The sequence below is a fragment of the Kogia breviceps genome, chromosome 9 (assembly GCF_026419965.1).
Source record: "Kogia breviceps isolate mKogBre1 chromosome 9, mKogBre1 haplotype 1, whole genome shotgun sequence".
Lineage (NCBI taxonomy): Eukaryota > Metazoa > Chordata > Mammalia > Artiodactyla > Physeteridae > Kogia > Kogia breviceps.
This window is the reverse complement of record NC_081318.1, coordinates 1,935,105-2,007,193: the sequence shown is the minus strand read 5'-3', so window position 1 is coordinate 2,007,193 and position 72,089 is coordinate 1,935,105. Positions and strand designations below refer to the sequence as shown.

The following is a 72,089-nucleotide window of genomic DNA, read 5'->3' as shown; positions in this document are numbered from 1 at the left end:
TTCCCTAAATCTTTGTCTAGTCTCACAACAAGGCGAGTTTCCTTAATGCTGCCGCCAATCAGGTAAAAGCCACGCCGAGGGGAAAGTTAAATAAAAAGCTATCTCAAATAGCATTTTTAAAAGGCAAACATCAACCTTGTAAGTATTAAAAGCACGTTCTAAAATCCGCTCTGATGACAGTTTAAGAAAGCCGCTTTTATGTGCGGGGAGCCCTGCGGTGCAAGGTCTTTTAAATGCGAGTGTTTACCTAAAATACCGGCAAGGGCCAGATCTGTCCTTGAAGAGGCGCCTTCAGATGGCACCCAGAGAGCTCAGCCTTGAACTAATAAACTGTCCCACACCTTTGTCTCGCCCGAGAAAGACCCAGGTCTGCTCTCTCACAAGAACGTACAAGCCTCTTTAAAGGACTTGGGTTTTTCACTCTGCGTCTCTGTACTTGTTGATTTAGAGTTTCTATGAGTGACAATGCACATCACTGGGTTTTTTTTTTAACTGTCATCTGTGCTACTGAGTGTACTTTGACTCAGATCAAAGTTGAAAGCTTCTAGAAAGATACACAAACCACAGTGTGACAAATAGCGTGCTGTGTTTGACCCAGCAAACAATAAATTACTTTCATCAAAATCCAGGTAAAGAATCCCATGTTTTCAATGCTAATTCTGAGGTCTGAAATGATAGAACTCTACTACATTCTCAAAGCGCGAAGAGCTTTAAATAATAAGGAAAAGACATAAATAAAACTCACATACTACAAGCACTGAAATGCCCATTGTTCAGAGAACTGTGATTTCAATCTACTGTTATCTGAAACCCAGTTGTAAAGTTTAAACTAAGTAGCGTAAGTTCGAATAAAACAAGTTAATTTGCCTCTATTTTCATAGTTGAAAAATAATTTGTAGTGTATCTGTGCCCAACCAGACGGTATAGAAGCAAGACGTCCATACATCGGCAACACTACCCAGCCTAGCTCTCTCCTGCATGGACTTTTACCCCAGGGACGCTTTAATAAGGACTGGCCATCAAATTCATAGGGACAGAAACACCAGCTTTGCCTGGTTGTACATTACACCACCTGTAACCACTACTAACAGCAAAAACGCCAACCGTTTCCAAGCACATGCTACCTACTAGGCACCGGGTAAGTGCTTTACATCTATTCCCTCACTTAATCCTACAAAATCACCTAATTTAATTTATGTATACCACCTAACTTAATCCTACAAAAATCCCCGGAGGCAGATATTATTACTCCCATTTTCCAGGTGAGGAAACTAAGGCACAAAGAAGATATTGCGCAACTTGTTTAGATCTTGCCCAAGATCACACACACACCCAGTAAGTGACAGAGCCTGGATTTGAACCTGTCCTTTTATTTCTAAAACCCAAGCTTTATTGCACTGTGTTAAGAACAATTTATCCTAATAAACATAGTTACTATAATGGTTTAAGAACTGATACACTGATCTTTTACTTCAAAACCCTTCCGGAATCAAAGAAAAAAGTCCTCCTTTTTTTTATCCCTAATGGAGGGTTGGAGGGTTTAAATCATATGAGTATTCCAACCCAGAAAAGGATGAATTCCACAAACGTTCGCTGGGTGTCTCCTATTGGGGGGGGGGGGGGGGGCTGCAGAACTGTGTTCTGGGAACACCGCAAATAAGAAAAACAAGCAAAACTATGTTCAATTCCATGAGATTGCTGGTTTTAATTTTTTTAGTATATTTTTGGATTCAGATGTCCTGCCAGAATCTAAAAATCAGTAAATTCAAAATGAGCTAACATTTCAAAATTTGACTAATCCTTCTCCCCCCTATAACGACCCAGAAAAATTAGGTAATGCAACTTGGGCAACAAATGATAATCACAGAACAAAAATAGGGAAATTGCAAACTGCCGAATGAAAGCCGTTGGCCTTCCTCTGTGAGATCAGAGGTGACAAAATGTGCAAGAAGCACTGAGCTATGGCAACACTAGAAGTGACAGCAAAAGATCCGTCTTCACTCTTTACTCTCCAGCAAAGGCTACGGGTACTCACTGGAAGGCCTTAGTGATGCTTTACTTTCATGGCTGTCGACACCTTTTAAAGTTATTATGGAAATTCCTACAGGAAAAAAAAAATAAGTCTCAATTAGGAACCTTAAGCTTTCTTCTTTGCCACATTGAAACTTTTTTTTTTTTTTTTTTTTTTTGCGGTACGCGGGCCTCTCACTGCCGTGGCCTCTCCCGTTGCGGAGCACAGGCTCCGGACGCGCAGGCGCAGCGGCCACGGCTCACGGGCCCAGCCGCTCCGCGGCACGTGGGATCCTCCCGGACCGGGGCACGAACCCGTGTCCCCTGCATCGGCAGGCGGACCCTCAACCACTGCGCCACCAGGGAAGCCCTGAAACTATTTTTAATGAGTTGTGATTGTTTGAGGCCACTGAAACTATTGTTTTTAACGTCTTTATTGGAGTATAATTGCTTTACAGTGTTGTGTTAGTTTCTGCTTTATAACAAAGTGGATCAGTTATACATATACACATGTCCCCATATCTTCCCTCTTGCGTCTCCCTCCCACCCTCCCTGTCCCACCCCTCTAGGTGGTCACAGAGCACCGAGCTGATCTCCCTGTGCTATATTTTTAATGAGTTGTGATTATTTGAGGCCACGTAGGTAAGTACTGGCTCCGTGCACAGAACACTGTCTCCTGCGGCCTCCGAGCACCTGGTCCCCGAGCTCCGGGGCACCCTGGCCGCCCTCCTGCCTGCCCGTGTCCCTAATGCTTCTCCGTCCCTCCCGGAAAGCTCTTCCAGCCCAGACTCTCCTCCTTCCGCCGGACTCCTGCCAGGTCAGCCTCCACAGCACAGCCCTCATGGTCCTGCCCTCACTCAGCACCTCTGGTCCTGCGAACTTCCCACCGGCTCTCTGTAAACCTGTCCCCTCCCCGCTCCTTCCGCAGCCAAACCTGCTCTCACCTGGGCCCGAACACAGCTTCCCCACCTACTACTCACCTGTGTGACTCCTTCCAGGACACTTGCTCTGCGCCTTGTGCCCAGATCTCTTGGTCTCTCATGGTCCACCTTCCCCTGCAAGGCTTCTCTGATTCCAGCCCGTCACCCCAAAGCCAGAAGGGCCCTCTCTCCCCACCACCCCACCCCCAGCTTACCCACACTTCTCCACGAGTGGAGGGCAGCTCTTTTTACCTTGACTTCAGTTCTTCACGCACTAGTTCTTCTCCTTCGAAACTAAAGTCTCCTTGAGGGCAGGGCTCTGAACTGACTTAACTGTAATGTCTCTAGAGTTCTCGGCATCATACTTTCATAGAATAGACGTTAAATAAATATTAGTTTGATGAATAAACAAATCAAACATATATCTAAAGACGCGGCCACATAAAGTAGTTTTGCCGAGAATAACACAGAAACAAACTTCAATTAAAATATACATGAAAATACTCCCAAACCAAGCCACTGAGAGGAGTATAACATAATAGAACAGCTTCAGAAAAAGAGGACTAACATTTCATGTGTTATCTTTCATTTAGCAGTTTCTTTTTGTATTTCTACTTACATAAAACTACCTCTTTTTCTGTTAAAGAAGTTTAAGCTTCATAAAAGTTCTTAACATGACATTTGTTCCAGTGTGGTGTTTATTTCCTATTCGACACTGTCACAAGTGAGGCAGCTGGACCCTTTCAGTATTCAACTTCATGCATTGCTGTGTACACAAAACGTGATGATTTCTTACAAAATTCACACACCTGCTGTACTTAAATATACTCCAAACTCACTTTCTTTATGAATCATTTTAAGGGTAATAAAGAGATAGTGACAGTTATTATAATAGGATTTAATATGAATGAAAAGTACAACCTATGTAAAAGACTTGCTACCTAAAGGCTCAGAGCTAAGAAATTGAGTGCAATTTTAAAAAAAAATGGAAACTTCTAGAGGATTTCAGTAACAGTGAAAATAAATACCATATGAATGACACGTATGACACAAAATTTTCACACATTTACTTCCAACTTACCTTTGAGCTGTGAAGAAAATACATAGGCAACTGCATAAAAGCAGTTTAATGGCCTCATTTTAAACAGTGTCTGGCTGAGTTAATAAATTCTGGACCCATGAGCTAAGATCTCACTTAAAATGTAGTAATGGGGGGCTTCCCTGGTGGCGCAGTGGTTGAGAGTCCGCCTGCCGACGCAGGGGACACGGGTTCGTGCCCCGGTCCGGGAAGATCCCACGTGCCGCGGAGCGGCTGGGCCCGTGAGCCGTGGCCGCTGAGCCTGCGCGTCCGGAGCCTGTGCTCCGCAACAGGAGAGGCCACAATAGTGAGAGGCCCGCGTACCGCAAAAAATAAAAAAGTAGTAATGATATGTTTCATGTCAATGAAGTTGCCTTCTCATACCCGACAATTTCACTTGTCCAGACAAAGCACACGATGTGGCCACGCCCAGGGGCGAGAGGTGAACAAAGTCACAGGCAAAGAGCTCGCACACCAGCTGGATCTGCCCCTTCTTCCTGTACCCGGACACTGTCCCGGTCCTTTGCGGTGCCGCCCCTCTGATTTGGGCTTCGCCCTGTGACTTCGTTGACTGTCATCATAGTAACACACGTGCAAACAAAGGCCAGAGCGGCCCCCTTGCACTTTGCCGGCATCGAGAAGAGCACGCCTAGGCCAGGCAGCCTGGGTCTGAAAAGCTCGTGGGGCACGACTGAGTGAGCCCAGCTGCCCCGGCCAGCCCAGGTCGGCCGGCCAATGCCATTTGAATGATAGCTCTTTTTGGTTTCTTCCTTAGTAAGTTGGCTGTTCATGTGAGAAGTCATCCCCGATGAGGCCAGAATAACCTCCAGCTAAGCCCAGCCAAGATCGCCAACATGTAGGCTTACGCTTAAGTCAGATGAATCTTATTGTTTGCAAGCCCCTGAGTCTGGGGTGGAGAGGGGTCGCAATACGGCGTTATTGTGACAGCAGGCAACTGACACAGGGTGGAAACATGGAGGGACTAAGTATACAAATGGACAACAGCCAGACCATGCGTGACAATAGAACGCTGACCCACAACCTCTGCAGCAACCAGCCCAGGAAGCCAGACCACAGCCTACTGCAGCCATTGGCCAGGCAATCAGGATTGGTCCGTGCCAGCTTCCATGTTTTACCCCTACTGTCAACTCAGGGCAAAGCAGAAGAGCTAAGTTGCCACCAACGAGTCGTATAAGATGTCCCACTTCTGTTTAGCCCACCTCCAGCTTCCCTGTGCCAACAGGCTCCAGCAGGGCACACCTGAGCCTTCCCCCTTTTCACTGTGCAGCCCCCCACTCCCCTGCCTGCCTTCAAGGCTCTGCTGAACACAAGTGCTGGGGGCCGACTCCCCTGAGATAGCAAGCCCTGCATCCACAGCCTGTGTGTTCTTGGCCGGTCTGTCTTTATTTCCACAACGTGAAAGGAGTAGAGAACTGTAGACATCATTACAAGCTGTGACAGATGTATAACCAGAAGCCAAAAGGATGGGTCATAATATGAATAAATAGTGCTAGATCTAAAAACTGCATTGTAACATCCCTTCACTTCAACTTCGCCTTTTAAAGCAGAGTCTCTTGTCGCAGATGATTCAAGACATTCTTCAATGTGTTCCCAAGAGCTTCTCTTAATCCTTCAACCTCTAAACCTTTCTCTTTTGAAGCTCCTTCCTGGTCATCATCTTTGTCCTTTTCTCCTCTAAAATCACTACCTGGTCTAAACCTACCAGATCTTCAATCAGTGATAGCTTTACCTGTGAGGCTGCCATGTCATTTTCATCAACATTAAGTCCTGATTCTTTCACAAGATTTGTAATTTTAGCTTTGAGACCTATTTGTCTCATATTCTTAACAGTTTAGCGTGTCCTCTGTCTGTGAGAGACGGACAAAGAAGCTGAGGCATAGCTGATAGTGGAAGGTAGAAGGGATATTTCCAGAGACAGAATTTTATAAATGTTTTGGTAGATAAATTTGATCATGAAACTGGGATAGCACTACTTCACTATTTTCATATATTTTAGAAAGATCTTTTAGAAACAAAAATATTGTAGTAAAATATTTTATCCAAAAATAACCTCAATACTTTATATTTTTAAAAAAGCATGTATAGTGGGATTCTCTTTATCTCAAATTTGCTTTTATAATCTGTCTCTCTTTATATATGCATTGGAAATATGGCTAAATGATGTTCACCAAATGTTCATGATAATTACTCCTTGGTGGTGGGATTTTAAGTATGTCCGAAAATGTTTATACGTGTGTGTATATGTTTACTTTCTTCTTTGTACAGCTATATATTGTAGAAATTTTATAACAAGGCTCTATGATTTTACAAAAACAGTAAAGGTTTTCTTTTTAAAAACCCAACACTTGAAAATAAACAAATAAAGATCCAAATCTATTCATTCAGTAACTTACCAACAACTTATGAAAGTAAAAAAAATCTGGGAAAAGTTTAGAAATAATATATACACCAAATAAAAAGTAGGTACTAGACAGCTAAAGGAATGAGTAAAAAAAATTCTAGGATCATATAAACTAAAAGTTTGAAAAACTAGAAGGACCAATAATGAGGGAGAAAGAAAAAATATGCAATGAAACGGAATGAAAGGAAGTAACACAACAAGAAGACAGTTATGAAAAAAAAAAACTTATCTAGATTCACAAATTCTGGTTTTTACTTTGACGTATAAATAGCTTGCAGCCATCACTCTCATCCTCACAACAAGAAAAAAGCTGAAAAATATCAACAACTTTTCTTAGAATAACCAGAAGATTGAGGTCAGAGGGCCAACCATCACCAGAAAACCAGAGAGAAGTGAATGCAGAGACTCCCGGCTCACTGGGTGGGAAGCCTCTGCTCCAGCAGCAGCTGGCAGGCTCATTTAGAGGGTAACAGAGAATCTCTGGAGCCTGGGTGTGGACTAGGTTAAGATTTAAAAACCACTGCGGGGCGGGTCTTCCGTGCGTTTTACCTACAGGAGCCTGAGCATGTTCTCATGGTGAATCTTGCAGGAAGCCCTCTGGTGTCTGTGACAGTGTGAGGGGACAGGCAAGGGAGGAGGTATTTCGAAATACACTCAGAGCTTTCCCTTCTTTGCCCAGGAACCAGTCCTCAGGAGAAACTTTCTCGTTGGAGCCAGTGTGACCCGGGGAGAGGACAACTGGGTGAATCGAGCCCCCGCTGGTCTTCCTGTCTCACACAAGGGGATGGGGAGAAGGCTGAGGGACTCTTCTAAAGGTCACAGCCCAAGGACGCAAGCCCATTTAATCATAAGATTATAAAATGCTTCTCCTCCCCAATACCTTGCCACACATCAGCAGGGCTCCAGGAGAATCAGAGTGGTTATAACTAAGAGCTGAAACACAGCATCTACCTAAGAGAGAGTTTCAGGGGAAACCCAAAGGCAGTAGAGGAGAGAAAAACAAAGACATCAGGGGAAATGGAAACTTTGATACCTCCAGCTGCAGCAAAGATTAAACACAGCACAACTCTTCGCCAGATAAACATAAAACTTACACTAAAGGCCTATTTACCTCAGTTCCTATTACCCAATACATATGCCTGGCTTTCACCAAAAATAATGACATACAAAAGGCATTAAAAAACTGCTGTCTGAAGAAACAAAGCAAGCATGAGAACCAGACTCCAATATGGCAGAGATTTGAAATTATCAAATGGGGATTTTTTAAACTATGATTAATATAATAATAGCTCTAATGGAAAAAGTGAACAACATGCAGGAACAGATGGGTAATATAAGCAGAGATGGAAACTCCAAGAAAGATTCAAAAGGAAATGCTAGAAATCAAAAACGCTGTACAGAAATGAGTGCCTTTGAGGGCTCATCAGTGAACTGCATATAACTAAGGAAAGACTCAGTGAGCTTGAAGATTTGGCCATAAACACTTCTCAAACTGAAGTGCCAAGAGAAAAAAGAATGAAAGAAAGGGAAAAAAATAAACAAAGAGAATATCCAAGAACTGTGGGACAATTACTGAAGATTTAACATCCATGTAATGAGAATACCAGAGGAGAAGGAAAGAGAGGAGCAGAAGAAATATTTGAAGTAATAATGGATAAGAATTTCCAAAATTAATGACAGACAGCAAACCACAGATCCAGGAGGCTCAGAGAGCATCATGCAAGACAAATACCAAAAAGTGTACACCTGGGCATATCATATACAAACTACAGAAAACCAAAGAAAAAGAGAAAACCTTGAAAGAAGTCAGAGAAGAAAAACACTCTACTTATAAAGGAATAAGGATAAGGTTTACATCAGACTTCTCCTCAGAAATCACACAAGCAAGAAGAGAGTGGGGTAAAATATTTAAAGTGTTGAAAGAAAAAACAACCCACTAACCTAGAATTCTGTATCTGGTGAAATTATCCTTCCAAAGTGAAAAAGACACTAGCAATGAACAATCTGAAAAGGAAATTAAGAAAAAAAATCCATTTACAACAGCATAAAAAAAAATAAAGTAGTTAGGAATAAATTTATCCAAAAAGGTGTAAGACTTTTACACTGAAAACTACAAAATGTTGCTGAAAGCAATTAAAGACCTTACTAAATGGAAATCATCGTGTTCTTGGATTGGAAGGCTTAATACTGTTAAAATGACAGTGTTACCCAAAGCGGTACACAGATTCATTGCAATGAATCCCCTATCAAAATCCCAATGGTGTTTTTGAAGAAATGAAAAAATAAATTCTAAAATTCATATGGAATTTCAATCAAGGGACCCAGAATACCTAAAACAATCTTGAAAAAGAAGAGCAAAGTTGTATTCTCATACTTCCCAATTTCAAAACTTACTACAAAGTACAGTAATCAAAACAATATGGCAGTAGCATAAGGACAGACACATAGACCAATGGAATAGAATTGAGATCCCAGAAATAAACTTTCACATCTATGGTAAATTGATTTGTGACAAAGATGCCAAGACCATTCAATGGTGAAAGGATGGTGTCTTCCCAAAAAATGGTGCTGGGAAAAATAGATATCCACATGCAAAAGAACGAAGTTGTGCCCTTGCCTTACACCATATACAAATATTAAGTCAAAATAGATCAAATAACTAAATGTAAGAGCTAAAACTATAAAATTCTTAGGAGAAAACATAGGGGACAATCTTCATGACATTGGATTTGGTGATGATTTCTTGGGTATGACACCAAGAACACAAGCAACCAAAGAAAAACATAGATAAATTGGACCCTATCAAAATTTAAAATTTTGTGTATCAAAGGAGACTATCAAGGGAGTGAAAATGGGAGAAAATACTTGCCAATATATCACATGTGATAAAAGTTTCATTTCCAGAATATATAAAGAACTCCTAAAACTCAACAAAAAATAGACAAGACAATTAAAAATGAGGAAATGACTTGAATAGACATTTCTCCAAAGATGATATGCAAATGGCCACCAAGCACATGAAAAGATGCTCAGTGTCATTAGTCATTACGGAAATGCAAATCAAAAACACAGTGAGACACCACCTTACAACAATTAGGATGGCTATAGTTTTCTTAAGTCAAAAACAGCAAGTGTTGGAGATAATGTGGAAAAACTGGACCCTTTGTACGTTGCTGATAGAAAGTAAAATGGTGCAGCTGCTATATAAAACAGTTCGGCAATCACATAGACTTACCATATGATATCAATTTCTCTCCTAGTATATACACAAAAGAATTGAAAACACATAGTTGAACAAATGCATTTACATGCATGTTCACTATAGTGCTATTGACATTAGCCAAAATGTGGGAACAGCCCAAACGTCTTAACAACAGATGAATGGATACACAAATTGTGGCGTGTACACAGTAGAATATTATTGAGTCATAGAAAGGAGTAAAGTACTGATACATACTACAACATGGATGAACCTCGAAAACATTATGATAAGTGAAAGAGATCAGGTATAAAAAGTCACACAATGTATGATTCTATGTATATGAAATATCCAGATAGAGTTAGAATGCAGATTGGTGATTGCCAGGGGCTGGAGGAGGGAATGGGCATGGGATTTTATTTTCACCATGGAGTTATAGGAGTGTTTTGGAACTAGATGGAGGTGGCTGTTGCACAACATTTTGAAGATATTAAATGCCACTGAATTGTTCACTTTAAAATGGTTAATTTGGGACTTCCCTTGTGCAGTAGTTAAGAATCCGCCTGCAAATGCAGGAGACACGGGTTCGATCCCTGGTCCGGAAAAATACCATATGCCATGGAGCAACTAAGACCGTGCACCACAACTACTGAAGCCCATGCGCCTAGAGCCCAGGCTCCGCAACAAGAGAAGCCAACACAACGAGAAGCCCGCGCACCTCAACGAAGAGTAGCCCCCACTTACCGCAACTAGAGAAAGCCCCCACGCAGCAAAGACCCAACACAGCCAAAAATAAATAAAGTGATTAATTTTATGCTATGTGAATTTCACCTAAGTAGTTTTTTAAATGATGAAGAAATAAAGACCTTTACAGACAAAAATAATAATAATAATAACTGAAGGAATTTGCTACCAGCAGATTTGCCTTGCAAGAAATGTTGAAAGAAGTTCTTCAGAAAGAAGGAAAATGATATAGGTCAGAAATTCAAATATACTTAAAGAAAAAAAAGATTGTTAGAGAAGGAAGAGATGAAGGCAAAACAAAATCTTTCATATTCTTAACTGATCTAATAGATTTACTGTTCATTCAATATAATCAACAAAGAGCAATATATTGGGTGATTTATAGCTTATAGATATGTGAAATGGATGACAGCAGTGTTATAGGATGCGAGAGGGGGTGGGTCTACTCCTATCCATGAAGCAGTGTAGTGTTATTTGAAGTCGGATTTATATTAGTTGCAAATGTATACGGTAAACTTTAAGGCAACCACTAAAATAATTTTTAAAAGCAGTATAATTGATATACTGAGAAAGGAGAGAAAATGAAACAACATAAAATGTTCAAGTAAAATCACAGAAGGCAGAAAAAGAGGAAAATATAAAAAAGAAATAAAGAATAAGTGCAAAAAATACAAAACACATATGATAAATATTAATCCAACTATATAAAAATCACTTCATATGTGAATGGTCTAAATACATTAATTAAAACACAGAGACTCACAAAGTGGATTAAAGGGATGGAGAAAGATACACCATACTAGCACTAATCAAAAGAAAGCTGGAGAAGCCGTACTAATTTCAGACAAATCCAACGTAAGCTTAACAAGGATAATTATCAAAGATAAAGACAGGCATTACATGATGATAAAGGGGTCAATTCTACATGGAGACATAACTATCTTTAATGCATATGTACCTAACAACAGTGTCAAAATACGTGAGGTAAAAACTTACATATCTGCAAGAAGAAATAGATAAATCCACTATTATAGGTGGAAACTTCAACAGCCTGCCGTCAGTGGCTGACAGATGCAGCCAGCAGAAAATCATTAAGGACATAGTTGAGCTGATCAGCATCATCAATCAACTGAATTTCATTGACATTTAAAGATTACTTCATTCAACAACAGCACAACGTACATCCTCAAGTTCACATGGAATATTCATCAAGATAGACCACATTCTGAAATGAAACTAGATATCAATAACTGAAACATAGCTGGAAAATGCCAAAATACTTGAAGAATAAAATACACATTTCTACATAAGACATGAATCAAAGAAAAAAGTCTCAAGAGATTTTTTTAAATATTTTAAACTAAATGAATATGAAAATACAATTTATCAAAAATTGTGGGATGCAGCAAAAGCAGTGCTTAAAGAAAAATTTATAGTATTGAATGCATATGTTAGAAAATAAGAAAATTCTAAAATCAATCATCTCAGCTTCTGCATTAGGAAACTAGAGGAAGAAGAGCAATAGAAACGTAAAGCAAACAGAAGAAAAGAAATAATAAAAATTAGAGCCTTCCCTGGTGGTGCAGTGGTTAAGAATCCGCTCGCCAATGCAGGGGACACGGGTTCGAGCCCTTGTCCAGGAAGACACCACATGCCATGGAGCAAATAAGCCCATGCACCACAACTACTAAGTCTGCACTCTAGAGCCCACAAGCCACAGCCACTGAAGCCCACGTGCCACAACTACTGAAGCCCAAGCACCTAGAGCCCATGCTCCACAGCAAGAGAAGCCACCGCAATGAGAAGCCTGCGCACTGCAACGAAGAGTAGCCCCCGCCCGCCGCAACTAGAGAAAGCCTGCGTGCAGCAACGAAGACCCAACGCAGCCATGAATAAATAAATAAATATTTTTTTAAAAAAAATTAGAGCAGAAATTTAAAACAGAAGAACAATAGAGAAAAATCAACAAAACCAAAGCTGGTACTTTAAAAAGATCAATAAAATTTATAAACCTCTCACCAAGAAAAGAAGAGAGAAGGCAGAAATTGCTAATCAGAAATTTAAATGGAATTATCAATGGATCACTAATGACCCACTGGACATAAAAAATAGTAAAGGGATATTCTGAACAACTCTACACCCACAAATTTGATAACTTAAATCGAATGGACCAATTCCTTAAAAGATACAATGCAACAGAACTCATAAAAAGAGAAATAGATAATCTGAATAGGCCTATATTTAAGATAGTACATTAGCAACTAATAACCTGCCAAAAAAATTAAGCAGCAGGTCCAGAGTGTTTCACTACCAGACTTTTAAGAACTCAGACAAATTCTCTACAATCTCATCCAGAAAAATAGAAGCATTACCCTGATACCCAAACTAGATAAAGATATTATAAGAAAGGAAGACTACAAACCACTATCCCTGATGAAAACAGATGCCAGTTCCTCAACAAACTATTAGCCAATAGAATCCGACAATGTAGGAAAAGAATTACACACATGATCAAGTGAAATTTATTCCAGGTAGGCAAGGCTGGTTCAACATTTAAAAATCAATTAATGTAATCCATCATCTCAACAGGCATCAAAAGAAAAAAAATCATATGATCCCATCAATAGACGCAGATAAAGCATATGACAAAATTCAACACCGATTCGTTATAAAAACTCTTAGTGAACTAGGGATAGAGGGGAACTTCCTCAACTTGATAAAGAACATCTGTGTAAAACCGACAGCTAACATCAGACTTAATTGTGAGAAACCAGATGCTTTACCTGCCTGATGGGGAAGAAAAGCAAGAATGTCTGCTCACTCCACACCTATTCAACATCATGCTGAAGGTCCTATCTAATGCAATAAGACAATAAAAGTAAATAATAAAAGTATACAGACTGGGAAGGAAGAACTAAAACTATGTGTGTTCTCAGAAGACATCATTGTCTATATAGAAAATCCCAAAGAACTAGCAAAAAGAAAAAGAAAAGTCCTGGAACTAATAAGCAATTTTAGCAAGGCTGCAGGATACAAGGTTAATACACAAAAGTCAATCACTTTTCTGTATACCAACAATGAACCAGTGGAATCTGAAATTAGAAACAGAATACCATTTACATTAGCTCCAATAAAAATTATATACTTAAGTATAGATCTAATAAAATATGTATATAAGACTTATGTATGGAAAAGTTACAAGACTCTGATGAAAGAAATCAAAGATCTAAATAAATGGAGAGATATTCCATGTCCATGGAGAGGAAGACAGTACGTTTAAAATATAAGTTCTCCCCCAATTTGATCTATGGATACAACACAATCAAAATCCCAGCAAATTATTTTGTGGCATCAGCAAACTGCTTCTACAGTTCATTTGAAAAGGCCCAAGACCCAGAATAGCCCACACGATACTAAAAAAGGAGAACAAAGTTCAAACACTACCCCTCCCAACTTAAAAGACTTATTATAAAGCTACAGTAATCAAGACAATGTGGCACTGTTGAAAGAATGGACAGATAAATGGAACAGAATAGAGAGCCCAGAAAAAAAGGGGGGGGGGACCTAGACATAGACCTTATATCTTTCACAAAAATTAACTCCAAATGGATAATACACTTAAATGTAAAATGCAAAAGTATAAAATTTGTAGACGATAACCTGTGAGAAAAATCTAGGTGACCTTGGCTTTGGCAATGACTTCTTAATAACAACATCAAAAGCACAATCCATGAAAGGAAAAAATTTTTTTTTTTTTTTTTTTTTTTGCGGTATGCGGGCCTCTCACTGCTGTGGCCTCTCCCGTTGCGGAGCACAGGCTCCGGACGCGCAGGCCTAGCGGCCATGGCTCACGGGCTTAGTCGCTCCGCGGCATGTGGGATCTTCCCGGACCAGGGCACGAACCCGTGACCCCTGCATCGGCAGGCGGATTCTCAACCACTGCGCCACCAGGGAAGCCCAGGAAAAAATTTTTAAAGACGGACTTCATTAAAATTTAAAACTCTGCTCTGTTAAAGGCACTGTTAAGGGAATGAAAAAGACAAGACACAGACTGGGGGGAAATCTTTGCAAAACACATATCTAACTATGGACTTATATTCAAAATATACAAAGAACTTTTACCACTCAACAATAAGAAGGTAACCTATTTTTTTAAATGGACAAAAAATCTGAACAGACCAAGTCAAATATACAGATAGCAAATAGGAATACTAAAAGATGCTCAACATCACCTGTCATAAGAGAACTGCAAATTAAAACAAAAATGAGATGCCACCACACACCTATTAAAATGGCTAAGATTAAGATAACTTACAATATCAAGTACTGATGAGTGCCGCCAGCCGCGGCGGGTCCTCAAAGGGCAGCAACAATCGACGAGAGGGGGTGGGGAACTGAACGCGCCGAGATACGGGATCAGAAAGGCACAGACAACTGAGGGTTGCAAGGCAAGCTTAGTAACAAAGCGTAGCCGTATATATCCCCCTAAAGCAGGGAATTTGCTGAGTCACGCCTTATCGGCATCAGCTCGCTGATTGGCTTCTCGGCTTAGTCACGCCTTATCGGCATCAGCTGGTTGATTGGCTGCTCGGCTTAGTCACGCCTTATCGGCATCAGCTGGTTGATTGGCTGCTCGGCTTCTCCCTCAAAGGCACCAATTTCCCTTCCAGGGTTGCTTTTCCTAGCTTCAGGGAACAACCAGGGACTCCCAGTAACTGAGCAGGCCCCTGGAGCGATTTGGCCAAAGGCCATCTCCTTTTTTACGTTCACACCATAAAGTCCAGGATGCAGACCAAGGAGCGTACAGTCGGGCCCTGAGGCTTATGAGGGTCTTGATGGCGCCTTCCTCAGAGGGCAATGCTCGCCACAGATGAGGATGTGGAGCTGCTGGGGCTTCAAAAGGTACACTTTGGAAGACTATTTGGCAGTTTCTTACAAAGCTAAGCATAGTCTTCATATAATCCGGCAAAATCCAAATGAGTTGAAAACCTAGGTCTACACAAAAACTTGCACACAAATGTTTACAACAGCTTTATTCACAATTGCCAAAACCTGGAAGCTACCACGGTGTCCTTCACTAGGTGAGTGGTAAACAAACTTGGTACATCCAAACAATGGGATATTACTTGGCGATAAAAAGAGATGAGCTATCAAGCTATAAAAAGACATGAAGGAAACTTAAACGCATATTGCTAGTGAAAGAAGTCAATCTGAAAAGGCTACATACTGTACGATTCCAACTCTGAAATTCGGGAAAAGGCAAAACTATAGACAGTACAAAGATCAGTGGTTGCCAGAGGTTCTGGGGGGAAGGAAGGGAGAGATTTTTAGGGCAGGGAAATTCTGTGAATGATACTGTAATCGTGGACACATGATGTTATGCAATTGTCAAAACATTTACGACTATACAAAAAGAGAAGTGAATTCATAAACTATACACTTTAGTTAATCAGAATGTATCAACACTGGTTGGTTGATTGGGACAAATACGGCATACAAATGCAAGATGTTAATGACGGGAAATTGTACAGAAATGCTCTGTATTATGTGCTTATAATATATTCAGCGTCAAGGACTGTGTTAAGACAGGCAGGAGTAAATATGCATCGAGTAGGACTAAGAATATTCTGCAGGTAACAAAGAAGAAAGGCGAGAGCATTCACATATTAAATATGTGAGGAGGAGGAGGAAGAAGAGGTTAAACTAGGAAGAACCACTCTGATCCCTGCCTACAGTCCATCAGTGCAGAGCTCAGAGCCTTGGCCAATGGGCAAACTCGATCTGTGGGGACCAACTGTATTAAGAATCCATACTTCCCCACCGCTAGTGTCCAAGAATTTGTCTCTGGCGTCACAGTGGAAAAAACTCATCCTCAACCAGGAGACAAACTCCAGCCGCCAGTTCTGGTTTTTGGACACTTTCCCTGTGCGGCAAAGAAGAACACGCCTGACTCCATATTGAATCTAAACTTGGTGCTCAGCGGCCTGTGCTTGGTCGCTGGCTCTGCACCTTTTGTAACAGCAGGCTGCCTAGAGCCTGAAATATATTGTACATAACAGCCCTTTCTCAATGCTCTGCCTCCCAGGCTTGACCTTTAAAAGGTGTAACACTCTCCATTTATGTAGAGGTAAAAAGTGTCAGAACGGAAAATAACAATGTTCTCGCCGGAGGTTTAAAGGAACACCGTGAACAAAGGATTCTGGTACCAAGAAGTCGACAACAACCCCTCCTCTTTGAGCAAAAAAGAAGTCTGAATGCTAACTTGGGTACAATGGTTCTCGGCATCTTCTCAGTCTGCTGGCTTTCTGAATAAAGTCACCACCCTTCCTTGCCCCAAGACCTCGTCTCTGGATCTATTGGTCTGCTCTGCAGTGAGCAGTATTAGCTGGACTCAGTAACACCTGCGTTGCTCCTACACAGACAAAATATAGTGTAAGATTTCCCCCTCACACAAACGTTTCCCATGAACTAGCCAGCCCTTCCTGTCTCTGGCTGTCCCTCCTTTGAGATGTGTGGGCACCGTCACCCTCCTTGTCACAGTGCTTATGCCCGGATCCCTAAACTATCGCACCACACGGGAGGCTTCTTTCTTCGGCACCGCAGAGAACAGAACACAGAGAGCTCATTCCAGGCACACCTGTGTCCTCTGTGCAACTAAGCAAAGCAGCCAGACCCAGCTCTCCTCTCCACGTGCATCGAATCTCCTCTCGGTTCCTTTCTCTTCAGACCATTCCCAGAACATCCAATTCATGTTTCTGAAATTCTAAAAACTATTAATCATGCAAGTGTAAGCAAATAGGGTAGGGGGACCCCAGAGAAAGGGAGCAGGCATGGCTTTCTAGACATAAGAGAAGCCACTTTTGGCCTGAGCCATTTTGTGATCTAAGCCTGGCCACAGTGCTTGCCTTTCAACAGGTCTCAGTAATCACTGATCTTAAGGGAAGTGAGGACCAAAGGAAAAGCAGTCAAGAAACAATAGTTCAGCCATAAAACAGAGTCCGAGTTCCTCCTCAAGGGGTGTACATAACCCTCTGATCCAGTCATTGAGTTCTGCAGAAATTAAGGCTCCCACCCGGTACAGGACGGGATGATGATATTGACGCTCAAAGAGCATGACTTTGATAAACTAAAACTTGGACTCTGTCAGCCTTCGCCCCAATTCAGTGCTAAATTCTCCTCTGCTCAAGCCCCTTCGTGAATACGCAATACCCTTAGCTTAAAACTTCCCCAACTTTGCTGTTTGGGGAGACAGCACTTTGGAAAAGATCCCCAGCATTCTCCGTGTTTGCTGCAAGTACAGGAAGTCAGTCCCCTACATATGAAACTTCAAGGTGTGAACTTTCAACGATGCAGACGTGCGTTCACATGTCCAACCACGTAAGTTAGTTCACGTGTCTGGCATTATCTGTAAACGCTGGGTACCCAGGCTAACTTCGTTGGACTTACAAATTGGACTTACGAACACGCTCTTGGAATGGAACTCGTTCGTATGCAGGAGACTTACTGTAATAAGTCCTTTCTTCTCCCGCTCTTTGGCTTGGTTGTGTCTTTTGGCTCGACACCCACCAAGAGGTGAACCCAGTTTTCAGGTAACATGAGTGCTTACATAAAGGGCACTGGACAGTACTTTGGAAAATGTACTCAGGGGGTTTTCAGAGGATGCAAACACACTCTCCATATGGCAATTTCTTAAGCCCATCTTGAAACAAACAAACAAAAACGCTAGAAGCATAACTACAGATCACTGACAGCATGCTTTTGGGGGTGAGAAAGGTGGGTTATACAAGCTATTGAACCCTTCCCATCCAAGAATGTCACATTCTGATGAGGGACAGAGCACTCTATCTGGAGGAGGGGGGAGGAACATGGTCCTCATAACATCTTCTTCAAATAACAATCATGTCAGCTATGCTTTCTGTCAAGAATTACAAAGTAATAATTGCAAGACTACATTTTTAAGCAAATGCCTGCAGAAAAATAGTCTATGTAGCTAAGAAGAAAGACCCATTTCTTTTGGATAGAAAACATGCAGGTAGTAAAACTGTCCTGAAATTTTAAACACTTGGATGGAGGGAAGGAATTTTTAAAATGGGAATTTTTCTTAGATGTTTAAGTTCAATAAAAATACCTTAAAAGGGATATAAAGATTAGCAGGCACTGAACTAAGCAGTTCACATACGTATGCCGTCTTAACCTCACCAGAGCCTTAAGGTGGTAATAATATACCTATTTGTCATTTGAATTCTTCCCGTTACAAGTAACAGAAAACCAGACTTCAACTGGCTGAAGCATAAAGGGAATTTATTCACTCAGGTAAGTGGAGAGACTCAGAGTTGGGCTACCTTCAGGGCTTAAACTATCTCACCAGGGCTTGGACTCTGTCCAAATCTCTGCCACTTCCTGTATAATCCTCCTTCGGAGGTTCACGATGGCCCCCAACAGCTTCAGGCTCTCACCTTGTGATGACAAGATAGCCAGCACAGCTGCAGTTTCACGTCTTTTCTTGTTTCTACATTCAGTAGGAAGAATTAAAGGAATTTTCCAGTAGCTGCCACAAATATACTGAGTCCATCTGATTAGCCCCACTAGGTCCTATGCTCATTCCAATTACAGTAAGTCCTCTACATACGAACCTTCAAGTTTCGAACTTTCAGAGATGCGAACGTGCGTTCACACGTCCAATCACGTAAGGTAGTTCACGTGTCTGGCGGACATTTTGTCACATGCGTGCATCCTCTACAAGGGGTTGTGCTTTTGGGTACTTCACCGTACAGTACCGTGTAGAGTAGAGTAGTACAGTACCTTTATTTCTAGCCCAGGATGTCCGGAAGCAAGCATAAAAGCAGCGGTGATGTAGCTGGTACTGCTAAGAAGGGATTCACGACGCAGGAAATGGCAAGGGGATGTTCTTTACTTGAGGAGGCGCTGTCAGTTTTTGAGGGACGGGACCCGAACGTAGAACGGCACACGAAGGTTGCAGCAGCCCTTCGGAATGCAATCCAGTGCCACCCCGTCACCTATGACGAGAAAAAAAGAACCACTACCCAGACATTACTGGATCGTTTTTTCAAGAGGGTATACAGAATTGCATCCAGCAAGGAACCAGAACATGTGCCGTCCACGTCAGGCGTGAGTGGAATTGCAACTTGCCCTCCGTCTCCTGCTGCTGACGATCCTTCAGCTCTACCATCGCCCACCTCCTCTTCCCACTCCGGTAACTCCTCTTGCCTGTTCACTGGATGCCAGCCCGTGTGCCACCTGTTGTTCTGTACTACTGTACTTTTCAGGGTATTGAACTGTAAGATTGAAAACGTTTTCTTCATTTTTGGGGTTTTTTTTTTTAATGTATTCTTTATGTGAAAAGTAGTATAAACCTATTACAGTACTATATAGCCGATTGTGTTAGCTGAGTACCTAGGCTAACTTTGTTGGACTTATGAACTGGACTTATGAACACGCTCTCAGAATGGATCTCGTTCATATGTAGGGGACTTACAGTAAGTCACTATGGCCAGGGCACTGAGATTTTCTGATGAGCTGAAGCTGGGCATATGTTCCATCCCAGGACTGAAGCATCCCCAGGACAGCTGGTGGAGAAGGGCTCATGGATGCTGAGGGGAGAAGTAAGAAATGTCCCCTTTATGCATAGAACCCAAAAGTAAGATCTACCTATCTGAATCCAAAGCTTTCCCACTCTTTCCTCTGTGCTCTGAGTCACAGAACAAAAGGTCCTCAGGACTAGTGACCCTTACTTGTCTCCCAGACCCATCACCATCTGGAATGTAAATCAAGATTACAATATTTGTCGGAAACGTTTGAAATATTATGTGAAAGATTATGAACTTCATTATGAATTTAATTTGGCTTTATCAAAAAAAATTTACCTTGTTTTTAGTCTGTTTCAACAAACTCCCAAACAGGAGTGGCCATCTTAGAAAATTTAATTCCATTAGGAAAAAAATTATCTTCAATAAAGCTTCAGATTATCTTGTTTCATCAGTATATCATTTACTCCAATGTTACATCAAAAACTTTAACTTTTAGGCCTTTAACAATCAATGACCTATTTCCAATCAACTTGGTAACTTCTTTAGACCTCACTTTCAGAGAAGTGAAAAAAAAAACAAAAAGGACTATTTGCATTTTGTATTTTTTCTCTGTACTTTCAGCTGAACTTCATTTCAATAAAAGTTTAAATAGCACAGCTGAGTCACTGTCTCAACAAACTTCTATTGGCCTCTGCGTTGGGCCACGATGAAGCGTTAGGGACTGGATTTAAGCTTACCTCCGTTCACTAAAAAAAATCAAATATATGAAACAATGGTTTTCGGACACTGGACAACGGGCAGTGCAGGATGTGATGCTTAAAGAAGGGAAAGCAAGTGGGCCAGGCGTGTCCAGGCTACACCCGAGGCAGGGCCAGCCGCCTGGCTGCCTGGGGCAGTCAAGGCTCCAGGACCCGCAGGAGGGCGCGCTCCGGGCGCCGGAGTTCCGACAAGCGCTAAGCGAAGGAAATCACGGAGCCGGGGTACTCGAGGACGCGCTCCACGTGCATCCACGCCCGTGCTGCACACTCCGCCCCCGACACTTGCGCGAGCGCGCGCGGCGGCGAGCATGCGCGGCGCGGCCCGGCCCTCTGCGGCGCGCAGCAGATAAGCATGCGCGGTGTGAAAGCACCACCCAAGCGATAGAGGATTCTGTACTGTGTTCAGGGCAGAGCCGGTGAGCATGCGCAGTGTGGCTGCACGAAGGGCGGGACCTGCGAGCATGCGCAGTGTGGCAGAGCCGCAGCGGGCTTCCGGAAAGTGGTGCTCAGCGTGGGGCAGGACTGGGCCGTTGAGCATGCGCGCTGGCGTGTGACCGGAGCGGCGGCGGTTGCTAGGCAACGGCGAGCCGCAGAGGTGGAGGGCGTCGGCCGCGGTGTGTGTGCAGAGGGCGGGGCTGTTCCGCTGCAGGTGCGGCCCCGGGTGGAGTAAGGAGGAGGGGTGGGATGGGTTGGGGAGGGGAGGGGGCGCCCTGGAGGCGGGAGCGGCCGGGACTGTCCTTTGCAGCCCCAAAGGTCCTCGGGTCCCCAGGGCAGCCCGCCTTCTCCGTGGCCATCCCTTGGGAGGGCCTAGAACGGTCATTGTCTGAGAACTATAACCAGCCCGTTACTGAAAAGGGGTCCGCGGTTAACATATACAGTTGACCCTTGAACGACAGTGTGAACTTCGGGGCCCACCTGCAGGCCGTACCCGGATTTTCTTCAGTAAATATGTACCGCAGTGCTACACTCTCCCTGGCTGAGGACGGGGGTTGGGTGGAGGCTGACTCTGGGACTTGAGCATCCTGGGGTTTTGGTGAAAACCGGCGGGTCCTGGAACCAGTCCCACGGATACCCAGGGACAGGAGGACGGTCATTTTACAAATTTGTGTGCTTCTGGCCAACCTGGGTGGAGTCTCATCAAAAATGTAAAATAAGGAATTCCTAAGTTATAAAACCTGGCAACACAGTGTGTCAGTTTTAAAAACTGTTTCTCTGGTGTTCCTGTGTTTTTAACTAGCATGTTTATAGATTAGCTTCAAGTCCGTTAGACAAATCGGTAACTAATTACTTTGCCACCACAGTGGTATCTTTTTACCAAGCCCTACTTCTTTTAACTAATTGTTAACAATGGAATTTACGAAGAAAAAATATTCCTATTAATTTTAGCTCGTAATACTGGGTAAGGATTACGTTTCTAACACTACCGCTGCCACAGACTAATTATATAATTTTGGAGGAGTCTGTAATCTCTGGATATGTTTTCTCCTTTTAAAATGAGGTTGGACTAAATAGTTGAAAATAGTTTCTAATGCTGAAATTTAACGACACTATAGAACTTACAAGAGGCACAGTTTTTAAAAGCTCTTGATGTTAAGCCCAGTGGCGTACAGTGTAGACAGTTGAGATAAAATTGTCGACTGCAGATGGCTAGCTATGATTATTAAACAATTTTTAGGATGATGCCAACTATACTCTGCCAGGTTGTAGGCATTTTGAAAGTAGAAGATTCTGTTAGTGATCTTTCAGCATTTTAAATACCTTCTACCATTTCTTCAGCCTAGACTGTTGTGATGAAATATTAGATGGAAACTCCTTCATTCTCCTCTTGATGCCAGAACTGAAGGGGAACGGGGTTGCCGTAGAAGCTGTCACCTCACTGCTGAGGGGTCTTGGGGACCTCACCGACTCCTTTCCACCGTGCTTGCTTTCCTCATTCTGCACTCACCCCTTAGGAAGCTCATTTTGCGGGACTAACTGAACGTAGGTGTTGATCCTGAGATACATATTTGGGATTAATTCGTCTCTCGTCTTACAATCAGGCCCTCAGCAGTACTCCCTAGATTACTCCAGCAGTTTACTGTTCCTCCCCATCCCAATATATTTTGGACTCTTGTCTTCATAAGATATACCCTTGTCTAAAAACCAAAAGGGCCAATTCCAAATTCTTCCACCAGCTTTTTTTTGGCTGCGTTGGGTCTCCGTTGTTGGGTGCAGGCTTTTCTCTAGTTGCGGCGAGCGGGGGCTACTCTTCGTTGCGGTGCGCGGGCCCCTCATTGTGGCGGCTTCTCTTGTTGCGGAGCACGGGCTCTAGGTGCGTGGGCTTCAGTAGTTGTGACACGTGGGCTCTAGAGCTCAGGCTCAGTAGTTGTGGCACACGGGCTTAGTTGCACCACAGCATGTGGGATCTTTCCAGACCAGGGCTCGAACCCGTGTCCCCTGCATTGGCAGGAGGATTCTTAACCACTGCGCCACCAGGGAAGCCCCTTTCCATCAGCTTTGAAGGGAACTGGGTCAAGCATAACTGTTTACAGAGTATCTTCTGTGTAGAAGGACCTATTTTAGATACTTTACAAAGGTTGTCTCATTTAATCCTAACAGTAACCCTGCAAGGAGAGCGTTATCATATCTGTCTTGAGGTGGGGAAACAGACTCAGATATGCTACGTATCTTGTAGAAACAGGTAGAGCAAGACTAGAACCCATGTATGTCTCTGTTGTGGACAGAGTGAAGTCAGACAATATTCCTCTCACATCCCAGTGCGCCCACTGTTCCCTTGTCTAAAACTTAAACACCTGCTGAGTTCTGGAGTGCCTGTGCTTTTCTTGTACCTGTGGGGTAGCATGTTCATTGCCCACTCTCTGTCCTTCAAATCCCTGTTTTAATATTATCCCTTTAAGAGGTATTTCACTTACATTCTCTGATCTTTGTAGTCTGAAATTTTGTTGTATTCACGTATAGTATCATTACATTTAACAACAGATTGTTCTCATTCATAATAATAGGTTCCCTCCAACCCTCAGGAGAAGTGCTTGAGGACAGGTCAATCAAGTCGTGACTGGCTTGAGCTCCTCTGGGATCAGAGCACAGAGCCTAGTGCTGTGCTGGTGCGCATTCACCATCAGTTAGACTCTCCATATTTCTCTTGCCCGTAAACTTCGTCAGAGATTGTAGGTACACTCTAACATTGGCTTTCTGTTGGCTTTTTCACAGTAGAAGAATCAAAGAACTGGGATATGAAATGATGATATAATTTGATATAGCCAAGCAACCAATCCTCCTGAGTCAGCATGTTAAAAAATAAGGTACACAATCCTTTTTAAAACATACACATTGTTTTACTCATGAATATATTTTAATTCAGCTATTTGACAGTATAAAAAATAGTTTGCAAACCTTGCTTCATTGAGGAACTGTCAGCTGTAGTACTTGGTGTAAGCATCGCTTAGCTGCATGGAAATTGTATTTTGTATAAGTTTTCACTAAAAAAGCATACACTTAATGCAAGATTCTCTTTAGTATAACAGAAGCAAGCTTTGCCTGGAGTCTAATTATAGAGAAACAGAATGTGCTCAGGCATGCACAGCTTATGTACGTCAGAATGCATTTATTCATATTATGATTAAGGCCTTAGTAATTAAGTGAAAAGATGTTACTGTGTCATTAACATAAATGGTGAGACTGGGCTTTGCTCCCCTGACTTGGGTAACAATGGGTGAAGCATTCTTTACTACTGGATTTGGTCTGGTATGCCATTAAGGTTGAGTGTTAAAGCATAAGCTTTCTTGTAAATGGTACATTAGATAATGTTCTGCATGTAAGGCTTTTTTCCCCACTTTTCAGGGTCATTCATCTAAACAGGATAACTTAGCAGTCACTGCAGTGGCTTTACAAGATCACATTTTACATGATCTTCAACTTCGAAATCTTTCAATAGCAGATCATTCTAAGACAAAGGACAAATGTACAAATGTACATTCTTGGACAGAGAACAGATCCAAGTCTCTAAAAAGAAATACAAAAGCAATAATAGATACTGGACTTAAAAAAACCACACAAGGCCCTAAAGTGGAAGATCCAGAAAAAGAATATGTTCTTGATCCAAAACCACCACCATTAACTTTAGGTAAGCTAATCTTCATTCGTATTTTGACTTATTAGAGCTAAAGAATCTAGTTGAGATTAATCGTACCATTTTCTCTGGTACAGAAATTATTTTAACTTATAATCTTACAGAAAGATATGTCTGTACTAAAGTTTAAAAGCGATAATGGGGCCAATTTGAGCAAGAAAATAAAGATAATGATAAGTAGAGTAAGAATAAGTAAAAACAGAATAAAGTAGATATCCATTAATCTATAGTGACATAAATAAATACTTGAATAAATAAATAAGTAATGGGAAAGGCTCTTTCTTACAGTAGAATGACAAGTATAGTAGACCAGAACTAGAAATAGAAAATCACCATGTGGTAAAGACCACGCTGATAACAACCATCTGAGGATGCTGGAACTAGCGGGGGAGTCGCGTTGAGACACAGGTGGGGGCACAGCCTCATGGCATTGCCCCAGGGACCAACTCACCACAGGAGAAGCGACAGCACCTTTACCAAGTGACAAAGTCCGACGCCAGGCTCTGAGAAGGACACAGATCACTCCTAGGGCATTCTTGCCAAAGATGCATCTCCGAGTGTAACTGTGAGGAAACCTTAGATGATCCAGATGGAAGGACGTTCTACACAGTTCTTGGCCAGCGCTCTGCAAAAGCGTCAAGAGAAGCAAATAAAGACTGAGGTGCTGTCCCGGATCCTGGGAGGCCAAGGGGACAGGTCCAACTGAGCCCTGTGAGTGATCAGGGTCAGAACAAAAGGACGTCAGTGAGACAAGAACGACATCCTGAGGGGAGTATAGATTAATCGAGAGCATTGGATCAATATAAAGTGCTAGATTGGACCATCGCACTCATGTCGTGTAAAATGTGAACATCTGGGGAGGCCGAGTGCAAGGCACATAAGGATTCTTTACACAGTTTTACAACCGTTTACAAGTCCGAGACTATTTTAAACTGCCAAGTTAGGAATAGAAAAGGTTTTGATTTTTATTTCTTATTTTCTTTTTTTTGCAAGGGAGGCTGGGAAGTAAGGTCCAGCTGTGTGCCCAGGAGGAGGGGAACAGGCTGGTGAACATCAGCTAGCTTCTGCCATAGATTGAAAGGATAAAAAGGGTTTATCCTTGTGAAGAACAGAGGAAGAATGTTCTTGACGGAGGAGAAGACAGAGGCAGGGCTCTGACGCAAGAGAGCTGGGACGTTTGAGGAGCTGAAATAAGAACAGAGTGGCGGAGCCTGGTGAGCCGGGATGGGGGAGAGCAGGAGAGCAGGGAAGAAACAGAAGGGGTCAGATGAGGAGAGGGGCTTGGGGTTTTAAAATTTTTGTTGTGGTAAAATATACATAACAGCTGCCCACTCTCACCACTATTATTCAAAATAGTTTTGGAAGTCTTAGCCACAGCAATCAGAAAAGAAAAAGAAATAAAACAAATCCAAATCAGAAAAGAAGTAAAGCTGTCACTGTTTGCAGATGACATGATACTATACATAGAGAATCCTAAAGATGCTACCAGAAAACTACTAGAGCTAATCAATGAATTTGGTAAACTAGCAGGATACAAAATTAATGCACAGAAATCTCTTGCATTCCTCTCCACTAATGATGAAAAATCTGAAAGTGAAATTAAGGAAACTCTCCCATTTACCACTGCAACAAAAAGAATAAAATACCTAGGAATAAACCTACCTAAGGAGACAAAAGACTGTATGCAGAAAATTATAAGACATTGATGAAAGAAATTAAAGATGATACAAATAGATGGAGAGATATACCATGTTCTTGGATTGGAAGAATCAATATTGTGAAAATGACTATACTACCCAAAGCAATCTACAGATTCAATGCAATCCCTATCAAATTACCAATGGCATTTTTCACAGACTAGAACAAAAAATTTCACAATTTATATGGAAACACAAAAGACCCTGAGTAGCCAAAGCAATCTTGAGAAAGAAAAACGGACCTGGAGAAATCAGGCTCCCTGACTTCAGACTATACTACAAAGATACAGTCATCAAGACACTATGGTACTGGCACAAAAAGAGAAATATATATCAATGGAACAGGATAGAAAGTCCAGAGATAAACCCAGGCATATATGGTCACCTTATCTTTGTTAAAGGAGGCAAGAATATACAATGGAGAAAAGACAGCCTCTTCAATAAGTGGTGCTGGGAAAACTGGACAGCTACATATAAAAGAATGAAATTAGAACACTCCCTAACACCATACACAAAAATAAACTCAAAATGGATTAAAGACCTAAATATAAAGCCAGACACTATCAAACTTTTAGAGGAAAACATAGGCAGAACACTCTATGACATAAATCACAGCAAAATCCTTTTTGACCCACCTCCTAGAGAAATGGAAATAAAAACAAAAATAAACAAATGGGACCTAATGAAACTTAAAATCTTTTGCACAGCAAAGGAAACCATAAACAAGGCAAAAAGACAACTCTCAGAATGGGAGAAAATATTTGCAAATGAAGCAACTGACAAAGGATTAATCTCCAAAATTTACACGCAGCTCATGCAGCTCAATATTAAAAAAACAAACAACGCAATCCAAAAATGGGCAGAGGACCTAAATAGACATTTCTCCAAAGAAGATATACAGATTGCCAACAAACACATGAAAGAATGCTCAACATCACTAATCATTAGAGAAATGCAAATCAAAACTACAATGAGCTATCACCTCACACTGGTCAGGATGGCCATCGTCAAAAAATCTATAAACAATAAATGCTGGAGAGGGTATGGAGAAAAGGGAACCCTCTTGCATTGTTGGTGGGAATGTAAATTGATACAGCCACTATGGAGAACAGCATGGAGGTTCCTTAAAAAATTAAAAATAGAACTACCATACGACCCAGCCATCCCACTACTGGGCATATACCCTGAGAAAACCATAATTCAAAAAGAGTCATGTACCAAAATGTTTATTGCAGCTCTATTTACGATAGCCAGGACATGGAAGCAACCTAAGTGTCCATCAACAGATGAATGGATAAGGAAGATGTGGCACATATTTCCACTATTTTATCTTCCATGTCACTTGACCGTTCTTCTGCCTCAGTTATTCTGCTATTAAGTCCTTCTAGAGAATTTTTAATTTCATTTATTGTGTTGTTCATCATTGTTTGTTTGCTCTTTAGTTCTTCTGGGTCCTTGTTAAACGTTTCTTGTATTTTCTCCATTCTACTTCCAAGATTTTGGATCATCTTTACTATCATTACTCTGAATTCGTTTTCAGGTAGACTACCTACTTCCTCTTCATTTGTTTGGTCTGGTGGGTTTTTACCTTTCTCCTTCATCTGCTGTGTGTTTCTGTCTTCTCATTTTGCTTAACTTACTGTGTTTGGGGTCTCCTTTTCACAGGCTGCAGGTTTGTAGTTCCTGTTGTTTTTGGTGTCTGCCCCCAGTGGCTAAGGTTGGTTCAGTGGCTTGTGGAGGCTTCCTGGTGGAGGGGACTGGTGCCTGTGTTCTGGTGGATGAGGCTTGATCTTGTCTTCCTGGTGGGCAGGACTGTGTCTGGTGGTGTGCTTTGGGGTGTCTGTGAACTTCTTATGATTTGAGGCAGCCTCTCTGCTAATGGGTGGGGTTTTGTTCCTGTCTTGCTAGTTGTTTGACAAAGGGTATCCAGCACTATAGCTTGCTGCTCATTGAGTGGAGCTAGGTCTTAGCATTGAGATGGAGATCTCTGGGAGGTTTTCACCATTTGATATTATGTGGAGCTGGGAGGTCTCTGGTGGACGAATGTCCTGAACTCAGCTCTCCCACCTCAGAGGCTCAGGCCTGACACCCGGCCAGAGCACCAAGACCCTGTCAGCCACACGGCTCAGAAGAAAAGAGAGAAAAAAAAAGAAAGAAAGTTATCAAAATAAAAAGTAATTCTTAAAAATTAAAAAAAATGGGCTTTCCTGGTGGCGCAGTGGTTGAGAATCCGCCTGCCGATGCAGGGGACACGGGTTCGTGCCCCGATCTGGGAAGATCCCACGTGCCGCGGAGCGGCTGGGCCCGTGAGCCATGGCTGCTGAGCCTGCGCGTCCGGAGCCTGTGTTCCACCATGGGAGAGCCCACAACAGTGAGAGGCCCGTGTACCACAAAAATAAATAAATAAATAAAATAAAATTTTAAAAATTACAAAGTTATTAAAAAAAGAAAGAAGAGAGCAGCCAAACCAAAAACCAAATCCACCAATGATAACAAGCACTATAAACTATACTAAAACAAACAAAAACCAAACCAAAATAAAAAGAAGAAACAGACAGACAAACCCTAGGACAACTGGTAAAAGCAAAGGTATACAGACAAAATCACACAAAGAAGCATACACATACACACTCACAAAAACAGAAAAAGGAAAAAAGATATATATATATATATAGATATATATATATATAAAAGGAGGAAGAGAACAACCAAATCAATAAACAATTCTACCAATGATAATAAACTCTAAATACTAAGCTAAGATAAACATAAAACCATAAACAAATTAGATGCAGAAAGCAAACCCCAATCTACAGTTGCTCCCAAAGTCCACCTCCTCAATTTGGGATGATTTGTTGTCTATTCAGGTATTCCACAGATGCAGGGCACGGTCAGGTTGATTGTGGAGCTTTAATCCGCTGCTCCTGAGGCTGCACGGAGAGATTTCCCTTTCTCTTCTTTGCTTGCACAGCTCCCGGGGTTCAGCTTTGGATGTGGCCCCGCCTCCGCGTGTAGGCCGCCTGAGGGCGTCTGTTCTTCGCTCAGACAGGACGGGGTTAAAGGAGCCGCTGATTCGGGGGCTCCAGCTCACTCAGGCCGGGGGGAGGGAGGGGCACGGAGGCGGGGCAAGCCTGTGACGTCAGAGGCCGGCGTGACGTTGCCCCAGCCTGAGGCGCGCCGTGCGTTCTCCCGGGGAAGTTGTCCCTGGATCCCGGGACCCCGGCGGTGGCGGGCTGCACCGGCTCCCGGGAGGGGCGGTGTGGAGAGTGACCTGTGCTCGCACACGGGCTTCTTGGTGGCGGCAGCAGCGGCCTCAGCGTCTCATGCCCGTCTCTGGGGTCCGCGCTGATAGCCGCGGCTCGCGCCCATCTCTGGGGCTCCTTTAAGCGGCGCTCTGAATCTCCTCTCCTCCCGCACCAGGAAACAAAGAGGCAAGAAAAGGTCTCTTGCCTCTTCGGCAGCTCCAGGCTTCTCCTTGACTCCCTCCCGGCCAGCCGTGTTGCACTAACCCCTTCAGGCTGTGTTCACGCTGCCAACCCCAGTCCTCTCCCTGGGATCTGACCTCCGAAGCCCGAGCCTCAGCTCCCGGCCCCCGCCCGCCCCGGCGGGTGAGCAGACGAGCCTCTCGGGCTGGTGAGTGCTGGTCGGCACCGATCCTCTGAGCGGGAATCTCTCTGCTTTGCCCTCCGCACCCTGTGGCTGCGCTCTCCTCCGCGGCTCCAGATCTTCCCCCTCCGCCACCCGCAGTCTTCGCCCGCGAAGGGGCTTCTAGTGTGTGGACACCTTTCCTCCTTCACGGCTCCCTCCCACTGGTGCAGGGCCCATCCCTATTCTTTTGTCTCTGTTTTTTCTTTTTCTTTTTGCCCTACCCAGGTACGTGGGGAGTTTCTTGCCTTTGGGGAGGTCTGAGGTCTTCTGCCAGCGTTCGGTGGGTGTTCTGTAGGAGCTGTTCCACGTGTAGATGTATTTCTGATGTATTTGTGGGGAGAAAGGCGACCTCCGCGTCTCACTCCTCCGCCATATTGAAGGTCCCCACACATGCTCTTAATTATTATCCAAACATAGTATTGCACTTGGGTTTGCTGCCTTTTCTTGCTGATTTGCTGGAGTGCTTTGTGTTCTCTTCACATTAATCCCATGTTGTTTTAGCCACAGACAATATCTTCTCTGGGCCTGTCAACGTCTTTTATGTCTGATTTTATATTTGAATAAAATCCTCATTCTGATTACTGTTAAGTCTATCAGTTTTTCTCTTTATCGTTTATGATTTGGGGGATTTAAATCCTTACCCATTCTGAGATCACAAAGATGTCCCCACATCTTCTTTACTACCTTTGAAGTTTTGCCTTTCACATTCAGATCTCATCACAGTATATTTTGCGAATGGTTTGGGGAACATCAATTGGTCTAACAATTTAAGTTAGATTCTTCCCTCGAACCATAAACCATCCTTAGCTGGCTGTGGCACCACCTTATGCATATCCCAACTTTTCTGTGTTTATGGGAGAGAGGGAGAGATAAGGTGTGTGTGATTTGGGGCTTCTGTTTCTATGTCATTATCTCACTGTTTTAATTTATATAATTTTGTAATATGTCTTAATAACTGGGTAGGAAAATACCCAAAATTTGTCTCCAAAAATCTCTTCCAAAAATATATTCTCTCAATACATTAAAATACAGTAGGTAGGGACTTCCCTGGTGGCACAGTGGTTAAGAATCCACCTGCCAGTGCAGGGGACATGGGTTCGAGCACTGACCCGGGAAGATCCCACATGCCATGGAGCAACTAAGCCCGTGTGCCACAACTACTGAGCCTGCGCTCTAGAGCCCGCAAGCCACAACTACTGAGCCTGCATGCCACAACTACTGAAGCCCATGCACCTAGAGGCCATGCTCTGAAACAAGAGAAGCCAATGTAATGAGAAGCCCGTGCACCGCAACGAAGAGTAGTCCCCGCTCGCCACAACTAGAGAAAGCCCGTGCGCAGCAATGAAGACCCAACACGGCCAAAAAATAAATAAAAATTTTTTTTAATAGTAAAACTAAAATACAGTAGGTGATCTTTCATTTTATCTTCATGAAGACATTTCTTCTAGAAACTTCCATCATCCTGCTCGCATCTGGACCAGTTGCTCTGTGGGGCTGGTACAGAGCTGTTAACCCCAGATCTCTTCTCAGAATCATCCTGTGGATTGAGGACCTTTGGCTCTTTTGTGTTAGGTCTTCTTTCCCTTAGTTGACTCGTGCCCTGCAGTGAAGTTATCCCCCAGGAGCTTCCTAAGGAGGAGTGCATGAGAGGCCACATACAGGCTTGCAGACGAAAGATACTTTTATTCTGCTCTGACATTGGATTGTGGCTAATAAGAGATTTTGATATGGGAATCTTTATCTCAGAATTTTGAAAGAATTGCCTTCTGGTATCTGTGTTGCTATAGGTATGTCTGATATGATTCTGATTCCTGGTCCTTTGGGATCTTTTTCTGCCTCTGCAGTTTCACAGTGACAGGACTTGGTGTGAATCCTTCCTTCTGGGCCTTGCTGTGTCCTCTCAAGCTAGAAATGCATGTCCTCTTCCGGGAGACATTTGGACACTTTATTTACTCTCCGTTTTGTTTTCTTTCTGGAATGCCTGTCTTTCAGATGTCAGACTGATCCTTCAGTTTTCCTGTTTTCTGTCTCCTATGTTTTTCTACTTTGAGATTATCTTAACTTCCTCTCCCAGGCTTTTGGTTGACTTTCACATTTCTGTTGAATGCTGAAATATTTCCATTTTCAAGAGCTCTTTTTGGTACTCTGAGCGTTCCTGTTGCAGCCTCCTGTTCTTGTTTGGTAGATGTAACCCTTCACTCTCTGTCCCTGAAGACGGCCCTGTAGGTTGATGCCATGTCCACTGGATGGCCTGGGGTCGGGGTGGAGGGAGTGAAAGCTGGTGCTCACGGCCCCACCGCCATCCTGCTGAGCTTGTGGAACTTCCTTCTTCAGAGGGAGTGTTTCCACCGGAATGGTATTTGCGCATACCAGGCCTGCTCCAGGGTAGGCACGCGGTAGGTTCTCAAACATCGCGGAAGGAAGGGACTGTCCTGACAGTGGTCGCATGCCACAGGAATCTTTTAGCAAAAGGGAAGAACTGGATTGATGCTCACTTGACAAAGGTCACTGACGGCAGAAACAAGCTAAACTGGAAGGAGGCAATGCCAAAGGCCGAGAGAGAAGTTAGCTGAGAGATGGGGAAGACCTCTGGCCAATGCCTGTGAAAACATTTGTGAAAGTGGATATCAGTCCAGCCTACCTTATAGAATCATTATGAAAATGAAATAGACATGGGGACTTCTTTGTAAATAAAAGCCTAAAGCATAAAATGTGAGATAGTATTCTCCTTGACTTCTGTGCACCTGTAAAACAGCAGCATTTTAAATATGGTGGAATAAAGTATGCAATGGAAATGCTTTGCTTTAATATTTGCAAAATAATGTCATTAAAATTATGCATGAGTTACCACATTCTAAAAGAGATTTAACTCATATTTCATATTGTTTTAACTTCAGCACAGAAGTTGGGCCTCTTTGAACCTCCCCCATTGCCCCTGTCATCAGATGAATGGGAAAAAGTGAAGCAAAGATCCATCCTGCAAGGGGAGTCCACGCAGCCGTGCCCGATATGCAAAGAAGAATTCGAACTTCGCCCGCAGGTGTTTAGTGTGAGCTTAGATAAGCAGGCCCGTGGCGCATTCTCTAGTGACTGGACTCTGAACCAGGGCTAAGGGAGTCCATGCTTCATTTTCCAGTCTCTTCCTCCTATGTGACCCTCACAGACTTACATTTTGTTTCCATTAATTAAAGTCTGTGTGTGAGAAAGCGCTAAACACCCTCATTAAACAGTCCTATTTACTGAATGCTGTTAGTTCTCAAGCACAAAGTTTGTACAGAAGGAATGTTCCCATTGCACTGGCTGTGAGCCGCTGGGGGTGAGTGGGGACACTGCCGGGGGAGCACCGACGGCAGGATGGGGCACTTTTAAGTTGTTTTGTGACTTGAAACCATAAAAGAAAAACCAAGCCTGAATATCTGCAAAGAATCTGTGGAAGGATCTTTAAGTAAAATCTTTTAACAATCTTTATTCATGAAAGTTTACCATAGTAAGATGGATGATAATATACAATCAATCTATGTCATAGGGGTTTTTTCTATACATACTTTGTCTGCCTAATTAAATTTTAATCTCCTGAAAGTTAGGGACTCTGCTATTCTTAGATTTTTTTTTTTTTTTTTGAGCTAATGGCCACCGTGTAGTGATTTCTCACATGCATGGCATTATGCTTCCTACACAGAGGCACTTGGAACTCTGCTTTAAAAAATACAGCAAATACAGTTAGAGGCAGGCTTAAAATTCACAGCCTAGGAACCCCAGCTTTACTTACTATACTGGCACGTAAACCCTCAAACTTAATTTGCTTTAATAAATTTCACTGTTAATGAGTTAGTTCACAGTCATAAAATTTTGTTCTTTACTAATTTGAACTCACACGTTATTTTAAACATACTTATTATGTTCTAGTTCTCTATCAGAACTTAATCTTACATATATGAAAGTTGGATATTTCAGAAAGATATTAGCCCTTAAAGCACAGAAATACCTCTAGGATGATTTAGCATTTTAGTAGCAAAAGAGCTAATAAAGCCACAAGGAATCTTTCTGGCCCCAGCAACCTTTCTTAATTATGCTATAAATATCTAGCCTGACTGTGGTATGAAGAATGAAAGTTTGAAGCTGAATATCTTAAGGGGGAGTCAGGATGCAACATGCCCACCATTTCTTCCATTTTGTTTTTTATAAATTTCTCACCACAGCATTTTTGGTTATAGATACAGACACGTGTTTATGTTGCATTTCTAATTATTATTCTCATGTTTAGCTTTTTCCTTACTTATAAACAATAGCTGGCATTTTCCCAACATTTAATGATTTGAGAAGGCTTCCATTAATCTCATGTGTCTCTGGGGTAGGCATTATACCCCTTCAACAGATGAGGACGTAAACAACTCACGTGATCCACAGTAGGCCAGCTCAGGAAGTGTGCTTGGGACAGCGAGAATCTAATCGGAACTTCTGGGACATTTTTAGTGTATTTTTTGTTATCTCAGAGAGTGTTTGCCAATAACAAATATTTATGGACATTTAAAAGAATATTTTAAATATACAGAGTAAAATATTATTCAATATAGATCATCAAATGTCTGTTGATAGATAAAACACTCGGGAAGATGATTCTATAGAGAATGAGCAATTGAATACACGAAAGGTTTGCTGTTAGATTCAAGGGTGATCATTGAAAAGGACCCTCATTACTGAGTTTTTCCAATTTAGGGTATTGGTGGCACGCAGTAAGTTTCAAGGAAAGGTTTTAGAACTTTGTAAGTTCTATCTGTTCTGATATTTCTTCCATTCTTCCCATTAAAGAAGAAAAGTGTAGACTGAACGAAGGCATGGGGTTGGGGCTGGGGGTCACTTTGAAACTGGCAAGTTTCACCAGGATCACGTGGCCCTGGGAAGGTGGAAGCCGGCACTGCTGGGGAAATGCCTGTGCCGCCTGTCTCCGTCCCACACATTCGGAGAGAGGCCGCGGGCGCCTGAGTCACTTCGTGCTGGCTGTCCCGGTCTCACCCCTCCCTGGCCTTTCCTTCCACAAGAGCCAGCTACCTTTTTCTTCGTTCAGTCCAAGCTCCTTTGTCACAGCCCAGAATCTCATCACTTGGTGGAGAATTTGGGTCACAGGAAGGTGGAATTTTCTGCAGACCACACTTTGCCTGCATTTAAAAAAGAAAAAGTGATTCATATGTCTCTAGGGTATATTGCTAATTAAATTTAAGAGTGCAGTTGAGTTGAACAAAGTCCTAAGAAAAGATACTTGTTTCCCCTTCTCTGCTCCCCGCCCCCCGGCCTGGGTCCTCACCAGCGTGCACTCTCTCTTTGGATCTGTCCAGAAATACTTCTCTTTTGTAATTGTTTCAGTTTTAAATATACACTCATTCTACAGCAAACTTCATGTGTTCGTTTGATGTTTCAGATTGTTGTTAGTTTTTCTTGTTGAGATTATATACCTGTGCTATGCTAAACTTAAACGTTAAATATTGTAAATATCAAAGTTGTTAATCTGCTTTGTAAATTTGTCAAAGAAACAACAACACAGCCTACCTTTTAAATAGTCAGAATTTTTCTTTTAATTAATGCATTTGTGCTGCTTCTCTTTTAAACTAATTTAAACTTCAAACATCTCTTTGTCTTCTCGAGAACAGGTGCTGCTTTCATGTTCCCATGTGTTCCACAGGGTGAGTAACCCGCCTCCGCCCCTTCCTGAAGTGCCCACAGCGTCCTTGCAGCTCATAGGGGTGGAGCCTCGTCTCTCTCACTTAAAGGCTCCTAAAAGGAACCATTTATTTTATCCATAATCACCATTTACGCTTAGAAATATGACTTTAGGCTAGAGTACAATTCATCCTGTTTTGAAAATGGTGACTTTTCTGTGGCAAAAGAGCCACAGATATTTGTATGCTGGTAAAAGGTACACCAGAGTGGGTGACAGCTCTCGTCCTCTGAGTTCACTGCGCAGTCGCCCGAATGCAGGGACCATCCGCCTTCACGTGAGGTGTTCCCAGAAGTTTTTGATGCATCTGCATGTATATTCTTGTAAAATACCATTTTTGGAACAAGTTTCAGGAGGAAGGTGTTAACATCTGATGAAACTTCTTCCCTTCATAATCTGAACTGGACTCTCATAATTATGAGAGAAAAGAACACTATAATTACATTAGAAGTAAAAATGTTGTTTATAAGTAATTACTCGTAAAATTTTAAGTGAAATGTTTTTCTTCAGGCATGCCTTCAGGTTTTTGAAAAGTTCGCAAATAAAAAAACCTGTCCTCTCTGTAGAAAGAACCAGTATCAAACCAGAGTGATTCACGACGGGGCCCGACTCTTCAGAATAAAGTGTGCGACCAGGTGAGGGGTCCCCGAGCCGCAGGAACGTGCCAGCCCATCTGAGAGGGTGCTCGCAGGCCTTTGGAAGCCGCCGGGGGAGGGGGGGGTCCTTCCCTGTGGCCTCGCCACGTCCCGGGGCCGGCACGGCGGGGCTGATGGGGTTCTGTGCTCCAGGATCCAGGCCTTCTGGAGGGGACACGTGGTCAGGAAGTGGTACCAGGAGCTGAGCAGGACGGTGCCGCCCACGGACGCCAAGTTGAGGAGAAAGTTCTTTGAAGCAAAGGTGGGTGTGACCCTTGACGCTCCAGGCCGGGTCCCTGCCAGTGACCCATGGGTCATGGAGGCCAGCGAGGCCATGAAACCCTGAGCCTTACTTCAGTTTGGGGCTTTTTACAAATGGTTGAGATGCAGACACCTTAAACTGGCTTTCTAACCCAGGTGGTCCACACTATCAGATTTCCTCTTCTAGTCAAATCATAAATTCATAAAATTGGAATAAGGTTAAACTCAAAGCAACTTCTGTTTGGCCATTTTATGACAGTTGTTTAAATAAACATCCCCTGAGAAATGGAAGGGAACTTAAAAAGAAAAAAAGGCCCACAGAGCTACCATTGAGGACCTCCTGGGGTCACCAAAATGCGATTGTTTTAGAAATAAGTAACTTGAGTTTCTACTCTCTCTTTTAACCATTTTTATCCGTACTTTTCGGCTTGTTTGACGACTTTCTGTTGTGGGCCTCATACGAGACGTCCAGGCCCAGAGGAAGGAGCGGTTACCCAGGCCGCAGTCCCCGGCCTCTGCCCCACCAGCTCGGCGGCTTCCGGCCAACGGCTGCAGCTGTGGCCTCAGTCCGCGCCTGTGGCATCACGGCAGTAACCCCTCCCTGCAGAGCTGCTCCAACCCTACTGAGAGGCGTAGCACACAGCAGGCACCTGAAAATTCGTATTTATTACACATGTTAACATCTTGTTCAAGTTCCCCTTTATGCTGTCTGAGATCCTGTGCTAGTCCGCATTTCTGTAGGAGAGCACCGTATGAGAGTGTGGTATTCTGACGATGTGACCCTCAAATCACTAAGATCAGACTTAGTCACGCTTCCCTGTTACAGTTATTCGTGGAAGCATCACTCACACATTTATTTCGATCTTTTCTAAACGTACCTGTTTTGGGGGCTGCACTCCCATGTGGAACAATGAGTGATAGGAAACTCCCTTCACTGTGGGCAGGATCCCCTTTCTTCCCCTGTATGACTTCCGTGGGCGTGTGAAGCGTGAGGACCTTGGCCCCGTGCAGCTGCCATCAACACATCAACCCCGTGCTGTGGTCCGACCCCCGGCCTGACCTCAGGCCGCCGGGCTGCTGTCTGTGCGTCTCCTTCTCTGGCGTCTTGCAACTTCACCCACCTTCTGTGTGCCGGGCTGGGAGGTGTGAGGGGCTTCTTCACAGTGTCCCAGGACTGCACGGGAGTCCTGAGAGTAAGAGGATTTAGGCTCGAGTCTAAAGCAGTGCGACAATAGACTTTTTCCTAATACCCTTCCTGATCGCTTAGGTAACTGTTCCAAGCAGGGTGGCTATCAGTATGTGCAAAAGAAAATCAGAATCATGGCTTATGTGATGTCTGTGCCTCAGACTTATCAAGAAAATATACTTGATTTGCCCTCAGGAGTAGGAGACCGTTAAAGGCAGGATGTGAGCAAAGGGCCTTAAAATACCGTGGATCTTGAGGACGAGGTTGAACAGTGGGTGGAGAAATTTGCTTCTGTGGCGCCGGCCGGCTGGAGATGCCCACGGTGCTGTCCCCTGTCCCGGCTCTAAGAGGCGCCCCTCTGGCAGGGTGGGCAGTTCCTGCAGCCGCTCTGGCCTTTGTAGAAGTCAGGGGCAGAAGCAGTGGGGTGAGAGGCTGTGATCGAGAATCTGGGATTCTACGCTGTTTTCTCCTAGTCATTCACGCCCCTTCCAGCAGGACGGGGCGCGGGGGACATCTGGGACGGGGGATGGGGTCCTGTTCTGTCGCACTTCTGATCATTTAGCAAATGACTCTTGCAATGTGATGATTTTTCCTACCTTTTCCAACTTGACGGAACTCACATGCCGCGCGATAGGCACGATCTAGGAAGCGTTAATACGCAACTTTAAAATGCCAATGTGCTTTAATGGAATTTGAAAGATGATTGAACTACGTCACTGAATTTCATTTTACCCAGGATTCTATAGGTATATCCAGCCTACACGGATGCATAAGTGATAGTTTGAGAACTATGTCAGTAAATTACTATAAGCTATTGGGCGAACAACTGTCGAGGAACTGGATTTTCACACAATCTCAAGGAACCATCTCACACATCAGTGGGAATTCATGAAGAGATTGAGAAGCCTGTACACTGGAAAGGTCTGGCAGACATCTTCGCAGCCGCGTGACCGCCACTAGCTGCACAGCGTGACCCACGGGTCCCTAATGTGCACGGGCAGCACTGGGGCCGAACGCCGCCTTTGCGCATTCATACCGAAGCCGCTCCACGTGAACCCGGTCATGAGGACACGTGTAACCAGGTAAACCCAAAGTGAGGAATATTCCGCAACTCAGCTGACTTCAATTGTAAAATGTTATAAAGAAAAGAAGAGGAATGTTCTAGAACAAAGATGTCTGAGAGATATAACATTTAAATGTAATGAGAGGTCTTTGATTGGATCCTGGATCAAAACTAAACGTAAAACCAGTGCTATCATTGGGATATGTGGGGATATGAACGAGGACCATATATTATACAGTAGGCATGTGTCAGTTGTGTGTTCATTGCAGTGTCACTGTCAGATACAGTGTCCTGGTTCTCAGGAGTCACACATGCTGAAGGATTTCGGGGTGAAATATTGTGATGTCTGCATCTAACCCTTAAATAGATCACACACTCACATATACACATGTACATCCAAAGAGAGAATACAAATGCAGTGAAATGTTAACAATTAAAATGTAAATATAAACTCTATATGAAATGTAGAACTAGAATGTACAGTTTCTAAATCCCAAGGAGTTGGGCTTGAGTCAGAAATGAGAAAGAAGGGGTGGGGTGGGGGTTGGAGGGGAGGAGGAGAGGGTATAAACAAAAATGGAATTCACTCCTTAACACCATACAGAACAAAGAGTTAAACATGAAAACTTAAACATAGTAATTTTAGAAAAAGGCATTATAAAATATTCCTCATCTGGGAGTGAGAAGGACCTCTCTGGTAGGATCTGTAAAACGATAAACACACACACACAAACCATAAAGGAACGGATTGGTAACTACATAAAACTTCAAAACGTATGTATAGGGAGAAAAAATGGAAAGACCAATGACAAATCAGGAAAACATATTTGCAATTCAAAGGACTAGAAGCAAATTTCCTTAATATGCGACAAGCAGTTTACAAGGACTATGGATACGTGATTACTATATAAAAAGACGCTCAACCTTACTCATAATTAGAGAAAACTAAACTAAAGCCAAAATAAGAACCTATTTCACCTATTAGATTGGCAAGAATTGAAAATTTTGATGATAATTATCTAGAGCTGATAAGAAGGAGGGGGAAATAGACAGTCTTATAAGCCATTGGTAGAACTAAGAATGTACCATCCTGCTGACTGACAGTTCCCTTTGATCCCTTCTCTAGAAATTTACCCCCCAGATATGCTCATAATGTTTTCTAAGATACATTCATGAGTATGTTAACTATAGCAATGATTATAAAAGAGGAAGAACTATAAACAACCCAAGAGCCTGCCACCAAGGAAGCATGCATACAATGATTTCTTCACAGCCATTATGAAGACCAAAGTGGATATATATGTGGTGATATAAAAAGATTTCCTACAGGGACTTCCCTTGCAGTCCAATGGTTAGGGCTCCACGTTTCCACTGCAGGGGGCATGGGTTCAATCCCTGGTCAGGGAAATAAAATCCTAAATGCCACACGGCATGGCCAAAAAAAAAAAAAAAAAAAAAAAAAAAAAAAAAGTCAGGAAAAGGCAACAAGAAAGGATAATGAGTAGAAAATGTAAGATGATAGGATAACAGTTACAACAAACAACAATTGAGATAAATTTCTGCATTAAACAACAGATTCTTGAATTACATTGAAAAAAATCTGCTAGTAGCTACTTATGGGAGATTTGAATCAAATGGAACAAAAATGTTCTACACAAAGTCATGCTCAAGAATAAATGAGGAATGCACAAACAAAAAAATAAAATAGAAAATCACAATAAAATAAATGAATTTTAAAGTGTATTTGGGAATCTAGAATCTAACACAGTATTCTGGTGTTTATGACACTGCTATTCTGTGGTATGTAGCTAAAGCTGTACTTAGAGGACAGTAGTGTCAAGTACATTTATTATTGCACAAGAAAGATGAAAGAATAATGAACCAACCATTCAAATCTTTAAATGTAGGAAGTAGAAATTATAAAAATAATATAAGTAATTTATCAGGAAAAAAGTAAAACTGGTAAATGAAGCCAATAGCTGGTATTTTGGAAAAGAGAAACTATAAGATAAATAGCTCATCAGAGTTTAAAAAACATTAACAGTGAGGTGGATGGACCTAGAGTCTGTCATACAGAGTGAAGTAAGCCAGAAAGAGAAAAACAAATACCGTGTGCTAACACATATATATGGAATCTAAAAAAAAAGAAAAAATGGTTCTGATGAACCTATGGGCAGGACAGGAATAAAGACGCAGACGTAGAGAATGGACTTGAGGACACGGGGAGGGGGAAGGGTAAGGTGGGACGAAGTGAGAGCGTGGCATGGACATATATACACACGACCAAATGTAAAATAGACAGCTAGTGGGAAGCAGCCACATAGCACAGGGAGGTCAGCTCGGTGCCTTGTGACCACCTAGAGAGGTGGGATAGGGAGGGTGGAGGGAGAGGCAAGAGGGAGGAGATATGGGGATATATGTATACGTATAGTTGATTCACTTTGTTATACAGCAGAAACTAACACAACATTGTAAAGCAATTACACTCCAATAAAGCTGTTAAAAAAGAAAAAAAAGCTCTTCCAAAAAACAAAAACAGGAACAACTACGAGGTAGAGTCTCACCAGGGTTAAAACAAATTAGATAAAGCAGAATGCAGATACACAGAATGGGAGGCATAATCACATATGTGGAAATTATCTCTAAATTATAAAAGACTATTCTATACAACTTTGTGCCGTTAAATCTGAAAATATAATTGAAATTACCTCCTATAAAAATAGCAAACAGAGAAAGAAATATAAAAATGACTGAGAAAGGGGCTTCCCTGGTGGCGCAGTGGTTACGAGTCCACCTGCCAATGCAGGGGACTCTGGTGGGTCCGAGCCCTGGTCCGGGAAGATCCCACATGCCTTGGAGCACCTAAGCCCATGCACCACACTACTGAGCCTGCACTCTAGAGCCCGTGAGCCACAACTACTGAGCCCACGTGCCACAACTACTGAAGCCCGCACACCTAGAGCTCATGCTTCACAACAAGAGAAGCCACCACAATGAGAAGCCTGCGCACCGCAATGAAGAGTAGCCCCCGCTCGCTGCAACTAGAGAAAGCCTACGCGCAGCAATGAAGACCTAATGCAGCCAAAAATAAAATAAATAAATTTTAAGAAAATGACTGAGAAAAATTATATTAAAGCATCTCAATCTTTACTGAAAATATATTAAATTTAACAGCCATTCCTAATAATGACAGTGAACTAGAACTAAATGAAATTTCCTTGTCACAATAAAGACTATATATTAGAAACTAAAAACACATTATTTTAGATAGTGAAACCCTAAAGATGCAGAATAGGTTACCCACAATCACACTTTGGCCATTCCTTGCCAATGAACTAATACAAGAAAACAAAAATACAATGTGTGTGCATTATATAATCCATATTTATTATCTATACACATGGATTTTAAATCTATAAAATCATTTGAAAAATTATTAGAACTAACCATTAGATGTTCAAATTCAAGATAAATATGCAATAATAATTGCATCCTGTATAGCAACAATAATCAGATATAAAGTGCAATGGAAAAAGACCCCTTTCATAATAGTTAATACCTAAAAATAAACTTACAAGAAATATACAAATACTGATAAGGAAAAGTTTTTCTGAGGATGATGTTGGCAACATGGCCAAATAAGTTGTCCCTCACTTGTATTCCCCCTAACCAGCAACATAGCTTGGCATTCATCCACGGACAAAACTGCCTTAGTGGGAGCTGTGGGATCCAGCACCATAAGCCAAGGGACCCGGAAAGAGTCTCACCCACCCAAGTGTCGGGTCACTGGCACACACACCTTGGTCCAGGCTGTGGACCCTGAAGTGGCCCTTGAACCTGCTCCAAGCTGCCCCAGCCCCTCTCGCCTGCAACCTGGGTGCCCCTGGAGAGCACTGCCTTGGACAATCACCTACCAACAAGAAAGCCTTTGTGGAAGCCCAGGTTTCCAAAGGCAAAGTTCCAGCACACTGTTGGAACAAACAAACAAAAAAAATACAAGTTTGGACACATTGGAGAGGGAAAGAAGAATAGCCTGACTTTACCCATGTCACCCTCCCCACAAGGAAGCACAGCTCAGGGCCAAGTGATTTCTCCCACAGGGGAAAATGAGGGCATGTGAGTAAGTGCCTGGCTTCCCCAGCCATGTGGGACACTGCCAAAGAGGCTCATCTTTCCGTCACCCCATCCAGAGTACTGAATCATGAGCCACATGACTGGGGATGGAAAAGACTGGGGAAGCAGTAAATAGGACTCTCAGAGGACATTAAAGGGATGTGGATCCTACCGACAGGGTTGAGGACTCCATCAAGAAGCCCACTCAGGAGCCATTGGGGATGCCTCTCCTGCAGATCCCTCTCCTGGCCCCAGCACTCCACGTGCCTCGCCCACACCATGTGGCTGGCTCCCTGGGTGCACCCCTGATAGTGAGAGCCAGCTGTGGCAGATAGCTAGTGAGCACGTGCAGAAAACCAGCCCAGGTCTGCAGCAGGGAGGCACCACCGACTTGAGCTCCAGCCTCACCTTGAGAAAGCAAAGGAGGCTGTCAGCACCCAGCCTGACATGTGGCAGGATTGAGAGAAGGCACACATGCTTGGACTTCTGCCACGGAGGGAGCAAGGAGCGTGGAGCAGGCGTATCCACAGACCGTCTGAGAAGCCTCACTATCCCAGCAGGGCTGGTGGAAGGGATTTCTCTCCTGAAGTCAGTAAGTAACGACTGGGGGAGGTGACTGCTTCCTCGGAGGCAAAGACAGCAACACAAGACTTCAAGGAACATGAAAATCAAGGAAATATGACAACATCAAAGGATCACACTAATCTTCCAATAACTGACCTCAAAGACATGGAGATCTGTGATTTACGTGATAAAGAATTCAAAATAAATGTTTTGAGGAAGCTCGATGAGCTACAAGAAAATACAGAGAAACCATTCAACGAAATCAGGAAAACAATACAGGAACAAAATGAGAAGTTTAACAGAAGGACAGAAAAAATAAAAAAGAACCAAGCAAACTCTGGAGCTGAAGTATACAATGAATGAAATGAAAAAATCAATAGAAAGCATCAACATTAGACTGGATCAACCAGAAGAACGAGCCTGTGAATTAGAAGACAAAACCTTTGAAATTATTCAGTAAGAGGAGAACAAAGAAAAAAGAAAGAGTGAAGAAAGCATATGTGATCTTTGGGATACAGCAGAAGAAACAATTTTTAAATTATTAGAGTCCCAGGAGAAGAGAGGGAGAAGGAGGCAGAAAGGATATAAAGAAATAATGGCTGAGAACTTCCCAGATGGGGGAGAGGTTTAGATATCCAAGTGTATGAAGCTCAAAGGTTACCAAACAAACTCAATTTATAAAGAGATCTTCTCCAAGACACATTACAATAAAACTCAAAAATCAAAGACAAAGAGAGAGTCTTAAAAGCAGCAACAGAAAATAGGCTTGTAACTAACTTAACAAGAAAATGCCCATAGGCTAACAGTGGATTTCTCAGCAGAAACTTCATGGGCCAGAAGATGCCCAAGTACTAAAAGGAAAACACTGCCAACCAAGAATACTGTGTCTGGCAAAGATGTCCTTCAGCAATGAAGGCGAGATTAAAGACTTTCCCAGACAAACAAAAGCTGAGGGAGTCCCTCACCAGACCTGCCTCATGAGAAACGCTGAAAGGAGTCTTTCAAGCTTAAACGAAAGGATGCTAATTAGTAACATGAAAACACATGAATATATACATCACACTTGTAAAAGAAAGTACATAGTCAAATTCAGAATATTCTAATATTGTAGTATTGTGGTGTATTAACCACTCAACTCTCTTATAAAGGTTAAAGGACAAAAGTATTAAAAATAACTATAGCTACAATACTTTGTTAATGAATATACACTATAAAAAAGATGTAAATTGTGACATCAAAAACACAAAAGGGGGCTTCCCTGGTGGCGCAGTGGTTGAGAGTCCGCCTGCCGATGCAGGAAACACGGGTTCGTGCCCCGGTCCGGGAGGATCCCACGTGCCGCGGAGCGGCTGGGCCCGTGAGCCGTGGCCACAGAGCCTGCGCGTCCGGAGCCTGCCCTCCGCAACGGGAGAGGCCACAACAGTGAGAGGCCCGCATACCAAAAAAAAAAAAAAAAAAAAAAAAAAAAAAAAAAAAAAAAGAAAAAAAAAAAAAACACAAAAGGGTAAAGTTTTTGTATGCAATCCAAGTTATCAGTGTGAAATACACTTACACCTATACGATGCTTTATGTAAGCCTCACGGTAACCACAGAGCAAAACCCTACAGTAGATACACTAAGCTAAAGAGAAAGGATGAGTGCGTACCACTCTGGAAAGTCATCAATTCACAGTGGAACGCAGCAAGTGAGGAAGAAAGGAACAAGGGAACTACAAAACAGCCAGAAGACAATGAGGTGGCATTAGTAAGTCCTTACCTATCAGTAATTACTCTTAATGCAAATGAATTAATTTCTCCAATCAAAAGGCACAGAATGACTGGATAGATAAAAAACAAAACTCATATGCTGCCGGCAAGAGACTCACCCCACCATTAAGGGCACAAACAGGCTCAAAGTGCAGGAACAGAAAAAGATCTTCTACTCACATGGAACCCAAAAGAGAGCAGGGGTAGCTATGCTTCTGTTAGACAAAATGGACTTTAAAGCTGTAACAGACAGAGAAGGTTATTATATAATGATAAAGTGATTAATTCATCAAGAGGATATAACAAAAATTAACTCAAAATGCATTAAAGACTTAAACCTAAAGTCTGAAACCACAAAACTCCTAGAAGAAACCACAGGGGCAGGAAATTCCCTGCCAGTCCAGTGGTTAAGACTTCGCCTTCCAATGCAGGGGACGTGGGTTCGATTCCTGGTCAGGGAACTAAGATCCCACACCGTGGGGCAAATAAGCCAGCCCGCGTGCCACAACTACTGAGCTCGCACACCTCAACAAGAGAGCCCGTGTGCCGCAAACTACAGAGCCCATGTGCTCTGGAGCCCTCATGCCACAACTAGAGAGAGTCTCACGCACCACAACTAAGAGCCTGCATGCTACAACTAAGACCCGATGCAGCCAAAAAAAGAAAAATAAATAAATAAAATAAAATAAAAATTAGAAAAAGAAAGCACAGAGGGAAATCTTGACAATGGTCTTGGCAATGATTTTTTGGATACAACACCAAAAACACAAGCAACAAAAGCAAAAATAAATAAAGGGACTACATCAAATTTAATAGCTTCTGCACATCCCTGGAAACCGTTTACAGAATGAAAAAAGACAACTTACAGAATGGGAGAAAATATTTGCAAATCATATATCTCATAAGGGGTTTTTATCCAAAATATATAAAGAACACATACAACTCAATAGCAAAAAAAACCCAAATGTCTGATTAAAAAACTGGGCAGAGGAGGTGAATAGGCATTTTTCTCAAGACATAACAAATGGCCAACAGGTACATGAAAAAGGTCTTCAGTATCGCTAATCATCAGGGAAATGCAAATCAACACCACAATGAGATATCACCTCACACCTCTTAGAATGACTGTCATCAAAAAGACAACAAATACCAAGTGTTGGTGATGTGGAGAAAAGGGACCCCTCCTGCACTGTTGGTGGGAATGTAAATTGGTGAAGCCACTATGGAGAACAGTATGGAGGTTCCTCAAAAAATTAAAAGTAGGACTACCATATGATCCAGCAATTCCACTCCTGGGCATCTGTCCTTCCAAAGGAGATGAAATCAAGATCTCACAGAGATTTCTGCACTTCCACGTTCATGGCAGCATTAGGCACAGCAGCCAAGACACGGAAACGACCTAAGTGTCAGTCAACAGATAAATGGATAAGAAGATGTGGTACATCTACCGTGGAATTCAGCCAAGAGAAAGAAAGAAATCCTACCATTTGCAACAACATGAATGAACCTTGAGGACATTATGCTAAATGAAATAAATCAGACAGAGAAAGACAAATATGGTATGATTCCACTTATGTGTAGAATCGAAAAAAGTCAAACTCACAGAAACAGAGCAGGTGGTGGTGGCCGGGGGCTTGGGGAGAGGGGCGGGGGAAATGGGGAGATGCCGGTCAGAGAGCAAGCTTCCAGTTAGGAGATGTCCTAACGCACAGCATGGTCACTACAGTTAACAGTATGGTATTATAGCCTTGAAACTTGCCAAGAGATCTGAAACATTCTCACCACAAAAAAGAAATGGTAACTGTGTGAGACGATGGGGGTGTCAACTAACCTTCCGGTGGTCATTGTTCCCCAACATATAAATGCATCAAATCATCACACTGTACACCTTAAACTTACACCATGTTGTACATCAGTTATATCCCAATAAGGTTGTAATGGGCTAGAACATCCTTGTTAAATATCAAAATATATATAAAATTTTGGTAACTAAGATTCTTGTGAAATGTTAGATGAACAGGTGATGAACCAGTAGAAAGTCACCCACCTCAGTGCACAGGGATTCTGAGTCTACAGTAAAGGACACACATGAGATCAGTGAAGAAAAAGATTGAGAAAATCAATTCATTTATGCATTCATGTGAAGGAGAAAAATAGACATTACTTCCTACCTTATCCTCCAAAAAGTTCCACATGGATTAATTATGTAAATACTTTTTTTAAGTGAATAAATAGAATTAGCAGAATACAACACAGATGTCGTACTGGGCACTGAGCTCTGCCCGTGCTCTGGCAGGCGGAACGGCCTGATGACCCGGGTGTGAGGTAGGAGCTTCGAAAGCCCTCCTGACGCTGCAGGTGGAGCTAGGGGTCAGTGGCCCCACCTCTCCAGGCCGCCGTGCAGAAAAGCACTGGACACACTGACGGTCGGCGAGGCAAAGTGACGCCTTCACTTGGATTTTTAGTAACAGTGGAGCACTGGCTTATACATGCATTAAGACACATATATTACTTAGGGGTTTTGGCTATTTTCTTGTGGTTTTTAAAAGAGTACAATAAGTATCTCACAGTGCAATACCAGAACAGCTTGAGGACAAAGAATGTTAGACGTATGAAACAACCACGCACCCTGAGTTAGTAAAGAAAGAAATCATCATCCAGAGGTGCCTTTAGAAAGACTTTTACCTTAGTTTAATAGTATACCCCATTTTACAAAAAGAATTAAATAGCATTTTTCTAATGATAGAAACTGAATTTTACTCAGTTCATCAAGGAACAAACGTGTGTTTCAGTAAAAAAGTAAGTTTGAACTGATCACTTTCCTTTAAATACCTGTAAAAATACTTTAACTTAAGCTTGTTGGTATAATGAAGCTTTAAAATCTAGAAATCACAGATTAAGATATTTAAAATAAAAATATAACTTTTGGTCCTGGATTCTCATTATATTCCTCTTTACAGTTTTTCAGAACTAAACATGTATCCTGAAGCCCAGCTTCAGAAGAATTGGGGTCTGTAGGTTTCCTAGTAATAGATGCAGTGCAAGATAAATTCCAAAGCCAAAGTGAACAGAGAGTTTATCAAGGCTCCTTTGGGCGGGACACTAGCTCTGTGACAGGGACATTCCAGGAGGGCCAGGTTTCCTGCACAGGCCTGCCTTTCAGCTCTGCATTTGGACACCCGTGTCTTCACCCCGTCACCCTCCTCACAACCTAAATGTGCACAGAACTTTAGCTCAGTGGACTATTAGGGATCCAGCGTTTGAATTTTAGAAATCGGAGCGTTTACAAAGCAGAATGTGCAGTGACTACAGTATCAGATATGGTAAAATTCTTCATTATCTGTGGAACAACAGTTCTTGAATCTGGGGTGACATGCAACCACCAGCCACATGTCTAAGCTGTGTCTCCGTGCTCACCACTGGTGACAGTTCAATTAATGCAAACTCGTCTTATGTTTAGTCTAAACAATTGAAATTGCAAATTACTAGAAGAAATAGATCATGTGATACATCCTGCTGTCCACGGCAGACAGACAAATGTCAGATCCACCGCCTCATTAGTCAGCGAGACCGAGACATCGCGGCAGCGTCTGCCTTCTCCCCCAGCAGCCTGCTGCAGTTCTGTACTCCAGTGGCCTCCAGACCTTTGGAGTCTACCGATGGTCAAAGAGAGACTCGGGGCTCCAACAAGGTCACTGCCAACTTTCAAAACCTTTCTATTTTGCCAAGTAAGAGTTAAAACCAAGCATCATACACCATCAGAATCATCTCATAAAAGGAGCACTATTTTTCAACACCAGGAAAGTTGGAAATACTTGACCATACACTAAAGGATATGCCTTTACACCGAACCACTTAGCTTTAAGAAATTTCACTCGACTGAATTCACTTTTTTTCTTTTCTGGCAGACGGGTGAAAACTTCTCTGTCATACTTGGGAACCACTGGTTTAATTACCTTCAGGGAAAAGAAGTCTAATCAACAGAAAAGAAAGGCAAAGAGGGATAATAATGTGATATTTTTAGGCACAATAAATGAGGAAGTGCTTGTTTCCTTTAAAGTTTCAAGATCTCACCAAGATGGATATGTTTTTAATACTCTAGATTAGATTAGCTCAGGCCATTCTATTTTTATAAATTAATCTATCTTACTTGCAAAAGAACTGTGGCCTTGCATTTTCACTCTTCTGTTGCAGAGGGGATTAATGAAGTCTTTTCTTACCTTCGTTTTCCTGCATCTACTGGGTCTTAACTAATTAGTAGAACACAGAGGTCATCTTTCTACAAATAGTCATGCCTCCATATGCTGAGGATTTCTCTTCGCAGATCTGCCTTGCTTTGAAACATCACTGGCACATTCCTAACAAGACTGAAGCAGAGCAAAGTGAAGTTGTGTTACACTGTAGGTTCTTTTAAATGGATGGCAGTCCCGTGGTAAGAACCGAGCGGGTCAAATGTGGCGTTTTGTACCCACAAGTAAGTGTCAGAAAGTAACCTTGAGTGAGCAGGCCTTTGCCATGGGGGGCGCTGGGGCCCCGGGGATGGTCCAGGAGGCCCGGCGCGCTCTCGGTCGTCTGGTGAACTCAGATCAAAGCCGCCTGGAGAGGTCACTAGATCTGCTGTGCTCATACCTGTCACCAGTGTGTACAGAAAGCCCAAGTGTTGCCCAGAATGCAGTGGTTGGTCCTTGAATGCCTTTGATCCTTATCTAGAAATTCTGCTAGCATATGTCATATAATTGAGGTATGGCCTTTTATTGCTGCAATTAAAACTTTTCAAATGCATTATACTATCTCAACCCAAGCTAAAAGTCCTGGCCATTGTTTAAAAAGTGAGGTTAGGGATTTGTCAGATGCTGCGGTTGACTTTAGGGGCTGCTGCTCCCACACCCTCCCGCGGGGAGATTTCTCTTACTTTTTTTCATTTACATCTCGCCAAACAGCATAATGGTCTTAAAGTTTGTTTAGTCCTTTGACTTCCTTTATCACATAGAGATGGCAAACATTCTGTTGCTAACTTGAAGTGGCTCCAAGCAGCAAGACGGGGAGGATATTAAACCAGTAAAAGCTTATCAACTGATTCATTGATATGCTGTAAATTCCAGGCTTTTCACTTTGCTTTTGAGGGCGGCAGTAAGTCAACACATTAGTAAGCAATTGCTGACATCAAGATGGATGCTGAGAGGGGCCTCCTGGGCAGACAGAGTTCACCTGGGCGCTTTTGTTAGTATATATATTTTTTTACTGTTTAGCCAGGATGTACTTGTAAATGACCAGTAATTGCTTTATATATCAATAACCTGAATTTGTAATTACTTAATTTATCAAACATCTGAAATGTGAGACTGAAAAAGAGAAAGATAAGAAGATATTCATTTTTTAATTGAACATTTTATGGATTTTGTCCGTAGAATTAATATTAACCACTAGTCTGAACACTAGAACTCAGTCGTCTTTGCGTGTGTGGTGCTTCTGCCTCTTCAATCACTGAAGGCCTCTGACCCGTGCGACAGTGAGGCAGTAAAGAGGAGGAGAAGGACGCTAATCACACAGGAATTTGACATTTAAGAAATATTTCATAACAGCTACACTTAGGACACTGCTCTGACCTGGCCACGACAGGAAGTCCGTAAATATATACTGATTTAAGTTTTAAAAATATTACCCTTGCTAACTTTCCAATACTTGAAGAACAAGAATAAAGACAGTCACATCGCTTCACTTTTAGAAATTTGCCATAAATATATACTGAAGGATTTTCGGTGTGTTTATTAACAAGCTAATGTCACTGTTACAATTAGAAGCCAAACGTTGATGCTTCACTGAATCCTGACACGGCACGTTCCTTCAGCATCATTCCAAGCAGACACTGGCCTTTTTTTCAGTCCTCACAAAGGAACTTGTACTGCAGTCCTTTAGAATATGCGCTGAGGGCATGTATGCGTCTCCATTTCTAATCTGTTGCAAACTTAAAGTCGACATTTTTTATTGAACGCCGAGGGCCTCGCCCAGATGAATCCAAGGAACGAGGAGATAAGAAATACACACAGCAAAGAGGCATGGGCACCCAGCCGGCGGCAGGTGTCGAGCGAAGGGGCCAAAGGTGCTCTCTGGGCGTCGGGAGAGAGCGCGCGTCCAGCCCAGGCGCGGGGGACACACGGCCGTGCAGAGGCCGCAGGGACGGAGCAGCGTGACGGCCACTCGCGGGCCGAGCGAGTCTGGCCGGACCGCAGGATCCCCACGGGAAAGCAGTGCCTTTCCGGAGGAAGGGCGGGGGCGGGGCCCGGGGACGAGAGGCCGGCAGCAGGGATGGGGGGCGAGGTGGCGACGGCAGTGTCCCCCGCAGGCGGTGAGGGCGAGGGAGCAGCTGCGGGCGCCTGGCCCACGCCCGCCCGCCCCTCCTGCCCCTGCACCTCGCCGTCAGACCCCCCCTTCCGCACCCTCTCGCGGCCCACCCCGCCTCCCTGCTGGGTCAGGCGCCCTGTCGTTAAAGGAACAAGATGTGCCCCGGCCGCCCGGCCCGGCCCGGCCCGGCCCAGGCTCCTCTGGGACCCGTGTGCGCTTTCCACCCCTCACCCGGCCACGGCTAAACGGCAGGATAAAGGCACAATGACTTAGCTTAGGTTGAACTAGCTGCATCCTAAGTCTTCAGCCAGCACCGCATATAAAGGGGTTGTTATTTTTCTCATTGACGACATGCTTTCCGTTTAAGCCGAGGAGGAAAGCACGGTCGTTAACGGGTGGGAACGTGATGGCAGGTGTGCCGGGCGGGCTGGCGGGCAGGAAAGTACAAGCGGGCGCACCTGCGCCCGGCACTGCCCCTGCACCTCGCCATTCAGAACGTGGTTCCGGGCGGGGAGCGGCTGTTCTCAAGCGGCCTCCGCAGACCCGAGCATCCCCCCGGAGCCCCGGCCTCCTCCGGCTGCGCCCCACCCTCCTGGAGGGAAAGAGGCAGGAAACACTCGGTTGAAAAGAGTGTCCGTTTCAACCAGCCATGTCCTGGAGAAAACCCCGAAGAGACGAAGGGGCAGGGAGCAGACAGGGTCAGGGGCCAGCGTGGCCGGCCGGGCACATAAGACCCAGCGTTTCTGCGGTGTCCCCCCGGAGCTGGCGTACAGAGCGACCCACAGACAAGCAGAGGCGGGAACGCGGGGACCCGGGGAGAGCTCTGCACTCCCCGCGCCCGAGCTGACAGTGAGAAGGAATGGGGGCGGCGGCGGGGGCCGTCCCCACTGGGGCCACGCGAGACCCAGCAGCACGCACACCAGCGCCGACTCAAGCCGTGAGAACTCACCCAACGTGTAGGAAGAGCACCGCAGAGATACCTCACCACACACGTGACATTCACATACACACACAGAGAGGGGTATATAAATACTCGTGGCCTCCACATCTTCTCCGTTGTTCTCTTAAGTGACCTTTGAAAGCTCACGGGGACACCTCACACTTGGAGTTGGGTGGTTACGTCTCCGGGAATGATGACTAAAGCTGTGTTAAATAACTTAGACTCAAAGATTCATCGGGAAACTTCTATGCTGGCAGCTCTCACGCATGAGTGAGCATCAGCCCCCGTGGGGTTGTTAAACCACAGACGGCTGCTGCCTACCTGCAGGCTGTGACCCAGGAGGGCTGGGCCGGCCCGGGAGTTGGCACTGCTAACAAGTTACCAGGCGAGCGACACAGACGCTGCGGGTCCAGGGCCTCACCTGAGAAGCAGCACTGCGGTCCTTTCACGCCAACCTGTCTGCTCCAAGTAGCACTTCTGTTCAGAACTAATTTGAGAACATACCTAATAATCTGAGATACTCTGTAAGGTCTGGAATAGGATGTGATCCTTTTTATTCTGAAGCATAATTTTGGAGGAAGAAAAGACCTTACCTTGCAGGTCTATATGGGAAACATCTCACACTTCAAGAAAACCCAATTTACAGAAAACTTGAGTTATAAAACATGAATTGGAAGGCAGTTGTATGCATTTCCAAGTAATTCTTCCTTTTATAAAGTATAGGGAACTCTTCTACTTTCAATAATTTATTTGGAGATTATCAGGTATTTGAAAGGCTGAAAACAGAGAAAATGAAACACTGCCAGCTGGAGCCCATAAGCTAGGATCCAGCTGCCAGGCAAGTGTAATTAGAATCAGCAAGAAACAGAATTGGATTCATAGATGGAAAAGCATCTTCCTCCAGACCTCCAAGTACGGCTGAAAAACAACTGCATGCAAAACCCCAAAACACAGGTGCCTGGATTCAAACCCCGTGGGCCGCCTGCCGTGTTACAGCACGGCCTTTCCCGGAAACCCAGCACACATCCTTGTTAACACCCAGGGACCAAGGCTGGGCAGGCTCACTCGTCACAGCCGCTGCCCGCTTCCCGCGCAGGCTCAAGTCTTCTTGCGGGACACATGGGAACGGGAAGGGAACACCAGGTCCGTGAAGGCACCTTCTGACGGAGGTGACTTACGCCGACATGGCATCCCGCCAGGTTACCCCCATAAAAACAAATGAACAGACAAACCACGCGCATGGGAGGTCCAACAGAGCAGGATACTTGAAACGGGAAAAGTCCCCCACGTCCATGGAGAACACGTTCCACGCGTCACACACCTAAATGACTGCGGGGTTTGATGGGCTGAGTTCCTTTCATCCTGCCCAGTTCCATGAAACAGCCACAATCTCTCAACCAGGACACTGCTAATTGCTGAAACAAATAAACCCCTAATTTCAACGACTGAAAATAGAAGCTTCAGTGACCTGAGTCGCAGAGTGCCACCCTGTGGGACACAGATACTGTCCCCCCCATCCTTTTGCCCTACCATCCCCTGGGCCTCAGAGACCCCATTCCCATTGGAAACGCTGTGTCACGTGGCCCCACCTAGCACAGGGGGAATGGGGAATGTGGTCTCTGGATGGGAAGCCAACTTCTGCAGACCGCTCTGTGCTGGGGAAGGACGAGCAAGACAGCCAGCAGGTGACAGCCACCACTGTCACACCCTTTGAACAACAGACCACCCCTACCACTTACATCCGTCTTCAAACGCTTAACAAAGGAGCTGTCAGAGTGGCCCTGGGTCGGCTACCTCTCCGTGCCCAGGCGTGACGGTCACCCCTTTCTAGCGTCTGTCTTTCTGAGCCGCCAGGCCACGCTGTCCAGTGCAGGGAGCCACAAGCCACCTGTGGCCGTCCAGTCCAAGTGGAGATGTGAGGCGCGTGCACAACATGCTCGGATTTCAAAGCCTTTCAGGAAGGAAAGAATATAAAGATCTCAATAGCTTATTCAACCGATACATTCTGAAGTGATAAATATTTTGGATACGTTGGATTACATAAAATATTAAATTTAATTCCACCTATTTAGACACTTTTCTTAATGTGGCTCCTACAAATTTTAAGATTAGACATGGCTCACATGACATTTCTTGTGGATGGTGTCGATCTAGACTAGCTGGTGAAGTCTTACATTTTAGAAGGTTCTAAAAACGATTATACTAAAAGGGGTTTTTCCAGGTATATCATACAGTACTTTGAGAAGATCAGGGAGAGAAAAAAAATAAGACCCAATACAGCCTTGTCCCCAAATCTCTTTAATAAACCCCATTTACTCCCGTGCCCCTGCTGTTCACAGGCCTTTTTCTTTTCTTTAAATTTTTAATGGAGTCGAGTTGATTTACGATGTTGTGTTAGTTTCAGGTGTACAGCAAAGTGAATCAGTTATACATATACATGTATCCACTCTTTTTTAGGTTCTTTTCCCATACGGGTCATTACAGAATATTGAGTACAGTTCCCTGTGCTCTATAGTGGGTCTGTATTAGTTACCTATTTTATATATAGTAGTGTGTATATGTCAATCCCAGTCTTCCAATTTATCCCTCTCCCCTCACCCCCTGGTAACCATAAGTTCGTTTTCTAAATCTGTGACTCTATTTCTGTTTTGTAGGTAAATTCATACTGAGTGAAGTAAGTCAGGCAGAGAAAGACAAATATCATACGATAGCACTTGTATGTGGAATCTAAAAAAAGGGGGGGTGTACAAATGAACTTGCCTAGTCTTTTCTCATAAGATTCTCTCAACAGTGAACGAACTTGCCCAAGGTCACTCAGCTAGTAACTGACAGTCTGGATTTGAACCCACAGTGATAATGCAGGTCTTTACAACGTAACTGAAATCCATGAAACTCTTGTTCCTTCCCAGCCCATCTAAGGAGACCGACTTCTGGAATCTTGAAGCCCTTTGGAGTCACAATATCACTCACCTATCTAGGCATCCCTGCTAACGTGTTTGTTCCTGAAAAATCATGCAGGACTTATGGGAAAATGGGCAAGCCATCTAAAACCTGCGCAACGGTAACCAAAACACTGACAAAAACCCTAAAAAGTTTAAGACGTTAAATTTCTAATAAACCAATAACTATACGACCTTGTCTTTTTTAAAAAGGAGTGGATGGCATCTTGATGGAAGGGTATACACAGAAGACTTAAAGATTCCTAATTTGGGAGATTACAATTCACAGAGATCAGAGAGACTCACAGTAAATATTTCCAAAGGCCAAACTGAGTCCAGAGGAGGGATGCTGGAGGATATCACAGTTTCACTACTTTGCAGTGAGCAACTGTTACCACTTAACAGGCCAAAAATGCACACACTTTGGTCCATCTGGGGGAAGTCACGCATGAGTCCACATACCTCCCACGTGATCTAGGCATGTTGCATTTTGCGAATCACAGGTGAGGGAACTTGTACTGCAAATGCATGCATTCATCCTGGCAATTCTGGTTTGCTGCCATCAGGAGGCGACAGCATGCCACAGCCAACAACTAACTCATTTGTCCTGAGATCACTGTGCTTTTCTAAATCTTTTTGTGTCGAAATATAGACCTTTATAAAAGGACTGAGCTTGGCAGAACATTAGAGACTGTATTTAAGGCTAATACTTCTAAAGCAGAACAAAAGTTTGAGATAAAATGTAACACGCCGTCTCCATATTTACGCTAGCAGTGAAAACAGGATTTTAAGGTAAGTCCTAAAGATGTGTTCTGTAGCAGGGGGACATACAACTGTCCATAAACTGATTAACTCGGCTTATTCTTTAAGGTCCTTAGGCAAGGGGTGGGGTTCAAAATTATGATTTGAGAGCTCGGTGAGAAAAGCAGAATGAGTAACCGGTTTGAAAGAAGGAGATAATCTTTCTCTTGGAAAGATTACTTTCTAAATGTTTTTTTTAAAACATTTTTTAAAACGTTCACACTAAAATGCTCATTCACAACCTGCTACCACAGGGGAAGATGCTGTGGAGAGAGGGGAAGCGAAGCAGCTCTCATTAGCGATGGCCTGGTGGTGGCCCCGGGAAAGCGGCACTGGGCAGTGACCATCCCTGTGAAGACCAGAGTAACTGGTGCCAGACCGGGATGACCATGTGACCACTTGTGCAAAATTCCAATCCTTTCTCCTCTCAACTTCTCATCAATGTATTCCCTGCTAACAAGCAAGGCTTACAACCAGGTGCCCCGTTCTGGTAAAATCTCTGCACCAGTTCTCTGGACTTGGAGTGATTAAGGAAATCGCCGTGTGTCTATCTCCCCAAGAAGTACTATTCAGAGGCAGGGCCTTAGGGAAATGAGCAGGAAGGGTGGTCAGGACTCAAGAAGGTGCTTCCCTTCAACCTACCTCCAGAACTTCTCACGGCCTGTGAGTAAGTGTGCCCCCGCCGTGTCCCCAGTTCACAGAAATCAGCCACCGCCTGCTGTGCTCTTACCACACGGACATAGACGAGCTCTTCTCAGAGATCGACCACTGCCTGGCCCTCAACCGCAGCGTGCTGCAGCAGCTGGAGGACAAACGCGGCCACGCGCTCACGGAAGAGGACTGGGGGAAGATCCAGACACAGGTAGGCTGTGGCCGGGACAGGGCGGCCAGCGGCTCTGCGGTGCTGCTTGCAGGGGGACCCCCCAGGAAAGAGGGGGCCCGGCCTGTGCCCGCAGCACGTGGGGCCCCAGGGCCTTCACCACCCACTCTGGGGTGAGCGCCAAGGCCCTTGAGTGTGAAATTCTGCTTTGATGATGGCACTTTGTGAAAGCACCGAGGGAAAAGGCCTCCCCACACGCTCTCGCCCCATCCCCCAGAGTTTCCCCGCAGGCCCCAGCCTGCCCTCCTCTTGCATCTGTAGGAGCCGTGAGAGAACGACACTCCAAATCCCACAGAGGAAACACTTGCTTAGAAAATCACAGAGAGAGGAAAATGTATAAAGAAGTTTAGCAGCTACATAGTATAAAGAATTTTGAAAACGACTACTCTTCAATGCTTAATTAAAAGAAAATCTATATTATTAATGTTCATCATTTTATAAACTATTTGTGTTTCAAAATGGGTTATCCCAGGTGGGTTACCATCCATTTTCACAAGAGTAGCAGAGTACGTATATAATTAACGTCATTTTAACACAGAATGAAACGTCTTCATTTTTAGAAGATCCACGTCTGTCGGTATTCAGTTCTCACTTAAATTTCCGGCACTGCCTATCACGATGAAACTAACAACCTGCGCGACAAACTCCCGTGTCGTCCTGTGTTGCAGGCCCCGCTCCGGAGGAGCCCCGAGCGCACCACCTGCCTCAGCCCGCTCGCCGCCGGCAGCCAGGCTCACCCGGCCCCCTCGTCACGGCCCACGGTCCTCCTGTCCTGCTCACACGTGTTTCACCACACGTGCCTCCTTGCTCTGGAGGAGTTCTCGTTGGGGGACAGTTCTCCCGTCCACGTGTGTCCTCTCTGCCGCTCTTGCTATCAAAAGAAAATTCTTGAATGTTGAGTTCACAGGAATAAAAATTATATAATTCGGGGGGAAAGGTTTACCTTAATTTTGGTAGTTGTACTTAGGAAAGCTAACGATATTTTAATAGCTGACAACCCATCCAATTTTAGCCTTTACAAAAAGAAAACTTAAGATTCATGAGTTTAATCAGCTGAAGTAAGTGAGGAATGGACTAAAAACGTCTGTCTCGGAGGTTCTGTAATTTGCTGATTTGCTCTGCGTCTAGTGGGCCAGCTGGAATTGCTCGTAACAGTAAAGGGACTCCCTTCTGACACAGTAGCCTGGCTCACTGGCCCATTTCCACAGCAGTTCTGATTGGCCCGCAAGGGGGCTGCCAGTAGGGCTACAATACTCTGTCTTGCCAGGCCTGGCCCCCGCGCGGCTGGATACTTACCTACAGCTCGTGTCGACCACAAGCTAGTAACCTAAAGGTCCTCTGCCCCTCCTAATTCTTGTTTTGTAGTAACTGCTTTATTTCTAGAGGATAAATTACTGTTGTACTTCAGCACTTTGAATATATAAACCCAAGATATGAAGATAAAATATTCAGTGGTTTCAACATCAGAAACTAGTAAATCACATAGTAATGACTTCGAGCCACATATACTGCTTTAGTTCATACGTGAAGAAATTCACGAAATCTTCCCGGGAGCCTGGCCTGGTCACTTACAAGAATGAAGCGCAGCTGTGATGGTGAGGTGCCCCAGCTGCTGGAACGGATAAGACCCAAACCTCAGGGACGGACAAAGCGGCCTGTTCTTTTGAACCCCAGCCCTTCGGCAGCAGGTGAGGGCTGAGGGCTTCTCTAAGTGGACCCTGGCCCGTGGCCCGTGGCTTGTGGCTCTGCCCGGGCTCCCCAGTGACTCTCCCATGTGCTGAGGCAGAGACGTTTGTGGCCACGCCGGGGCACCCGGCACACAAGACTGCAGCCACAGCTAACTGCAGGCAAGGAGACAGGAAGCCCGGCCTGGGAGGAAAAAGACAGACAGGTTGCCAAGGCCAGAAGCACGCCTGCCAAGGGTGCAGAACGGCCCCAGTGTTGTGTGGGAAGAAATACTAAATGTATGTTCCTATTTATTTTTTACCCCATCCTTTTAAAGCACTCATCTGATAGGTTTTATTTATATATAGCCATATACATGTATGTCATTTAAATGAGTAAATTCACATGTATTGGCGTGTGCTCACTTTGCAATGATGGAATTATAGGAGGCATGGGCGTCAGGTCGGCTGGTTACCAGGGAAACTATCAGAGCGGAGCTGTTCTGATCTGATGTGATTTTTCCCATTATAAAATTTGGAGACTAACCTGGAGAATGATTTAAAGAGTGAGCAAACACTTCTGTGGTGAGACAGCAGAGAGGGAGGCTGGATCCCAGACTCACTTTTCCGTTCAGAAGGCCCAGGAAGCGGAGCACAGCCGTAGGCGATGAAGGCTGGCTCCGTCTGATTCCAGGCCCCAAACCTGGAATCTGGGGAGAGTCCGGGGACGCCCAGGTCACTCGGTGATAGTAAGAGGCCCCTAAGGGCCATGTGTGACCGTGTCCCCGCACTCCTGTCTCTGGGCGCGATGGCTGGGCGTGGCTGCCCACACCCCTGGCAGTCCCGCCTGCTTTCTGAACCCATTTCTCACGCCTTCCCACTGAATCTGTGAGCTGCCCCAAGTCCTTCCAGCAAACCCTTTTCCTGCTTAAGTGAGCACAGTCCATCCCTGCTCTCTGCAACCAAGTACTCTACTGACCCGGGCCTTAGTTGATTGTAGGCAGCGGGTACACAGGGACCATCAGTGCGGACGGACATCTGGGACTGGTCACCACTGGGGAAGATGGCAGGGAAAACCCCATGAGTGTTCAGGGGTGAGTCTCACACAGCTGTGAAAGTCGATGGCAAATCATGTAATTTTCTTATTGACAAGTCTTTTGGAACAGCTGCCCAATAAAGCCCTGGGGAGACCAAGTTACAACCACAGAACAGTTAAAAAAAAAAAAAAAAAAAAAAAAAAGCACTTCAGTGGAGTAGCTGCTTCTCTGGACAGTTTGAAGACGACAACACATTCTCAGGTCAAGCCACGAACACCACGTGGACTTCTATACAATTACATCACAGCCTCTTCAGGTCTCATCTGAAAATTGGTCATTGTCCAAGAAAGAGTTGGGGCCCTTAGAAGCGTGAGTTTGGTGGAGGACTCACTTGAGAGAGGGAAAGTCTGTGATGCTATTTAAATCCATATATAATCCATAAATTTCTGGAGTTCTTTACAAATACCATTTTTACCTTTCCAAGTGGCTGGGTATTTAGTTTATTATCATTTTGATCAGTAAAGCCCAGTTTTGTTTCATTTTATCAGGGATTTTGATTTTATTGTCCCATTGCTGTAAAAATGTTTAGGACAAGCAGTATTTATTACTTATCTGTTGGATGGGGGCTGCCTGCTCTGTGGTGGGCTCAGCTGGGCTTGGCTGCAAACGGTGCCTTAGATCCAGATGTGTTCCCTGAGCTTGGTGAATTTGGTTTCTGGCACCTGCAACCAAAGAGCTGTGATGAGCACAAGAGAGCACAAACGAAGGTGGAACCAGAGAAGAGAAAGAAACAAGAGGACTCCCCTGGCGGTCCAGTGCTTGAGACTCCCTGCTTCCACCGCAGGGGCCACAGGTTGGATCCCTGGTCGGGGAACTAGGGTCCCACATGCCGCGTGGTGCAGCCAAAAAAAAAAAAAAAAAAAAGGAAGAAAGAAACGAGCGGTAGCAAAAGAAGGCAAGGAGGAGGCTGAGCCCCATATGATGAACGCCCCGCACACCTGAGCTAGCAGGGGCCCCAAACAGGAAAACCGTGTGTTATGCGATTCCTCCCGTCCGCGAGTTAAGGAGGGTTCCGGGAGAAAATGGCTGCCCTCTCGCTCTTTTTGAGAAAAGCGCCTCCCCTCTCTCAGTTCTTGACCTGGGAACTGCGGAGGCTGTGGAGTGCGGCTCGGATCTCCTTCCCAGCGCAGCGGCCGCGGGGACTCAGCTGGCTGACGTCCTCGCGCCGCTCCCCCCTCCACGTCCGACTCGGAGCTCCAGGCAGGCCGCGCACCCCCGAGGCTGCTCCTGAGCTCGCGGGCTCCAGACACCTCTCACCAACGGCCCCCGCCTCACAGACCGCCACCTCTGTGCTCACCTCAGACATGGCTTCTCCCACGAAAAGGCGGCTGAATGACGTCATAAACAGATGGTGCTCACTCTAAGGTCCCAAGACGCAGTGGTGAGTTTCATGGGACAGATCTTGCAGAGCATCCCTCATACACGCTGATGACCTCACGCCAAGGTCAACGTGTACTGATACGCCTCAGTGCACAACAGGGTGTGGACAGGTAACTTCCTCCCGGGGAAGCTGAGCGCCTGCAGAGGACACGCGAAGACGAGGCCCCGAGTCCGCCAGGAAGCGGGCGCTAACAGCACCAGAGTGCCTACTTACAAGTCAGTCACGTAGGGATCTCAGCTCTTATTCTAGTGGCGCAAACTCAGATGCCTTCTGCGGCCGAGCAGTAACAGACAAGCGGGAAAGCAGGTGGTTACTGATTAGGATCCATGATCCTGAAACATGGAACTTAACGTTGCCAGATTGTCTAATTTTTAAAGAGACTATCTCTCACTCAAAAGACATTGAGGCTTTTGACTCTGATGACAATACGGTACTGGCATAAAAAGACAAATAGATCAGGGGAACAGAAGAGAGAGCCCAGCAATAAAACCATGCACATATGATCGATTAATTTACATCAAACGAGCCAAGAATATACAATGAAGAAAGGAAAGTCTCTTTAATAAATGGTGTTGGGAAAACTGGACAGCTACATGCAAAAGAGTGATGCTGGACCCCAGTCTTCAATTATATACAAAAATCAACTCAAAATGGACTTAAGGACTTGAACGTTAAGACCTGAAACCATAAAACTTCTAGAATACACAGGTGGTAAGCTCCTTGACATAAATCTCAGCAATTATTTTTTGGATTTGACACCAAAAGCAATACAACAAAAGCAAAAATAAATAAACAAAAATATAAAATAAGCTTCTGCAAAACAAATAATCAACAAAACGAAAAGGCAACAACCTAGAGAATGGGAGAAAATATCTGCAAATCATATATCTGTTAAGGGGTTAATATCCAAAAATACATAAAGAACTTATACAGCTCAATAGCAAAAAAACCCAAATAATCTGATTAGAAAATGGACAGAAGATCTGAATAAACATTTTTCCAAATAAGACATACAGGTGGCCAACAGGTACATGAAAAGATGCTCAACATCAGTAATCAACAGGAAAATACAAATCAAAACCACAATGAAATATCACCTCACAACTGTTAGAATGACTGCTATCAAAAAGACAAGAAATAAGTGCTGGAGAGGGTGTGGAGAAAAGGGAGCCCTCCTGCACTGTTGGTGGGCATGTAAACTGGCACAGCCACCATGGAGAGCAGTATGGAGGTGCCTCAAAAAACTAAAAATAGAGCCACCAAATGATTTAGCAATGCCACTTCTGGGTATGTATCCAGAGGAAGTGAAATCAGCATCTCCAAGAGATGTCTGCACCCCCATCTTCACTGCAGAATTGTTTACAATAACCAAGTCACGAAGACAATTTTAAGCATCCATCGATGGATGAATGGTTAGAGAACAGGTGGTATGTAAAATATTATTCCTCTGTAAAAAGGAAATTCTGCCATTTGTGACAACGTGGATGGAACTTAAAGCCATCACAGTAAGTGAAATAAGTAAGAGAAAGACAAATACCATATGATCTCACTTGTACGTGGAATCTAAAAAAACAAAAACCAAACTCATAGATACAGAGGACAAATGGGTGGTGGCCAGTGGAAGGGGGGTGGAGGTGGTGAGCAAAATGGGTGAAGGGGGTCAAAAGGTACAAACTCACAGTTATAAAATAAGTCCTGGGGATGTAATGTCCAGCCTGGGGACTAGAGTTAACAATACTGTACTGGAACCATCAAATGCTTACTTTATGCTTTCTGCAGGGAGTGTGGATGTACATCTAACCTACCTAAAATGGTGTAAGACTTTTTAAAAACTTTATCCCTGGTTCTCATGGTAGTGTTAGGGGATGAAGTCTTCTATAAGCCCCAATACCCAGTTGTAATACTGAATTCATGAGCCCAGGCCATAACCTATCTCTGCCCAGACAGTGAAAGGCCTAAGAGGATCAAAGATTACACTTTGGCAAAATTCTTTGTTACATGCTATTTCTGAAATTTTGAAATAGTCTAGATGTACAAAAAAGTTATAACAATAGAATTCCCGTGTAGCCTTCACCCAGCTTCCCCTCATGTTAACATGCCATAGTAAAATTGTCTAAACCAGAAACTAACACCAATACAATAGTGTTAACTACTCTACAAATCTGATCAATTGTCTCTGAGATGTTTTGTGAACAAGAATTTTCTTTGCCAACGAGAACGCTAATGTCGAAAAGAATGTACCTTCCAAATTATAAGCCAAGTGTATACAGTGATGTCACCATACTATGTGGAAGCTTCCCGACAGAGGAGAACGAGTCATTGACAAGAGCTCCATGAAATGAAGAGTACGTCTAAGTACTCATAATTCCGAACACAAGGTTAGTGTTTGCTACATTAAAAGAGGCGAATAACCTTCAAAACAGTTTATGAGATATACTAATTACAACAGTTTCAGGTGATAGAATTTAGAAATAAGCTCGAGTCTTATGGACAATTGGTTTATGGAAAAGGCCCTGAAATCACACAGATTGTTGCTATATTGCCACAACTGACTTGTCATCCGGGGAAACAATACATCTGATCAAGGATGGGCTGGAAGTGCATTCAGGTGCTCACGTCGGACCTGACTGCGGTGGCCTGAGTGCAAGACGAGTTGCCATCTCCTAGGGAGCCCCAGGAGGGCAGGCAGGGCAGCTGTGCGCCCCATGGGTGCCCTTGGGACCGTCCGTCTTCAAGGTAAGTTCATGGTGGGGAGGGGCTCAGAGTCCCACTCACAATTCCCTGTCACATCCACGGTGCTTCTCCTGGCGGACTCGCTTCTTGGAGTCACCTTTCCGGGGGCCCTAGACGGCAACCTCCCTGATCACCCCTGAGCCATGTGGCCACGGCTACCCGCCGCGGGGGGCTGGGTACGCTGCCGCCTTACAGAAAACCGGACTTGTGTTGGTTAGCATGAAGGAGAACAGTTGTGTGCCAGAGACGCTCTGCACAGCCACTATCTTATTCCTTTCATCAAAATCAACTCCAGATAAAGGGATGCCTGATTACCAAAGAACGAAGGCTTAAAAGTAGTTATGTTTGAGGTGATGAAAATGTTCTGGAATTAGATGGTGGTGATGTTTGTGAATATACTGAATGTTAAAAGAGAAAAACCACAGGCCCCAAATGGTCACTTGTGTCACTTGTGCTAAAGCCCATGATACCTGACCTAACTGCAGCTTTGGCCTTCACCAGCAATGTAATCTTGCTCAACCAGTCTGGAACCTTCTAGTCTTCACCAAGGAGGTAGTCTGCCACGTGGGCCCTCTCCACCCCCAGAGGAAGAAGAGGCAATCTGCATGATGAAAGCCTTGCTGTTCCCTTCCCCCCAGATGATGTCTTCAACTAAAAATACTCCTTCCTTTTCTTTGGCTAATAGCCCCCTTGTCCCACCCTTCTCCCTATAAAAACCGTCCGTTTTGCACAACCCCTGGGAGCTCCTTCTAGGTGCTAGATGGGACGCTGCCCTAATCATAAGCCACCTAATAAAGCCAATTAGATCCTCAATTTACTTGGTTGAATTTTGGTTTTTGAACACTAAACACCAGTGAACTGTATACTCTGAGAGTGAATTTACGGTGCACGGTCAAGCCCCCCAAGATGGCTGCTCTCTTGCTCTCTGGACATGCCCTGCTGGACCAGTCCGTGCCTCACCTACAGCCTGCTCACCTGGCTGACCTTCCCTCTTCATCACCGAGCCCGATCAGTAACTGCCTACCTGCTTGTCCCTGGCCCCAGCTACTGACCGTCCTAATCTTCCCATCAGAACAGCTCCACTAGGACAGTCTCCCTGGTAACCAGCCAACCTGACATCCATCCCCCGTAACAGTCCCCCGTAACCGTCACCCCTGCCCCGCCCCACAGCCGGAGATGCCGCTGCAGGACTTTGCTTCAGAGGTAAGATCCTGGGTCCAATAAACCACTGATGTCTCTATCGCCACCACCAGGCGCTTTCTTTGGTCTCGCGACTGGGCAATTACAGGGCTTGCAGGCCTGTAGGGTGCGGTGCAGCCAACATGTGCTATGTGAGCTACATGTTAATTGAAGGAGTTAGAGACAAAAACGGGTAAATATTTTTACCTTGGAGTAGGGACTCTTGGAGTAGGGAAGTCCTAAGTACGATATCAAAAAATTTATGGGAAATTGTCAATTTTGACTACTTCAAAATTTTAAGATTTCCATGTAGCAGAAAACAATGTGAACACATTAAAGAAACAAATAACCAGGAAAAATATTTACAACACAACAGAAAGACAAATATTTACTGCTGTAATAGAAAGGTTTTATAAAACAATAAATACCAAAAGTGGGCTAAGTATATTTAATAACTCATAAAAGCAGAAATATAAATAGTTGCTAAAATTCTTTTTCAAGTTCCCCCCACTAGTTATTAAAAGTGTGAGAAAAACAGTGTTTGCCCATCAAGTTGCCACTAATATAAAAGACTGGCGAAATCCAGTGTTAGCTAGACACACACATGCCGTTGGTGAGAGCACGTTGTTATGGCCTTTCTCTTGGAACTGTGCACTCTCTTTGATCCACTTTCGTTTCTAGCAATTATGTGACATTGTGACTTACAATAAAAAATACACGTGGTCCTCCTCCATTTCTGGGACAGAGCCCTGAAGACCCTTGGAATTTCCTGAGTGATAAGAGGACAAGGGTCTCTTTTTATATTCATAACGAGCCCCTTTCAACCACACCTGGGCTTACGTGAATGAGGTGACTTATTTTTTCTAATTGAAGTAGAGTTGATTTACAATATTGTGTTAGTTTCACGTGTACAGTGATTCGGTTATACATATATATACGTACTTATCTATATTCTTTTTTTCTGATTCTTTTCCATTGTAGTTTGCTACAAGATATTGAATATACTTCTCTGTGCTATACAGTAAATCCTTGCTGTTTATTTATTTTATATATGGTAGTGTGTATCTGTTAATCCCATACTCCCAATTTGTCTCCCCACCCTTCCCCTTTGGTAACCATAAGTTTGTTTTCTATGTCTGAATTTGTTTGTTTTATAAATAAGTTCATTTGTACCACTTTTTAGATTCCACATATAAGTGATATTTGCCTTTCTCTGACTTACTGCGTTATTTCATTCTTTTTTATGGCTGAGTAACATTCTGTTGTGTATATGTTCTTTATCCATTCATCTGTCAATGGACATTTAGGTTGTTTCCACGTCTTGGCTATTGTAAATAGTGCTGGTATGAACATTGGGGTGCATGTAAATTTTCGAATTAGAGTTTTCTCCAGATATATGCCCAGGAGTGGGATTGCAGGATCATACGGTAACTCTATCTTTAGTTTTTTTAAGGAACCTCCACACTGTTCTCCATAGTGGCTGCACCAATTTACATTCCCACCAACTGTGTAGGAGGGTTCCCTTTTCTCCACACTGAATGAGGTGACTTCTGGAAACTCCCCAAGGATGGCCCACGGAACCCACCAACTCATTAGGGGTCAGCCCCACCCTCCTGACCTCTGGGGAGTGGGAAGGGGCTGGAGGGTGAGCTCATCGCTAGCGGCCAATCATTTAATACATACAGCGAAGCCCCCCCACATGCAACGCTCACTGAAGGGCCTCTGAGAGCTTCCGGGCCGGTGAACGCATGGAGGCTCTAGGAGAGCGGGGCACCTCGAGCGGGTGGCGAAGTTCAGCGCCCCTTCCCCAAACCTGGCCTGTGCCTCTCTTCCATCTGGCTGTTCCCGGCTTGTATCCTTTACGGGAAACAGGTCATCTAGCAAGTCAACTGTTTTCCAGCATTCTGTGAGCTGCTCCAGCAAACTACTGAACTGGAGGAGGGCGTCTTGGGACCCTCGGATGTACAGCTGGTTAATCAGAGGCACAGGTGACAGCCTGGGCTTGGGATCAGCATCTGAAGCGGGGGGACAGGGCGGGTAGGCAGCCAGTGTTATTGGGACTGAGCCCCTAACACGAGGGTGTGCACTAATTTCATGAAGATAGTGTCAGAATTGAATTGAATTGTAGGACACCCATGTAGTTATCCGCAGAGAATTGGAGAAATACTTGGTGTAGAAAACAACACCACACATTTGGTGGCTACAAGTGAAACAGTGAGAGTGCGAGAAAGGGGAGTTTCTCATTACAAACTTCGAAGGAGATAATAAAACAGTGTGTGCTAAGACACATGTAGAGAGCTACTTGTTAGTGTTTACGGTAGTTAAGAGACTGGAAATAATCTAGACACCCATCCCTAAGGAGGTGATTAAAATATGGTCCCTACACATCAAGAGGAATACTACATAGCCATTCAGTGGAATGGTGTAAACCTACACCTGTCGGTAGGACAAAAAGCTCATGAGCAAAGGAGGTTCCATATACATACGACAATCCTGTGGCGGCATGTGGTTCGTCACAGAGCAACCGCAGGGAATTACAATGACTATTTAAATGCTGAAACTTGAGTTAGATCAGGCAAATCAGCAGAAACACTGTAACAGTCCAACAGTATCATTGCGCAACCCCCCACCTTTTCTGGCTGAGCTGCGAGGCTTGTGGGACCTCAGACCCCCGACCGGGAATGGAACCCAGGCCTCGGCAGGGAAAGCGCTGTGTCCTAACCACTGGACCGCCAGGGAATTCCTCACTGCCTTTTGTAGACAGAGACTTGGCTTCCATTTCAAAGACAAAGCCTCATAAGAAAACTGTAATTAATTTAATGTTTGACACATCTAGACTATCAAGCTTAACTAAATAAACATAATGAGGATGTGGAGACTCAAAAATGCTTTCTTGTTTGTTACAAGTTTTTAACATAGCCTGTACGATTCCAAAATCCTCATCATAATTTAAGAAATGATGATTTTAGGCAACTCCAGTAGATGAAAAATGTCCACGAGGATAAGTGAGGACTCACTTAGAAAAGCCCCATATGGACCAGATAAATGCTGACTGGCCTTTACGGAGCTCGTCTCAGTTGTTCCTGTACAGCCCCCACTAGCAAAAATTTTAAAGTCTTATTTTAGTCCTTTATAGGATCTGCTACAACTAATTGTGACATTATCTTAAAAGTGTCAAGCAACTATAAGAGAACATTTAAATAAATTATTTAAAATAGCAGCTAATACTTATCAAGTACCTAATGTCTCAGGCCCTGTGTCAGTGGCTGTGGCATGTCGGCCACAGCCTGGTGCACATGTAACACATACATAGATACACATACACTGATACACATACACAGATACACATGCACTGATATACATGCACAGATACACATACACAGATACACGTGCACAGATACACAACACATATATAGATGCACATACACAGATACACATGCACAGATACAGAAGCCACCCGGCGTGTCCCACTCCATGGTACACCGGTGTGATTCCCCCCCTTTCAGACTGGTAGATAACTATGGCTACTGCCTCACGCTTTTTCACCACCGCAGGTTCCGCCCCTTTTACCTGTTGGGGAAAGGAACGCAGAAATCATGAGGAAACCGAAGCTCTGGTCAGCCCACATTGGGGCTCGAGGCCGCCAGTCCCAGGCCTGTGCTCGCTGAGCACCAGTGGCTCACAGCAGCTCTGCCTAAACCCCTCCCAAATGCAGAGCTCGCTGGACCGCGGGAACCTGCAGGGCTGCGACCTGTGACACGTGGAGCAGAGCCATCATCTTTAAAAAACCTTTCCCGAACCGTGTTTCTTCCTTCCAAGGCGATCAAGCCACATTCTTGAAGCCCAAATATCTCACACGTGTTCTCTACCTGGTTCCGTGTCCTCACCAAGCACCATGAAGACAGGTAACAATTTTAAACAAGTCCCTTTGTTCGGTCTCAGAGGCTCTGAGCTTAGATAGGGCTCTGTCAACTAGTCTCAGGGCCTCCTGTGTGAAAACAGGCGCCTTCTTTCCATCGGCTGTAATTGGTAAGTAAAGTCTATCTGAGAAGCAATGCTTATAAAGTGGTTAAGAGCAAGGACTCAGGAGCCAGCTGGCCCGGGATTCGAATCCTGTGTCCTGTGGGTCCCCGGGCAGGTTACTCAACCTCTCTGTGCTTTAGCTTCCTCATCTGCAAAGTGGGAACAGTAACAGTACCTACTTCACAGGATTGTCCGGAGGATTAAATAAGTTACATATTTAAATAAACATGCATATACACACACATATAAAATGCTTAGAACAATACCTGGCACAGGAAAGCACTATTTAAGTGGCTACTGCTATTATTGTTGCTATTATTACCAATTTAAAGCAGTAAGTCCCTTTTGCAAGCTATATACGTAAAATCGGTCTCATTTTATAACCACATCTTAGATATCTACTTATGTTATCTGCATTATTAAATGTTTAGCTGCATAACTGAGAAAGAATTAAGTCTGCTTGAGTTTCTAAGGCCTAGAAATATGGACCCTGGGACTATGCCACACTTCTGCAACTCCCCATCAGCACTAAGACAAGTGGAAAGACAGACGATGTTCAAACACTTGACTCAATATCCTGGCGTTGGAAAATTCTGAACCACCCGACTGGAATCACTAAGAAATCAAAGCCCCCAAACCAGGAAGAAGTGAGACTCAGTGATACTGACCTGCGTTCACAGACAGCTCTCCAACTCCCTAGTTGTGTGACCTCAGCAAATCTTAACCTTCGTGTGTTTGGGCCCCTACTCTGTAAAATGGAGGAGTGTATTTTCCCATTTCCCAAGTCTTCCGGCTGCTGAGAGCAAGAACACCGCACCCGCCTCCTCCCTTCCCCCACGCCCCCTTCACCTCCTTGACTCCGAGGTCTGATGAGATGCCACAGTGAGGACTAAAAAGAGAAAAGAAGAAGTGAATCACTGCTGAGACTGAAGTAAAGAGAGGATGAGAGAGGGTGGAGGTGATGAGAAACTCTCTGAACAGGCACAGGCTGGGGAGAGACAGGTGCTAGCATCGGCAATAATACCTCTGTCACTCCAACCTCAAGCCCACTGTTACGCCGACAGAGAAAAACTGTAGAAGATTTCAAGAGGGCTGTGAAAGGAAGCCTGCAGAATCAATATGCTAGCTCCAGAAGTATCCCAAATCCTAGTGTCACTGTTTGTAAGCAGTACATTCTTTTAATAGCTGTTCAAAGGAAAAGACATTACATCCTTCACATAGTATTCTGAGAAACTGATACAACTTTCTTCCTCAGACTCACAGCCCACATTGGAATCTCAGCCTCCTCACACTGAGACACTGAAGATGCTTCTGTTTCTCTCTGGCCCTCAGAAAACACGCACGGCAGCTGCTGCTGCCCTGCTTTCTGTAATCCATGCTTGTGAGAACCTGACTTCTTCACACCTTTAGAAGAGCACAACACCAAAGTCATATCCAGAATGACTGGGTTTTGTGTGAATTTCTTGTTTGATTACATTTGAACTTGAAAAAAACTGTTCCTAACTGAACTGCAAAGAACTGGAAGTTAAATAACGTATCTTGAAAACCAGCTCCCAGCACACCACTCCTTTAAGACATATGGATCAATCACTTAGTTTTGAAATTTTATAATCCACTTTTTAGAGTTTGAGCGATTTCTACTGATTTTAATTACATTCTTTTCAGTGGAACAAGTAGTTTGCATATGCAGTCCTTTTGTTTCAGTGGTATTTGCAATCATGAATTTTACCTGAACAATATTCAAAAGCCAAAAAAATGCTTTGTATTCTTTCAGCCAGGAAATGACTTGGTGGTTTGTGTCAAGTATTTTTTAAAAAATACCAACAAAACAGAATAGAAAAAGCCAGCATGCATCACACACAGTAAGAGTAGGTACTGTTTTGTTAACTTTTTGTTTGTATGCATAGAAGTATGTATGTGTGTGTGAGTGACAATGTCAACTGGATTTCTTACTCTGGTCAGAAGTCTGAAAGCCACTGCTGTAGAGGCTTCTGTCTGTCAGTGAATGAACCACATGCCAAAGGCATTTGCCTTCCAAGCAATCTGGATTAAGCTGCTCACACCACGATCAGGTATACGGCTCAGCCCTTCGATGGAAGAAATTAGAGAAATCACATCTAAATAAGTCAAATAAATAACATACATGATTTCAATTACTGATGCTACATTTTAGGTTGCAAGAAATTGATCAAAAACTCCCCAACAAAAAGGAGAAAATATCCACTCCTTCCTCAATTCAACATTCCACCAGAATAGTTACTGCCCTTTATAAAACTGAATGAAAATAACCTAAATATGCCCTTAAGTTTTAGCCACGATGGTATTTAAGATTAAAAAATAAAAAACACATTTGAGTACTTGTAAACCAAAATATGAAATCACTTTTTGTAAAACTTTAATTTCTGAGACATTTGAAAAGTCACACTAAAAGTATCTCATAGAAACAAGACTGATAACCTGTAAACAAAACACTCTATAAACAAAAATAATTTGCCAGTGCATCCAAACATTATTTTTAAAGTAACATCATACCAATTTTTTAAAAGTTTAAAAAGTCAGTACTGCATGTATCCTCATACTTTAAAAAAATTATTTTAAGAACTCTGCCTTTATACACTGAATACTGTACTAACATAGAAAGCCACCTAGGGCTTTCACGTGATGTAAGCCTGTGTTG

At 43.8% G+C, this 72,089-nt stretch overlaps 1 protein-coding gene across 1 annotated transcript; it reads left to right on the top strand.

Moving 5' to 3' along the window:
• Window positions 1-21,202: 21,202 nt before the first annotated feature.
• Window positions 21,203-58,263, top strand: RNF32 (ring finger protein 32). Its single transcript, XM_059073707.2, has 9 exons — window positions 21,203-21,328; window positions 23,890-23,981; window positions 24,520-24,802; window positions 33,051-33,193; window positions 35,799-35,831; window positions 36,377-36,501; window positions 36,655-36,763; window positions 57,150-57,317; window positions 58,004-58,263. The coding sequence occupies exons 2-9, from the start codon at window positions 23,967-23,969 to the stop codon at window positions 58,232-58,234; spliced, it is 1,107 nt and encodes a 368-aa protein (XP_058929690.1). The 5' UTR covers window positions 21,203-21,328; window positions 23,890-23,966; the 3' UTR covers window positions 58,235-58,263.
• The last annotated feature ends 13,826 nt before the right edge of the window (window positions 58,264-72,089 follow it).

Excerpts from the sequence above, each read along its gene's own strand:
- RNF32 (XM_059073707.2), top strand. Across the intron at positions 35,832-36,376 it reads GTTCCCATGTGTTCCACAGG|GCATGCCTTCAGGTTTTTGA; the intron begins GTGAGTAACCCG and ends GTTTTTCTTCAG. Across the intron at positions 36,502-36,654 it reads AGAATAAAGTGTGCGACCAG|GATCCAGGCCTTCTGGAGGG; the intron begins GTGAGGGGTCCC and ends TCTGTGCTCCAG.